The sequence below is a fragment of the Herpailurus yagouaroundi genome, unplaced genomic scaffold (assembly GCF_014898765.1).
Source record: "Herpailurus yagouaroundi ecotype Mexico unplaced genomic scaffold, PumYag 201, whole genome shotgun sequence".
Lineage (NCBI taxonomy): Eukaryota > Metazoa > Chordata > Mammalia > Carnivora > Felidae > Herpailurus > Herpailurus yagouaroundi.
In genome coordinates this window covers 6,030,244-6,102,332 of record NW_024412432.1, presented here as the reverse complement: position 1 = coordinate 6,102,332, position 72,089 = coordinate 6,030,244, and the positions used below count along the sequence as shown (strand labels likewise).

Sequence of the window (72,089 nt, the reverse complement as noted above, 5' to 3'; positions counted from 1 at the left end):
CCTCAGTTTATTCTCAGTTTTTAAGAGTCTCTTATGGTTTGCCTCCTTCCCTCTCTGTAACTTTTTTTTCCCCCTTCCCCTCCCCCATGGTCTTCTGTTAAGTTTCTCAGGATCCACATAAGAGTGAAAACATATGGTACCTGTCTTTCTCCGTATGACTTATTTCACTTAGTATAATACGCTCCAGTTCTATCCACGTTGCTACAAAAGGCCATATTTCATTCTTTCTCATTGCCAAATAGTATTCCATTGTGTATATAAACCACAATTTCTTTATCCATTCATCAGTTGATGGACGTTTAGGCTCTTTCCATAATTTGGCCATTGTTGAAAGTGATACTGTAAACATTGGGGTACAAGTGCCCCTATGCATCAGCACTCCTGTATCCCTTGGGTAAATTCCTAGCAGTGCTATTGATGGGTCATAGGGTAGATCTATTTTTAATTTTTTGAGGAACCTCCACACCATTTTGCAGAGTGGCTGCACCAGTTTGCATTCCCACCAACAGTGCAAGAGGGTTCCCATTTCTCCACATCCTCGCCAGCATCTATAGTCTCCTGATTTGTTCATTTTAGTCACTCTGACTGGCCTGATGTGGTATTTCAGTGTGGTTTTGATTTGTATTTCCCTGATGAGGAGTGACGTTGAGCATCTTTTTACGTGCCTGTTGGCAATCTGGATGTCTTCTTTACAGAAGTGTCTATTCACGTCTTCTGCCCATTTCTTCACTGGATTATTTGTTTTTCGGGTGTGGAGTTTGGTGAGTTCTTTATAGATTTTGGATACTAGCCCTTTGTCTGATATGTCATTTGCAAATATCTTTTCCCATTCCATCAGCTGCCTTTTAGTTTTGTTGATTGTTTCCTTTGCAGTGCAGAAGCTTTTTATCTTCATGAAATCCCCGTAGTTCATTTTTGCTTTTACTTCCCTTGCCTTTGGAGATGTGTCAAGTAAGAAATTGCTATGGCTGAGGTCAGAGAGGTTCTTTCCTGCTTTCTCCTCTAGGGTTTTGATGGTTTCCTATATCACATTCAGGTCCTTCATCCATTTTGAGTTTATTTTTGTGAATGGTGTAAGAAAGTGGTCTAGTTTCATTCTTCTGCATGTTGCTGTCCAGTTCTCCCAGCACCATTTGTTAAAGAGACTGTCTTTTTTCCATTGGATAGTCTTTCCTGCTTTATCAAAGATTAATTGGCCATTCTTTTGTGGGTCCATTTCTGGAGTCTCTATTCCATTCCATTGTTCTATTGTATTGCTGATTTTAGCCATTCTGACAAGTGTGAGGTGATATCTCATTATAGTTTTTCTTAATGTTTATTTTATTTTAAGAGAGAGCGTGGCAGGGGGAGAGGGGCAGAGGGAGAGAGAGAGAAAATCCCAATCAGGCTCCACACTCAGCATGGAGCCCAATGCAGTGTTCAGTCCCACCACTGTGAGATCATGACCTGAGTGAAACCAAGGGTTGGATGCTTAACTAACTGAGCCACCCAGGTGCCCCTCTCATTGTAATTTTGATTTGTATTTCCCTGATTATGAGTGATGTTGACCATCTTTCCATGTGTGCGTTGGCTATCTGTATGTCTTATTTGGAAAAAGGTCTATTCATGTCTCCTATTGTTTAATTTGATTATTTGTTTTTTGGGTGTTGAGTTTTATAAGTTCTTTATATATTTTGGGTACTAACCCTTTATCTGATATGTCATTTGCAAATATATTCTCCCATTTTGTATGTTGCCTTTTAGTTTTGTTGATTGTTTCCTTTGCTGTATGGAAACTTTTTATTTTGACGGCATCCCCTTGCCTCAGGAAACATATCTAGTAAGAAGATGCTATGGTTGATGTCAGAGAGATTACTGCTTGTGTTCTCCTCTAGAATTTTAATGGTTTCCAATCTCACATTTAGGTCTTTAATCCATCTTGAATTTATTTTTGTGTTTGGTGTAAGGAAGTGGTCCAGTTTTGTTCTTTTGCACGTAGCTGACCAGTTTTCCCAACACCATTTTTTGAAGAGACTTTTTCCCATTGAATATTCTTTCCTGCTTTGTCAAAGATTAGTTGACCATGTAGTTGTGGGTTCATTTCTTGGTTTTCTGTTCTGTCCCATTGATCTATGGGTCTACTTTTGTGCCAATAACATGCTCTCTTGATCACTATGGCTTTGTACTATAACTTGAAGTCTGGAATTGTGATGTATACAGCTTAGCTTTTTTTTCAAGGTTGCCTTGGCTATTCAGGGTCTTTTGTGATTCCATACAACTTTTAGGACTGTTTATTCTAGTTGTGTGAAAAATGATGTTGGTATTTTGATAGGGATTGCATTAAATGTATAGATTGCTTTGGCTAATATAGACATTTTAATGATATTTGTTCTGCCAATCCACGAATATGGAATGTTTTTCCATTTCTTTGTGTCCCCTTCAATTTCTTTCATCAGAGTTTTATAGTTTTCAGAGTACAAATCTTTTACCTCTTTGGTTAGGTTTATTCCTAGGTATCTTACTGTTTTTGATGCAGTTGTAAATGGGATTGATTCCTTAATTTCTCTTTCTGCTGCTTTATTATTGGTGTATAGAAATGCAACAGATTTCTGTACATTGATTTTATATCCTATGATTTTACCAATGTCATGTATCAGTTCTAGCATTTTTTTTGGTGGAGTTTTTTGGATTTTGTATACATAGTATCATGCCACTGTTTAGTGAAAGTTTTACTTCTTCCTTGCCAATTTGGATGCTTTTTATTTCTCTTTGTTGTCTGATTGCTGTGGCTAGGACTTCCGACACTATGTTTAATAACAGTGGTAAGAATGGATATCCCTGTCTTATTCTCGAACTTAGAAGAAAAGCTGTTTTTCCCCATTGAGGATGATATTAGCTGTGGGTTTTTCATATATAGTCTTTATTAAGTTGAAGTATGTTACCTCTATCCCTACTTTGTTGAAAGTTTTTATCATGAATGGATGTTGTATTTTGTCAGATGATTTTCTGCATCTATTGAAAGTATCATATGGCTCTTATCCTTTCTTTTATCAATGTGGTATATCACGTTGATTTGAGAATATCCAATCACCTTGCAACCCAGGAATAAATCTCGCTTGATTGTGATGAATGATTCTCTTAATGTACTGTTGGATTCAGTTTGCTAGTATTTTTTTAAAAAATTTTTTTTAACGTTTATTTATTTTTGAGACAGGGAGAGACAGAGCATGAACGGGGGAGGGTCAGAGAGAGAGGGAGACACAGAATCTGAAACAGGCTCAAGGCTCTGAGCTGTCAGCACAGAGCCCGACACGGGGCTCGAACTCACAGAGTGCGAGATCGTGACCTGAGCCGAAGTCGGCCGCTTAACCGACTGAGCCACCCAGGCGCCCCATCAGTTTGCTAGTATTTTATTGAGAATTTTTGCATCCATGTTCATCAGGGATATAGGCCTGTAATAATAATAATCATAATTTCTTCTTCTTCTTCTTCTTCTTCTTCTTCTTCTTCTTCTTCTTTTAGTGGAGTCTCTATCTGTTTTTGGTATCAGGGTAATGGTGACCTCATAGAATGAATTTGGAAGTTTTCCTTCCTTTTCTACTTTTTGGAATAGTTCCAGAAGAATAAGTACTAACTCTTCTTTAAATTTTGGTAAAATTCACCTGTGAAGCCATCTGGCCTTTGACTTTTGTTCATTGAGAGATTTTTATTACTGATTCAATTTCTTTGCTAGTTACTGGTCTGCTTAAGTTTTCTGTTTCTTCCCGTTTCAGTTTTTTTTTTTTAATATTTATTTACTTTTGAGAGAGAGAGAGAGAGAGAGAGAGAGAGAGCAAGCGGGGGAGGGGCAGAGAGAGAGGGAGACACAGAATCCGAAGCAGGCTCCGAGCTCTGAGCTGTCAGCACAGAGTCCAGCGGGGGTGTGGGGGGGTCGAACCCATGAGCGGTGAGATCATGACTTGAGCTGAAATCTGACACTTAACTGACTGAGCCACAGGGAGCCGCTTCCTGTTTCAGTTTTGGTACTTTATATGTTTCTAGGAATTTATTCATTTTTTCCAGGTTGTCCAATTTGTTGGCATGTAGATTTTCATAATATTCTCTTATAATTGTTTGTATTTCTGTTGTGTTGGTTGTTATTTCTCCTCTCTCATTTGTGATTTTACTTATTTGCATCCTTTCTCTTTTCTTTTTGATAAGTCTGACTAGGGGTTTATAAATTTTATTGATTTTTTCAAATAACTTTCTCCTGATTTCATTGATCTGTTCTATTGTTTTTTAGTTTCCATATCATTTATTTCTGCTCTAATCTTTATTATTTACTTCCTTCTTCTGGCTTCAGACTTTATTTGTTATCCTTTTGTTAGCTTCTTCAGGTGTAAAGTTAGGCTGTTTGAGATTTTTCTTGCTTCTTGAGGTAAGCCTGTATTGTATATACTTCCCTTTAGGACCACTTCTGTTGCATCCCAAAGGTTTTTGACTATTGTGTTTTTTTCACTTGTTTTGTTTTCATTTTCTTCCATTTATTTTTAAATTTTCTTCTTTGATTTCCTGGTTGACCCATTCATTGTTTAGTAGCATGTTGTTCAACCTCCATGTTTTGTGGTCTTTTCAAATTTTTTCTTATGGTTGACTTCAAGTTTTCATAGCATTGTGGCTAGGAAATATGCATGATATGATCTCAGTCTTTTTGTACTTCTTGAGGCCTGATTTGTGACCTAGTTCTTCTTTATGATTTTCTAAATAGATTTTCTTTATGATTTACTTTATTATAGGAATACATTATATAATACATATAATGTACAAAATATATATGTTCAGCTATTTATGTTATGGGTAAGGCTTCTGGTCAACAGTAGGCTATTAGTAGTTGTTTCTGGGCACTTGGAAGTTATACTTGGATTTTCAACTGCACAGGCGCGTCAATGCTTCAACCCTCTGCACCACTCAAGGGTCAACTATAATTTGGCTCTTATTTAGAAACAAACAAACAAACAAACAAACAAACAGCAATACTTTTATTAGTATATATGTCATTTATTCATCCCGCAATATTTATTGAGAACCAACTATATGCTATGCACTGTTCTGGGGGTAAACCAAGGAATAACAAAAATTCTTGTCTTTGTGTTCTTACACTCTAGGAGGTGCAGATAGAAGAGAAAGAACAAATATAACAAAATATGTTCATTATATTATGCTAGACAGTGATCAGTGGTATGGAAAAAAAAGGAAAGCTTAAGTAGAGTAGGGGGCATTGGAATACTAGGGGGCAGGAGGGCTGGCTTCAGTCTTCAGAGGGTGGCCTCACTGCGAATGGTGTGCGGAGGTGTCTGGCAGAAGAGTGGTCAAGGTACTGACTCTACGGCAGGAGTGTGAAATTTTGTCAGGAGATCTGCAGATTGGCCAAGGTGGTGGATCTGTGCAGAAGAGGGTTGAAGGTGAGGTGAGAAGGTGAAGGGGGACTGAGGAGGGTCCTGTAGGGTGTGATATGATTTGATTTACTTTTTAAAAGAAATCAGTGTGGCTGCTGTGGAGAGTAGACTAACTGAACCCATCCTCTCTGGGTTGATGTGCTTCTAGGGCCACCTTCTGCTTTTGATTAGGTTCAGCAAATCTAATGAGTTCTAAATACTGGCCCTGTCTGGCCTGGTTATAGGTGATGTCAGATCTTTATTCTTCCATGGTAGCTGCCATTTATCTTTATTTTTGCTCCTGTCACCCTCAGCTCTAAACTTGGCCTTTCTGGTAATTTCCAGTTAAGGCTTGTTGTTTTCAGAAAACTTTCACTCAATTAGTTACAGTACATCTGTTTCTTATTAAAAATGGATTTCATGCATCTTTAAATCTTTGAAAATATGACTTTCCCCTATGTTCTCTTCCACCCCTGTAAGTCTGATAAATGCCTTAGAAAAACTGCATTCTGACGGCATAATTGAGGCATACTTTTATTGTGTTTTCTTAACCTCTGCCACTCAAAGAGGAAGCAAAGTAGAATTGATGTGGCTGGAAGAACGAAGTGGCAGTGATTTATTTATTATGTCAGGATGGAGGATATTAGTATTTAGTGGAATAAAAAGGAAAGACAGTAAATAGTCTTCTAATGAGAACCTGGTTAGCATCATGCACGTGGGAAGGTAGGGTAGTGGCTGGTAGTGCGCTGGAGTTGCTTCTAATTCAAATACAAGGGATAAAGTGTCAAGAAGAATAATTATGTAGGAAAAAGAAAGCTTTCTCTTACTTAGCACAGGCTGGTTGCCGAACTCTTGGGCTGGATCCAGGAGCTAATGCCCTGTGTATGGAATCATGGCTAAATTCCTAACTACATTCTTCTTTGTCCTCTACTCCCTTTGCAGACTGACTTTGGGAAGTAGGGCATGCTTCAAGCCTCTTGGAATCCCCCTAACTAGCCTCTGTACCCTCTCCAAGTTGTTGCCTTTTCCTGAGTCCTAAGTCTCTAATTTTGTGAAAGTTATTCATCCTGGAATGCCCAAGAAGTAATGAATGCCATTCATTACTTCACTATATTCCCATAGCACTTTGTAATGATGAGAACGCTTCCCCTATCAGGTGCCCACAAGTACACCACGCACGGAAGCATACTCTCTACAAGTATGTTTCATTTGTTCCTCTTATTGACAAGAGAAGTATAGGTTTTATTCCATTTTTCAGATAAGAAGAGGGACACCCCGAAAGACTAAGTCACATGCTAATGTTTATACAGAAAGACTCTTCGCCTTCAAGCTTCTCATCCCTGAGTGAATGGTTCTCCTCATATTATAACTTGTACTATTGTTACTTGTTTACCTGGTGGGTTATAACCTCCTTGAGGAATAAGACAATGTCGTGTTTGTCTTTATCTTCTCCATAGTTCCTGACATAGCACCTTATACGTAGTAGGGGGTGCGCTGTGTTATGGAGTCCATGATATTCAGAATGCCTAACATTCACACTTTGAATTCTAAAGGTTATTCACATCCTTTGACAGTGAAGAAGGATAGTTTATATATAATTGGGAGAAAACTTAACTGAAAGCAGAATTTGCCGAGACATCAGAAAAGAACATTCAGGTTGTTTCTGAGGCTAAGTTACATGGCAAGGGAAGAACAAAATGCCCCGGTAGGGAGAGGTATCTCAGGAAAGGTTCTATTACAACTGATTCAAAGCAGAATTCTGTTCTTGATGAAGTCCTGTTCTCAGGGCTGAGATCAAAATCTCCATTTATGGATAAAAATGCTGCTAATACTGGGAATCAGCAGCAAATTGGCTGCCTGGAGAGGATATGCTTTGTCAATCCAGTATCAGACTGTACTGGGAACTATTGAAATCCAACCTGGGAAGGGCTCTTTGATCATTACAAACTGGACCTGGAGAAGGTTGGGCCATATCTAGATGCCCTTTGCACTGCACTTTTACAAGTTGTTGTAATTAGCGGTCTTAGTAGTTCCATGTTGATGAGCTAATGAGGAAATAAGGTTGGCAAGCTTTCTTTGCTTTGTGGTCCAAGGACACAAGTTGTCCTTGACAGCAGATGAGGTCCAGCAGATGAGAAAACATGAATTCATCAGACCTGGATACATACAGGAATTTGTTGCAGGAAAAAGTGGCACGTCAAATTAGCAGGGAAAATATGACTTATTTAGTGCATGGTATGACCGTTTAGGAAAAGAAATAGTGAGAGTCTAATTTCACTTTTTATGCCTGTTAAAAAGAAACAACAAGCCTGAAATGGAGTCACTTTTGCTAAGCCACAGAAAGATTTCATACCTAACCTGATTATAGTTTCAGTCTCTATAGGAATGGAATTTTAAACCAATCAGTCAGGAACTTTCTGATATTAGGGAGGAAAATTTTTCTTCTACTGTGTTTTTGGCTGGTCTAAGATTTAAACTAACATGAAACAGGTTAACAGGAGAAAATCAAATTTAATTATGTACGAATAGTGGTTCTATAAGAATATGAGGCCCACAGGCAGTCAGTCAATTAAGGCCTAGAAATCATCCAGAGCTAAGGAGAAGAGGGGAGGGGTCTGGGACTTCAAAGGGAAGGAATGTAATTCAAAGGAATTTGAAAGAATAAAAGCTTGGTAAACAAATGCCTGTTGGGCCTTTCAGAAACATTGGAATTTAGGAATTTGAATAAACAGACTTTGCTAAGATCCTTCCTATCTACCACACCTAGTTCATATTATACTATAGTTATCTATGGTGATAGCCCCTTGTCTACATTCTTTTATGCAGTTTGGGAGAATACCTAGGGTTTTCCCTGAGCTTTCTGTTTCTTAAAAATAATCAGCCTATCTTGCCATTTGCATCAACATGGATGGAACTGGAGTTTGTTATGCTAAGTGAAATAAGTCAGTCAGAGAAAGACAGATACCATGTTTTCACTCATATGTGGAACTTGAGAAACTTAACAGAAGACCATGGGGGAAGGGAAGGGGAAAAATAGTTACAGAGAGGGAGGGAGGCAAACCATAAGAGACTCTTAAATACAGAGAACAAACTGAGGGTTGATGGGGGGCGTGGGGGAGAGGGGAAAGTGGGTGATGGGCATTGAGGAGGGCACTTGTTGGGATGAGCACTGGGTGTTGCATGTAAGCGATGAATTACGGGAATCTACTCCCGAAACCAAGAACACAATGTATACGCTCTATGTTAGCCAACTTAAAAAAAAGAAAAAAAAAATCAGCCTAAAATAATTCACATTCCAGAGACATATTTTATGTTGGCAAATGTTGCTCGCCTGTACTGATCAGCACTAGTGAGATAATCTGTCTGATGGGGCCCTCTCACTTCTCTTAATGGAAGGTAGCGTTATCTGAAATAATCCACTCTTAGCTTCCTTGATCCATCTTGCATATAAAATCCTTCCATTTTGTGTAACTCTTTGGAGCTCCTTTTTTACTTGCTAGGTGGGATGCTGTCTGACTCATGAATCATCAAATAAAATCAATTAGATCTTTAAATCTACCTGGTTGAATTGTTTTAAAAATTCTTTTAAATGTTTATTTTTTAAAGAGAGAGAGAGAGACAGAGCACGAGTGGGGGAGGAGCAGAGAGAGAGGGAGACACAGAATCTTAAACAGGCTCCAGGCTCTGAGCTGTCAGCACAGAGTCCAACGCGGGGCTCGACTCACAAACTGTGAGATCATGACCTGAGCCAAAGCCGGACGCTCAACCGACTGAGCCACCCAGGTGCCCCTTGTTTTGTTTTTTAATACACCACAAGAAATTGCAGTGATAAAAAATATTAATGTTAAAAATGAATCCATAAAAGTGTCAGAAGAAAATATGGGAATTAAAAGTTTGAACAGGGAAAGGCCTTTGTAAGCATGAAGAAAACCACAAACAAACCCAGAAAGAGTCTGATGAGTTTGCAATATTAAAAGGTAAACGTTTTCTGTGGAAAAATATCAAAAAAATCAAGAGATAAAAGACAAGCTGAGGAAAATGCATTTGCAGATGAAAAAGCTATTGAAAAAAAATAAAAGGAGTTCTTACAAATAAATGAGAAAGAGCTCAACAACTAAATAGGAAAACAAAATGGATGTAGAATGAGACAGTCTAATACATTATAATGGAACAGTTACTCCAGGATACAGAAGGCTGCATGTACCATGGTACCATATGTACATATGTGCATTTATAATTGTATATGCACAGCATGTCTCTGGAAGTGGTGTCCTCTGGGGATTGGGGCGCAGGGGGAGAGGGAGATATGCTTTCTCTAAATCATTTAAGTCTTGCTAACTTCATTTGGAGATCATGAAATATTTTGTACTTCCAAAAGAATAAATAAAATACCATGTGTGTTATGAGATGTAATATAAAATAAACACCTATAAGCCAATCCCTTGGCATGGAATACTCAGCATTCTCTATGGACTTCTTTCTATCCCATTACTCTGCCTCCTATCCCACCTCCTCCCTTGAGGTGCCCCTTATCCTAAATTTGTTAGAAGGTCATCCCCTTGCCTTCCTTTATAGATTTGCCATATAGGTATGTAGCCTTAGATGACATGTTCTTGGTATTGCTTATTTATGAATTTTAGAACAATGGTATAATACTTTGTATATTCTTCTGCAACTTGTTAATTTTCCTTTTTTCCCCCTGAAATGTAGCAGAATATGCCACCCCAAAATATGCCTTTTTTGGCATAAGGATTATTTTGAGAAATAGACACAGGAGAAGCTCTGAAAACAGAGTAGAAGTTATCCTTCTGTAACAGATGTTTATAATTATAAAACAAATCTCCATTTGTGAAGGTGTCTCCTTTTCTATACCTGGCAGAGAAGAAAGTCTCTATATTTCCAGGAACTATTATCAGTGGAGGAGGCTCAGACTTAAATCTGCACAGCAAACTTTACCCTCATTTCTATGCTTTTCCTGGTAACCATCAGGAAACTGGCCTCCCTCTCTGAGGATCTTTCTTTTGTCTTTAGCTGAAGATGGTATTTAAAGTGCTGGCTTGGGCCATCTCTGGGAGAGTTACAGGTTCCCTGGGTATCTCCCCTGTAGCTGGAAGTTATATATATTAATAAACTTCCATTCATTTTTTTCCTTTGTAACATGGGAGTCTCAGTTAAGAATTCAGAAGGGTAGAGACAAAATTACTTTCCCTCCTTACATCCCTCCACATTATTTTTTTTCTTTCTTTCTTTTTAAGGTTTTATTTTTAAGTAATTTCTATACTCAACGTGGGGCTCAAACGCACAACCCTGAGGTCAAGAGTCACATGCTCTACCAACTGAACCAGCTAGGCACGCCCCTCCACGTTATTTTCTAAGATTCATCTATGTTTGAAGCTTATAGCTATGGTTCACTTATTTTCATTGTTGTATAATATTCCTTTGAATCAATATATCATCATTTATTTATTCAGTTTTTTGCTGATGGACATTTTAGTTGTTCTGTTTCTTTATATCACAAACAATGTTGCAGAGAAAAATTCTTTTTTTTCCTTTTTTTTTTTAAAATGTTATTTTTGAGAGACAGAGAGAGAGAGAGAGAGAGAGACAGAGACAGAGACAGAGAACTAGCATGAACAGGGGAGGGGCAGAGAGAAATGGAGACACAGAATCTGAAGCAGGCTCCAGGCTCTGAGCTGTCAGCACAGAGCCCAATGTGGGGTTCGAACCCACTAACCACGAGATCATGACCTGAGTTGAAGTTGGATGCTTAACCAACTGAGCCACCCAGGTGCCTCAGAGAACATTCTTGAATATGTTTTAGTGAAAGAATTCTGAGGGGGTATATATATATATATATATATATATATATATACATATTTAGGAGAGAAATTGATATGAGTGTTTATTCTGTCAAGATAGTGCATCTTTTCATATGCTTGTTGGCAATTCTGAGAAATGCCTGATCATGTCTCTTGCCCATTTTCCTCTTTGGTTTTTGGTCATCTTATTAAATAGTAAGAATTCTATAGTTACATGTGGCAAGCCACCCAAATCCTATTGCACTATTGGAATTTTTTTTGCATTGTGAGGGTATTAACTATTTAAAATATTAAAAATAGCTTACTAGAAGTCTTCAGTGTTGGTCTTCTTGAGAATTTCAGGAGAGGAAAAAATCTTTCTCAAGTCTCTTAGGGTACCTGGCTGGGACTAAAAATTAAATTGACTGAGATAAACAGGAGAAAGCCATACAAATTTTATTGAATTTTTACATGTTCATAACAGAATGAAGATGGCAAGACATGACTAGAGCAGGAAGCTTTTATACCTTTTAGACAAGGAAACAATATATTTGTGAGGCACTGATAAGACAAAGGGTTTTGGGCTAAAAGCAGTTCAACTACGGCTAGGTAGTTTGTCTTTCCTTAACTAAGAAAAGAAGGGTTCGTTTAACAAGATTTGTTTGCAGATTCCTTTGGTACCAGCTCTGGGCTGATATATATCTCTGCCCAGTGAAAGGAGAACTTTTTTCTGGCCTTTAGGCAGAAATGAGGGAGCTTTTTCTGTGTTTACTAATTGTGTTCTTAATAGTCTTTAGTTAAAAATAATTTTTATGTCCAAGAGGCATATTTTGGGGTGACATATTCTGGTTTTCTTCAGAATGATCTGGACAGTTAAAAATGCACACAGTTAATTCTTGAGCAATGCAGGGTTTAGGGGCACCAACCCCCTGAATAATTGACAACTTGAGTTTAACTTTCCAGAAACTTAATTACTAATAGCCTACTGTGACTGGATGTCTTACTAATAACATAAACAGATGATTAACATATTTTGTATGTTATCTGTATTATATACTATATTCTTACAATAAAGCAAGATAGAGAAAAATGTTATTAAAAATCATAAGGAAATCATAAATCATACATTTACAGAACTGTACACAATGAAAAAGATCTGTGTTTAAGTAGACCTGTGTAGTTCAAACCTGTGTTGTTCAAGGCCTAATTGTATTTTCTGATCTCCACTCTAGAAAGGCCAATTCATTATGTCTGAGGTAGGACATAGCACTGTGCATTTATAGTAGTTGATGGGATTGATCCTGACTATCCTTGGAGAAATATAGCCTCTGTGGGCATATAAGGGAGATGGGAGGGTGGGTAAAATTGGGCAAGAGTGGAGGAAAGAGGAAGTGAGAGAATTGAGAGAAATTGTGTGGTGAAAACAGAGAAGACTGGGGAGCTAAGGTTAGAGGGCACATTCTAGTTCAATATGAGGATAGCTGAGTGTTGAATGTGAGAAGATCTCAACTGCAAGAATGAGGAGAGGAGGCAAAGTTTAAAGAAATGCCAGGAGGAATAAGTCAGGAATCAACTTCATGAGAAGTAAAGTTGGCTCAACAAGAAGTGAAACCTCAACTGAGAAGTATTCACTCATTCATTCGTTCATTTTATGAATAATTGCTGAGCAGTTACCATGTGTCAGATGCTGAGAGAGATGTTGGGAATGCAAAGATAAATAAGAAAATGCTCCCTATCCTGAAAGGGGTAGGGAAAGGCTGCACAGCAGAGCAGGGGTAATACAATAAAGTACACTAAGTGCTGAAACAAGGGTTAAAAGTGCTATGAAAGTAATAATTGTTATTGGTGGTGTGATCATCAAAGACATTTTTGCAAACACCTCCTCTACCCTTACATGATTTTGCTTCATTCACTCAACAATCGAGATTGCTTGCCTATTACAAGCCAGGAGTGGGGAACAAGACAGAAAGTCCCTGCTCTTAGAGAGGAAATATTCCAATAGGAAGAGATAGACAATGCAGTGATCAACGAATAGATGAACACAAAAAATAGTAGGTGGCAATATGGGCTAGGTATAAAATTAAAGCAGGAAGGTCAGGCCTCTCTGAGGAGGTGACCTTGCAGTGCAGATTTGAGTTGGGAGACAGCTTGCAAGTATGGAGGGGTGGAGTGGGGAGGCGGGGGGTTAGTTAGAAGGGAGGGCAGGGAGAGAAGACAGAAGGAACAGGAAACTACACCCACTCTTAAGTGGACTTGAATTTAGCTGCTGCAATTGTCAATGAAATAGGAGAGGAAATCAGTATGATCCTAAACGCCAGGTTAAATAATTTTATTTTGCTCAATGCCATGGGAATGTACTAGAGGATTTTAAGGTGGGGAGTGAAAGAAATTTGATTTACATATCTAAATAACATTCTGGCTGCTCTGTAGAGAGTGGCTTGGGGTTGGAAGCAGGAAGAACACTAGAAGCCTTTGGTAATGTTCCACGACCAGGGACTGAGTAGTGTAGATGGTAGTAGTCACAGCATATGTGGGAGAGACTAAGGGTCTGATTACTCCACAGTAGAGAAGGTAGGACCTGCCATCAGAGTAGTTGTGGGCTGTGAAGAAAGGCAGGAGTCAAGGCTGGCTCTTAAGTTCCCAGAATTTGTCCATGTTACCTCCTAACTTCTTCCAGAATGTATGTTTCCCTTCTGTGTCCATCCCACTCTCTCAGATCTTATCATCTCTCTTCATCGAGCACTGCAAGAAGCTGTCAGCTGAACTCTTCTATCCATCTTCCCATTGCTGATTAAATTATTTTTTTAAATCAATTATTTTCTAAAGGAAGCTAATCACATCACTCCCCTCCTTAAACTTCTTGGTGACTTGCCTAAATGCCCTTAGACCCAACCCAAACTTTTTAGAGATAGGAATGGAATTATAATGTTAGATATTTTCCCTACATTGAATCCTCCTTTAATCCTTCCCAGAATCTCATGAGGGAGTGATCATCTCATTTTATGAGTAATAAACTAAAGTAAGAGGTGAAGGAATTTGTCCAAGGTCACAGAGTCACAGAGTTGTTAAATGGCAGGGAGCAGTTCATTTACACCAGTGGTTTCCAAACATGGATGTGACAGAACTTGTACTGGGGGATAGGAGAGCCCCCCAGGATGACAATATCTAAATATTCTGAGAGGAGCTGAATTTTTTTTTCTTAAAAAGATAGAAGTTGTTCTTATTTTTAGAACTGTTTTAGGTTCATAGCAAAATTGAGTGGAAAGTACAGAGGTTATATCCCTGCCCTCACACATGCACAGCCTTCCCCATTATCAACATCCCTCACCAGAGTAGCACATTTGTTACAACTGATGAATCTACACTGACACACTATTACCACCCAAAGTCTATAATTTATATTAGGACTAAATCTTGCTGTTTTATGTTATATGGGTTTGGACAAATGTATATTGACATGTATCTACCATTATGGCATCATACAGAGTAGTTTCACTGACCTAAAAATCCTTTGTATTTTTCCCATTCATCCCTTTCTCCTTGGAAACCACTAATCATTGTACTCGTCCCTTAATTTTGCTTTTTCTAGGATATCATGTAGTTGGAATTGTGTGCAGCCTTTTAAGATTGACTTCTTTCACTTAGTGATATGCATTCTAAGATTTCTCCAGATCTTTTCATGGTTTGATAGCTCATTTGTTTTTAGTGCTGAATTAATCTATTCACCTACTGCAGGGCATCTTGTAAGTATTGGCAATTATAAGTAAAGTTGCTATAAAATATCCGTGTGCAGTTTTCTGTGTAGACATAAGTTTTCAACAGCTTTGAGACAATACCAAGGTTGCATGATTACATTTCATGTAGTAGGAGTATACCTCAGTTTACCTCAGTATACCTCAGACCTCAGTTTTCTCAAGGGTATTATAGCTTCTACCTTAGGGTTATATGTAAAATTTAGCAAATTTTAAGGTTAAGAATTCAGGGACAGTGGGGTGGCTCACTGGTTAAGCATCTGACTCTTAGTTTCAGCTCAGGTCATGACCTCACAGTTTGTGGGTTCGAGCCCCACATCTGGCTTCAAGATATTGGCCTGTTTGGAATTCTCTCTCTGCCCCTTCTCTGCTCTCTCTCTCTCTCTCTCAAAATAAATAAACTAAACAAAAAATCTTAAAAAAAAGGATTAAGAATTCAGTAACTTGTAAAGGAACCAATTTTTCTTTGCCTACATTATACTAAAGACAGGATAAGGGGAATACATTTTAACACGGACATTTATTACATACTATCAAAAATGTTTTTGTTAGTGAAAAGAAGGTACAATTCTTTCTTGGAAGTCTGCGAGAATATCTCAGTTTGTATTCCTTTTTGAAAATTCATCTTGAGAGAGAGAGAGAAAGAGAGAGAGAGAGAGAGAGAGAGAGAGAATAAGGGTGGGGGGAGGGGCAGAGAGAGAGGGAGAAAGAATCCCAAGCGGTCTCCATGCTGTCAGCCTGGAGCCCAAGGCAGGGCTCGATCCCATGAACTGTGAGATTATGACCTGAGCCAAAGTCAAGAGTTTGACGTTCAACCAACTGAGCCACCCAGGCGCCCCTCAGTTCGTGTTCCTATAATGATCTTGCCAGGCAGTCAGGAGAGAGGGGGACTGTACTCTGGTGCCTAAGGCATAGAACTTTGCAGCTCAATTTTCCTTGTCTGCAAGATGAGGGCAATAATCTCAGTCATTGCTCTTGATCAGATGATGCATACAAAATGAAAAAATGGAAAAAGTGATTCAAAATTGTGATACCAGGACTGTCATCCACAGGCCTGTCTGAGGAGTGAATTGGAGAACCTGGTGGTGCCTTGCTGCTGGTGTTCTCTTGTAACAGCCTCCTAGTAAGGCAGTAGAGTGGTGCAATGTGGAGGGCTACTCGGGCCCCTCTCTCCTTTTCTTTTTTCCAATTACATGGTCTTTACTCAGCCTGGACTGGAAGAGCTCACCCGAGTGAGACTATTTCACACACTCTCGGTGCAAAATCTCTTCCTCTTAAGGGATTTCCTGATGGGTTTAAGTGTTGCTGAAGCAGTGATGTCCAAGAGCAAACTCTTGTCTTATTATTGTTGCTTGGTGTGGAGTGTTAAGGGACTGTGCTCACTGCAAGTTGGTCAGATACAGTCTAGGAAATGGTGTTAGAGCATGTCATGATTCTGGTAAGTTTCTGAGACCAGCAGGATTAGGGAACAGAAGAGAGGCAATCAACTGAAAAGAAAAGAATTCTGGACTTTAATTTTTTTTTTTGAGAGAGAGAGAGAGAGAGAGAGAGCAAGCGAGAGCAGGGGAGGGGTAGAGAGACAGAGTCAGAAGCAGGCTCAAGGCTCTGAGCTGTCAGTACAGAGCCCGACATGGGACTCGAACTCATGAACTGCAAGATCATGACCTGAACCAAAGTCGGACACTTAAACGACTAAGTCACCTGGGCACCCCTAGAATTCTGGACTTTAAAAGAATCACTAGGTACATGAGTTATGCTTTCCTGAAAGCCAGAAAGAATAAGTGAGATGGGATGAGAGTCAGAGAGAGACAGAGCATGAGCAAGGAAGGGGCAGAGAGAGAGGGAGACACAGAATCCGAAGCAGGCTCCAGGCTCCGAGCTGTCAGCACAGAGCCCCCACGTGGGGCTCAAACTCACCAACCGTGAGATCATGACCTGAGCTGAAATCTGGTGCTCAACTGACTGAGCCACCCAGGCGCCCCTGACATGAATCTTTTAAGAACACTACTTTATCTTCTTTCTCACGGTGTTGGCAGCACAGCTCATTGCTCTGAAAACCACTCTGAAACATCACTTTCCTGCATTACCTTCTGTGTGAGTACTATGGGAAGTGTGTTCTGTTCAACTCAGTATCATATTCACTTACTGAGGATGAGGGAACATGACAGGCACAGGGCTCGGTGCCTTAAACTTATTGCATCATTTAAGTGTTGTAACAACCCAATGAGGTAGGTACTCTTGTCATTTCCGTTTTAAAGATAAGGAAATTGAAGCTTAATGAGGTTGAGTTGCTGAAGCCCAAGCCTTGTAAATGATGGTTCTGGGTTCAAATTCAGACGTCAGGCTCTAGGGTCCTCTCTTAACCATGAAGTTCTGTGGCCTGGCAAGACAGGACCAACTTTCTAACAGATAAAACTGGCTACTGTAGGGGCAGAATAATGTCTTTGTCTTCCCTTCTAAATTCTTTGGTTGGTCTAATAATAAATTGACATAAATTGAATCACTGCGTTCTACTTCTGAAGCCAAGACTCATGGCACTTTTGCCAAGTCATTTGTGGACATGTGCAGACTGGAGAAAAGTTTGAGCCGTACGTTCCCGACTGAGGTCGGACAAGGTGACAAGGCTGACTTCTTGTTTCAGCTCCCGTACTGTAAATAAGGGTCCTTTCCCCAATCTATGTAGTGCTGCACTTTTTGCATTTTTGTGCTTGTTGTTGGTGATTTCACTATTTGAAATAGTCTTCAAGCACTGTACTTAAATGCTGTCTAGTGTTTCCTGTGGCAAAAAGGCTATGATGTATCATACAGAGAAAATATGTGTTAAATAAGCCATGTTCTGGCATGAGGTACAGTGCTGTTGGCCGTGAGTTCAATGGTAATTGATCGGCACTATATGTTCAGTAAAGGGTCTTTAAACAGAAGCACATACAAAACAAAGCCATGTATTGATCTATTGATAAAAATGTGACCAGAGTTTTGCAGGAACTGGACCCTGCAGTTTCCCTAGCAACAATGGTTCAGTGCTCATCATCTACATTACAGTGAATTTATAACATAACTACATGAATAACAAGAATTGACTGTATTCAGCCTAAAGCTGAAAAATCTACATTTTCAGTGGCAGTAGGAGGAAGCTTACAAAATGTATTGCACCACAGGGAAAGTGCGCTGACAAATCTGGTGAATCTTTGTGACTATAATAAGTATGCAGGACTAACTTTACTTTGTTACTCTGGACAATTTAGAAAATGTTTCTCTCTAGGACATCAAAAGATTTTATTTCATTTGACCCCAGATAGCAGTTGTAAAATTTCACTCATTGCATATTTTCTTTTGCTCATATTTTGGAGGAAAATTCTGATGATGGCAATCCAATCTTAATTTCCTCTTTGTGCTGAAAGTGCGTGTAAATTACTGGTGGGCTTAATTCCCCATATTAAAGTGATATCATTCATTCATTCATTCATTCATTCACTTTTGAGAGAGAGTGAGCACGTGCGCCTGCACACAGACAGGCATGTGAATGTGAGTGGGGGAGGGGCAGAGAGAGAGGGAGAGCGAATCCCAAGCAAGCTCCACGCTTAGGATGGAGCCCAATGGGGGGTTTGATCTCACAACTCTGGGATCATAACCTGAGCTGAAATCAATAGTCGGATGCTTAACCAAATGAGCTGCCCAGGCACCCCTAAATGGATCTTATTTAAATCTAGTCATGTAGCGAACACAACTAGATTGCAAAAGCATTTGGAAGACAACTGGGTGTGAAGGACCAACAAAGTGGGAAGAAAACCAAGTAGGCTGGTCTGAGGAGTCTAGGGTTGACTTCTTTGTCCTTTATTCCTTGGGCTAGCTTGAAACTTCAAGGAAAAATGCTTTTCCCCACTTTTTCTCTTCCATTGTTACTTAAACCACCCTACTGGCTCTACTAGTCATATATTCATTGTTTTCTCTTGCATCAGTATTGATTTATGGCCTGTTTGAAACTCTTGCCCTGCCTTTTTTTTTTTAACCAAACTTCTGAGGTTCAGTCTAGTAAGAGAAGCTTTGATGGGCCTGGGGCTAAGATGGGAGTTCTCTCTCCTGCATCCCCTCCTTCCTTCTGTGCATACCACCGTAGGCTCTTTTTCCGGTTCCCAGAGAAGGGCCTTCCATGGCATGGAATCACCTTTAGATCTTGGCCCTGATTGGATCTCCACAGAACAGCAGACCTGAATCTCTCAGGGCTTCTTTTCTTCCCAGCTAGGTGAAGCCAGGGTTCTTAGAATCTGAAGTGAGACAGTCTTTCAAATTTCAAGGACAAAATCACATGATTGGGAAATAATCTTGAGTTCTGTGAAGATTACCTCTAAGGCTGTGACTTTATCACCACCACTCTTATATTAGTATAAGCATTGAGTAGAAGTATTGCTTTGGTAGGTCTTCCAGTCTTTGTACAATGTTCCTTGTGGACACAAATGGTCTCTTCCTCAGAAATTATCACTCACAGCAGGCGTTAAAGGGACACAGCCCGAAGCCAGTTAACTGGGGAGGCTGGCTATCAGTGCTTCACATTTGTAAGGGACATGGAATTAAATTGAAATAAATAATGAATAATATATAGTTAGCAATATATATAGAGAAAGGTGAGCTTCAAGACATTGTGACCTGAAGGGCCAAAACCAACATACCAACCTAACAAATGAACCAGAATCCCCCAAAACCAAAACACTAAAGTGAGATGAGTGTGTCCATATATAGGGGAGTGGAGTGGTGACTGGGACGGGGGTTAGACTCTAATTATTCTGCCCAGACAGATACATCTAGGAAGAGTGATTCTCCCCTCTCTTCCCGTGTCTGTGTCCCACAACTGTCTTGTGAGTAAGGAAGCCACTTCCTCAAGATCAAATGGATGGGAGGGTAGAGCTTAAAATCCACCCCCCGCCCCCGGGAGGTCATAGTGCCCCATTGAGAACACATGAGTCCTTCAGGGGGAATGAGAAGATATTAGCTATCACAATAGTTTGGGGCTCCCCAAAGAGTCACAGTATTACAAACAGATGTTAAGTATATGGGTTGTACAAAAGTTTCACAGGAAGGGGATGATCGGGGGAAAAAAATGTCAAAAAAGGCTCCTTAAGGGGGACAGTAAGACAAAAAAAAGTTTGACAAGCCCTGTGACAATCACATTTCTCAGGCAGCACGTTTTCATCCATGGAAACATTATTTCAAACATCTTGTGTGAAATCATGAACCTCCTGGTGCATATTTGACTCCCTCTGGAGTGTTATAACATAATTTTCCTACAAATAGATAGAAACCGGGCGTCAAGACTTGATTTAATTCTTTAATGAGGGAACCAGCAGGGAGACCAAAGTGCTGGCTCAGAGCATTTGAAGGGGAAGGATTTGTGGTCTTTAGGGAAATGGATACCCAATCAGGCAGCCAGGTTATATATATGACTGTAACTTTCTAAAGCCCAGGGAAACTGCAACAGCTTTGGGGCTCACTTTTCTACCAGGTCGTAAAGTCAAAACAACTTATCGATTTCTGGAGGTTTAACTTCTAACCTGATGGAGCTAAAAACTGCCTGCCATCTTATCATGGATTGTTAGTCAAACATGCAGTGACAGTCTCTGGGGGAGTCAGGTGAGGGTCAGACAGGCTTATTGGGAGGTGCTCCAGCAGGACATAAAATGTGAAGCGATTATCCCTCTACCTTTCAGAGGCTTGGTGCATGGTTTTCCTTTAACAGGAGTATGGATTTATGATTGCTGCTCTTCTGAGTATCACTAATTGAACACTTCTGCAGTGTGGAGTCCTGATTTGGGGTCTTCAAATGATGACCAGCCTTCCTAGATGAAGAATAATCTTGAATTACATGTATCTAAACTCCTCAGACTAATGCTTAGTATGTGCTAGGCATAATTCTAAGTGTTTGCAAGTATAATTTCACTTAACTGGTACAATAATGCTGTGAAGTATGTATATCAGAAATAGAACCAATAGGATATGCACCTATAGAGAAAGAGGTTTATTACAAGGACTTGGCTCATGTGGTTACGGAGGCTGGCAAGTTCAGATCTGCAGTGTAGGCTGGAGGACTTAAGACCTAAGAGGGCAGTTGGTACAGATGAAGTCCAAAGTCAGTCTTCTGGAGAACTTTTTTCTTACTTGGGGGAGGGTTAGTCTTTTTGTTCTATTCAGGCCTACAACTGGTTGGACAAGGCCCACCCACACTAGGGAGAGTGATCTGCTTTCCTCTTCTGTTAAAATGTTAACCTCATCCCAAAACACCTTAGCGGAAACACCCACAATAACGTTTGATCACATGTTTGGCTTAGTCAGGTTGACATATAAAATGAACCATCACAGTGCAGATTATTGTAATTTCCATTTTTCTGAGGAGGGAAATGGAGGCTCAGAGTATGGCAGCAACGAGCCCAAGGTCACATAGCCCGTGGGCTGGTGCTCTTAACCACTCTTGTGTCAGCCCTTTCAAGTGACTTTACAATTATCCATGTGCCCAAATCTTCCCGGTTTTCTTCAAGGGCTTTGAGCCCCTTGCCCTTCTTAGACTGAATCAACTTCCACACCCAACAACCTTTCTTTCAGAGGCTTGTCCCTCACCACCCACCCCTGTTCTTTCCATCCGCCATCACCACGCACATGCCACCCGCTGAGGGGCCACCTCCCTGCGCCTGGCATGTCAGGCCATGCAAACCTTGGCCCACCCTCTCTCCCCTTCTTGCTCTTGCATCCTGCTAAGCCAAAGCCATCACCTCTGCTACCCTTCCCTTCCTGTCTCACTTCTCTTCACTGGCACTTCCTTTTCCCTGGGGATCTATACAAAAATCCCACTCATCCTTCGAGGTCTTCCTACATGAAGGCTTCCTGCTTTCCTTACTTTGGGAGGAATATATCCTTCCCGAAAGCGTGTCCGGATGCTCCGAGTCTTGTTTGGAAGCAGGATTTGGTTCTCCAGGATGTTTGGTCAAGAGCAGACAGAAGGAAGAAGGGGTGATGAGACCAGATGAGCAAGAAGGGACACAGATGAGTTAAAGTAAGTTAAAGCAATTATTTGGGAGAGGGTGAAAGGCATGGAGGTTGAAGGTCAGAGGAAGGAGGGCTTCTGCATCCTATCCTCATGCTGGGTTTATTATAAGTAAGAAGCCTTTTCCCCAAAGCCCTGGGCAGAGTTGATCTCTCACTCCCTGTACTCGCCCTACCCCAGACCCCACCCCCACCCATCACCACTTCTTTGAATGTAGTGTGCGTTGTGCTAAATTGCCATGCCACCTTCCTGTGTGGGACCAAGTCATCTTCAGTGGGTGCTGTCCAAACCCAGCAGTGCTGAGATATAAGGCACTCAGTGATGCTGGGGTGTGATAGGGTGAGGGCATCAGTTGTAAGCATGCATGGGGTTATGATCGGTGTCTTCAGTGGCTCTTAGAAACAGGCCATAGATGAGGATTTGTGTGCAATTGACATATGAGAAGTGTGCTTCCGGGAAGACCGGTAAGGAGCCCTTCTGGGGAGGAGGGCATGACAGGGAGGGAAGAAACCAAGTGAAGCAGCGAGGGCACATCAAGTCCGGCTGGGGTGGCTTCAGCCTGGTGGCTACCAACTCTGCAGGGGAAGTTACATCTGGCTGCAAAAGTAGACCTGAAAATGAAGGAGCTGGGCTTTAAAGCCCACCTCCCCAAGTCACTGGCTAGTGATCTCCCACGGGGAAGGCGAAGAGTACAGAGATGGTAAAAAGGGTCTGAGGGGTCTGGTTAGAGCACCAACATCATCCACCAGCGACACTGACCAGTGGGCTCTAACCAGAATTGTACAGTAATGCAGTGAAGTGTTATTTGGGACCAACCCGGCAGAAGTCATCAGACATCAGGTTGATCTGTTCACTGCTGAATCCTCAGTCCTTAGTGCGCCTGGCACATGGTAGTGACTCTATTGTGCGTTGGATGAATGAACCAGGGGAGACAGGTACAGCAAGAGATAGCATCATTTTTGCATTCTATACTCCCTAGGGAGTTTTTAAGAGTTCAAAAAGTGTGGGTAAGACATGACTGATTTTTCCTGGAGTCCTGGAAACTTCAGATCTTGGGTGCTTCTTGCCTGGTAGAATTGCTCTCCAGAAACTGCAGGTTTGTGAGCAGCAGGGTTTTCCTGGGGCCCCTCCACCTTCTCCTGGCCCCTGCATCTTTCTTCTCATGTTGAAGAAATGACCCTTTGTGGGGTCATGCACAGGGATTATATTCTTTTTTGGTATATCATGGTAGCCACCAGTAGTTAAAGGTACATTACATGGACCCAGATCAAATTTTGCCCTATGTAGACATGTATTAAACACACATTTGTTAGCAAGCAGGCACAGATCACTTCATTCTCTGTCTGTGAGCTCAACAAAGCCCCAGCTTTCCGGGCCTGGGTTCAGAGGCACTGATGCAGTCATAGCGTAGAGGTCAGATTTAATTAATTTTGTATGGATCATGCAACTAGAATCCTCAAAAACTGACTGGATATGGGACCGTTTATGGAATGGCCTCAAGTACCATTCCTAAAGGGAAGGGCCACTGGACCCGCAGTAAACTCTTCTCTGGGTCAAGGCTGGTGTCTCTGGGTCCTTGTCCAGGGTCTGCATGAGGGACAGGAGCGGCCCTCACCCTGCACAGCTGGCAAGGGACAGCAGGTGCTCAGCACTGAATGTGCTCTCCGCAGGGCCTGCAGGGAGGACACAGGGAGGCATGTCCAGGGTTTCAGGGAAGCAGGGCCCCTGCTGGCCTCTGTGTGTAAGCTCTGGGAGAAAGTGTCCTTTCTGCACTGATGTAAAAACTCCAACTACAGTCCTGGGAAATGCAACTTTGGAGCAGAAGTCACTTTTGCGCACAGAAAAGTTGCTGCTCACCCCCCATCCCCCACCCCCCATACCTCTCACCACAGGTGCACTCTCCTGGCTAGGGCACAGGGCTTGGAGCAGAGTGGGGTCTGGGAGCACCCCCCTCACTCACACTGCATATCCTTGCTCGGTGGTTCACTTCTCCACCTCCCAGTGGGCCATCCTGTTGATGACAAAAGTCTATGGGCAGTCGGGACCTCTCCCTGTCTTGGGTGGGATCATGGGTGTCATTCTGGGCCTGTTCAGACCTTGGGGAGGACTCCTTACCTTTTTTAAAAAATGTTGTTATTTTATTTATTTAATTTTTTTTGAAGTTTATTTAGAGAGAGAGAGAGAGAGAAAGAGAGAGAGAGAGAGAGGTAGAGAAGGAGGGAAAGAGAGAATCCCAAGCAGGCTCTGTACTGACCGTGCAGAGCCTGACACAGGGCTCCATCTCACAAACCTTGAGATCATGACCTGAGCTGAAATCAAGAGTCTGATGCTTATCCAACTGAGCCACCCAGGTGCCCCAAGACTCAGTATTTTTTTTTTTTAATGTTTATTTATTTTTGACAGAGAGATAGAGAGAGAGAGAGAGAGAGAGAGAGAGAGAGAGAGAGAGAGAATGAATGAGCGGGGGAGAGACAGAGAGAGAGGGAGGCACAGAATCCGAAGCAGGCTCCAGGCTCTGAACTCACAGACTGAGATCATGACCTGAGCCGAAGTTGGAGGCTCAACCGACTGAGCCACCCAGGTGCCCCAGGACTCAGTACCTTTAAGTACCTGCTCCCCCAGGGAAACCAAAGACCCAGGGTAAGTCTGGTGATGGAAAGTGGGTTTCTCCCAAAGCATCCCGTGTTTCACATTTGCCAGTTACTTTTCCAAACCCATGTCATTCAGGCACTGCTTAGCAGGAGCTGGCATTTGAGCCTCTCAGCTATTCATGGACAATGTAAGCAAAACTATCAGGAGATGGGGCTGGTGGTCAAAGCTTGGAGGGAGGTGTAGGGGTGGGATCTGCGAGCAAGGCAGGGAGGCGAGGTGGTGGGAGCTGGGAGGAGGGTCACTTCACATGCCCGGGGTGAGAAGACACAGGCTCTGAGCTATTCCAGGTGTGTTTGCTTCCATGTAGCCAGCCAGGAAGGTGACGAAATGTCCTGCTGTTCCCTCCCTGGGAGCTTACCAGGGACCCATAACACAGCCAGAGTGGCTGAGGCAGAGGTTAAATTTCCCCCAAATCTCTCTGGATGACGCTGACCTAGAGGGAGCCAGGACCTGCCCAGTGGCTGGCCTGCACCTTTGAGTTCATTTCTGGATCTGGGGGTAGCATGGACTCTGCCTGGCCTCTCTTCCCCTCCAATGGTGGCGGCTGTAACCCACATGATGACAAGGGCTTCTGAATATATCTCCAAATATCTCCTAGCAAATTACTTGGGGAGGATGATGCGGCCTGCCGCAGAGAACCTTGCCCTTGCTCCCAACCGAGACCTGCCGCTGGGAAGGCAGCGTGGGGTCAGGCACGGCTGTGGAGAAAATGGCATTAACACAGCGGCCAGACTGATGAGAAGTACGGAGTGCGGTGGACGGAGCGCCCCTGCTGAAAACCAGTGCCGGCAGGCTGTGGCTGGTTTCGGTTTTACAGATGATGTTGCAGATTTGCGTGTGGATTTAATGCTTAGTTTTATGAGTATGGGAGGGGTCTTGCGGGGGGGAGGGGCGCTGCATCATAGATGTCTTCTCATCTGGCCTCATTATACTGATGGCTGAGGCTTAGAGGGAGTAGGTAATTTCTTGGGATTTCACAGCCACGTGGCTGCAGAGGGAGAATGAGAAACCAGAGACCCCGCCCTCCCAGCTGCTGCCCAAAAGAGAGGGCGTGTGGTGGAGTGGTGACATGAGTGAGGGGCTTCGGACAAGCCATTTAACAATCTGTGCCTCAGTTTCCCCCTCTTATTAAAACACGGGTGTTGTGCTAGGGTTCCCTCTCTCAGACACCAGATTCCACAATTCCGATTCCTTCCATACACATTCTGGCTTTTCCGTTTTCCATTTTCATAAAGCACAATGATCTGATCAATTCCTTAAAACTACCAGTTAGCATTTACTTCTAACAGCACATCATTAGAAAAAAGGATACTTTGTTGGGCAATTTCAAACGATTCATTATATAATAAACCAAAAAGTTAAAGCTTGCAATGTACCCAATTAATTGTGAAAGTATCAATTAAGGAAAAACAACTAATGTTTGGGTTCCTTTCTCATGAAATGTAAATGTAAACATTTTGTCTGATAATCTTCAAGTTAGCAATGTTAAGAGCAGCTTGAAGTGTGGCACATACAGGTCACCTAATCGCCTAATTAGGTGTATAATATACATACCTTGTATGAATTAATAAAATATTCATAGCAAAATGCATACTGTCATTGCATGTTGGAGTTTCAAATGCAAGGCAGTCCTCAGTGTCTCTTACTGTTTTACCTCACGTTTTATGGTGAAAAGAACAGCTTTAAATCCAAATGACAGTCCTGCCTTAGCTTAAAGCTAAATTCTCTTTTCTGCTTATTATGGATCTTTTGTTGAGAAGTCTGTTTTGCTTGCTGTTTGCTACGAGCATTGTGAAACCTTTCCTGAATGTGACCCGCTATGTAATAGAATAAGTTGTAAAACTTCCTAAATGTAGTCTGGTATGTAATAGAATAAGTGATTGTACATGAACTAACCGGCATTTCTCGCTTCTGTAAACCTGCTTGCTTAACATATTTTCCCCTTCCCCTTGGTTCCTCAGGTACTTGAGAAAAGAGAAAAATGAGAGACCTGGGCAAACTGTTTGCCTAGTTATCCTGGTCCGAGAAAAACAAACTTAGCTTAAATCCACTTGCTTAACCAGCTTGTTCCGCTTCTGTACAACTGCTTGGCGTAACCGCAAAGAATCCCTAACTTCCCCATAACTTGTTTGTACCTGTCTATAAAAAGGCTGTAAAAACCTCACTCGGGGCCTCTTGCGTCACCGGCGACGAGTGGTCGGAGGACCAGGTTCGAGCCAGCAATAAACGACCCTTGCCGCTTGGCTTTGACTTAGGACTCTGGTGGTCTCTTGTGGGGGGTTTCGCGACCTCGGGCATTACAATGGCATTACAGATTCATTATTATACACAGCATTCTCTTGTAACTAATTGTAAAGATCTTTGGAAGGGATTCTGTTAGTTCCCTTGGCCACCTGTTTCAGGATTATAACCACTTGGCCCATAGAAGGTTTTTGGGGGGTTTGTTAAGACTAAAATTTCTCACAAAGCAGGACCACTTGGGCTCTTAGGGCAGCTGAAGCTAATCTGGTCTGGCTCATCTTGTGCGCTGGTGCCCAGGAGTGTTCAGGACCAGAGAGGGTCCTTGGAGTTGCAGCATTTAGCAGCAGATCATGGGTGCTGTGGAATCAGCCCAGATTTCTGCTAAATGCTGGCAGGAGGCTTAGAGCTGAGCACTTGAGAACAGGTCCCTTAGGGCAGGGACAGGGAGCAATGCTGGTGAGACACTGGACTTGAGGTTAATGACAAGGTATAGATCCCTAAGTATTCAGGTGAATCTGCATGAGCCCAGGAAGCAAGTGCTGTGTAATCTCACAAAGGCCCATTCCTTCTCTGTTTTCTAATCTGTAAAATGAGGTTGGACTAGGGAGTTTCTGAGACTTCCACCAAGGGTGGTCTGAGATGATTTTATGTGGGCAAGAACAGCCATTTGGTTAAAATTCTGTCTGTGATCTATTATTTACCGTTTTTTCCTGTTGTATTTGTGAGAGATGGGATTTTGTCAATTGCAAGAGAAAGGGACTGTTGCATGAGCTACAGTAGGTGAAAAAAAATCAAGCTGCAGATGGGGCGGGGCGTATGTTTATTCAGTGTCTGCAGCGAGCCAGGGATACAGCAGTGAACACAATAGGCAAACGTGCCCTTATTGGTGTAGACAATGAGGATATCCGTGTGTGTGCTTACAGCACCTCCCGCAGGCTTAGACAAGAAATGCTCAGGTAATTAATGCCTCTGGGGCCAAGGTGGGGAGATTGACGTTCCATTGTGGAGCTTTTGGACCCTCTGAGTTTTGTGACATGTGAATGTATTTCCATTAATATAAATAGAATAGTTTCAAGAAGAGAAGGTGCCTTCCATCTCGCCGCCTGTGCCTCACGCGGGTACTGGCGGCGCTGGGGAAGGGGGCGAGCGCCTGTGATGACCCAGAGTGGCCATGTGGTGGCAGTGTTTCACTTTGGTCGGCCCAAGGCAACCCGCCCTCGTTTTAATGAACTCCCCTCTGCGGATTTCTGGGCTCCTCCTTCTAGGGTTTTATGGGCCTCAAGTGAAGATGCAAAATAGTATCCTGAGTGGAAAATAATGGCTGTAACAGATATCCTCTGGCTCCTCCCTGTCTTCTGTTAGAACATTTCCCGGCTAAGAGCCCCTTAGCTGCTGGCAGGGGGTTTGTATTGCAGAGAGGAATCCAAGGGAGAAGTTGGGCTGATGTGTGCCTTGCAAGAGAGCGAGGTCACATCAACCCTGCACGGGTGCCAGGGACGGTGTGAGTCCCCCAGAGCCTAAGGAAGTGACTGGCTTTCATGGGGAGCTTGGGTTTTACTTCCACCTACCAGCCAGAGCCCTGGGGCCCATTCTTTCTGAGGGGGCAGGGGGCACAGTCCTCCACACAAGACCTCCAGAGGGCAAAGCTGTCAAAAGTGAGGGAAATGCACAAGAATGAGGACCTCGGGCAGGTTAGGGGATGCTTGTTGACCAAGTTCCTTTTTGGGGAGATTTGGGTGCTGATTCACTTTGGAGGTTCTGGGTACCCCAGTTCACAGCTGCCAGAGGATCCCTGGGGAAATGAATAAACACCCAGATTCTGGGGCTCTGCCACTGCTCAGTCTGTTCTGTGCGTCTGGGTTGGAGCCCAGGAGTGTGGGAGTTTAATAAGCTCCCAGGAGAACCCACGGGACCCTGGGGTCCAATGTCTAGGGATGCTTTTGCATTTCCTTCCAGGGGGAAATGTGTGACTGTGGAAGTGATAGCTCCATGCGGAGGACATGACCCTGGAATCCATTTCTTGAAGCTCCTGAGTTTTGTCTGCATTCATATTCTCAAGATGCTGTTGGACCTTCCCTGGGCAGAAAGCAGATTCTATGCCTGGTGAGGCCTGTCCTTCCATTCCAGGCTTTCCCACCTCATAGGGTGATGACTCCCAGGAGGGCCTCTTGGCTCTCATCTCATAATGGGGTGGGGGGGGGGGGAGGCTCAGCTTTAGACTTTAAATTCCTTTTGTTATGAAAAAAAATGTAAACATATACAAAAGAAAAGCAAATAGTTTAATGAGTCGTATTTCTCCATTATGTAGACTCAGCAGTTATTAAGATTTTGCTATATTGTTTCACCTAATGATATTTTTTGGGTCTTTGTTTTTGATAAGATACTTTCAAGCAAAAACAAAGCATCTAGTCATATCTCCCTTTATAGGGGCATTTTCTCCATAATTTCTATGCCATTGTCACATGTTAATAATAGCTTCCAGGTGTTATTAATTCCCAATCTATTCTCAAATTTCTCTAAAACTGTCTCAAAAATATCTTTTGAGGAGTGTCTGGGTGGTTTAGTTGGCTAAGTGTCTGACTCTTGATTTCAGCTTAGGTCATGATGCAGGATTGTGGGATCAAGTCCCATGCTCAGCAAGGAGCCTACTTAAGATTCTCTCTTTTCTCCTCTGCCCCCCTCCCCTGCTTGCACTCTCTCTCTAAAAAATAAAAGCAGTTTTACTTAAAAAAACTTTTTTAATGTTTATTTTATTTTTGAGAGAGAGAGCGACAGAGTGAGAGCAGGGGAGGGGCAGAGAGAGAGGGGGACACAGAATCCGAAGCAGGCTCCAGGCTCTGAGCTGTCAGCACAGAGCCCGACATGGGGCTCAAACTCATGAACCGAACCGTGAGATCATGACCTGAGCTGAAGTAGGATGCTTAACCAACTGAGCCACCCAGGCACCCCAAGTCTTTTTATATTGAGTTTGAAGTCTAGACTTTGACATGATGTCCTAAAATCTCCTTAAATGTGCAGTTGCAGAGGTACACTGATGGGGTGTTTAAAACACAGCACAATGTTTTAGTCCCAAACACAAAGCCCTGGTGAGGAACCTCACAGGGTCAGAGTTGGAGGGGTTTTGGGGATCATTCAGCTCCCACTCTCTCTGGTTGGAGTTTTTCGACAGGTTAAGAACTGCTGTGCATTCAGCATTCCCCCAGACTCTTCCTGGGTCCCCCAACGGTCAGGGTGTAGACTTGGAATAGAGAAGCCCATTAGCCGTCTGACCTTGGGTGAGTTCCTCACCTCCCCGGAAGTCAGAACACTCCAGCACTGAAGGTAGAGGAGAAGCTTGCTGAACAGATCTCCATTTAACCATGTCTCCCGCGTGGCTGCCCTTTGTCCACTCCATGTGCTGACAGATGCCTATGGCTCAGCTGGAGACACTTGTGGAGCTTGGACACATCGAGCTTGAGAGGCAGGCCTTCCCACAAGCAGACATGTTCTCCCCCAAATCTGTCCATGGAAGCTCTCCTTGATATTATACGCACAGAGTTTAATCAAATATCATAAAAATAGCTGAAATACAGATGCCAAAAAGAAATAGAGGTGTCTCTATCTTCTCTGTAATGGTTGGATACAGTGTAAAGATTTGGGGAGGCAAGCTGATAAAAAACTGGCCTCCTGATCCTCAACTTCGTTGAAACAAAATTGACATACAAACACTGTAAGATGTACAGTGTGATGATTTGATATATGCATGTGTGAAATGATTACCAGAGTAAGTTTAATTAATACACATCACCTCGTGTAGCTACAATTTTGTGTGTGTGTTGAGAACTTTTTAAAAGTTATTTTTTTGGTAAATGTGTAGTTATTTATTTTGAGAGAGAGAGAGGGAAAGTGCACGCACACGTGAGCAAGCAGGGGAGGGGCACAGAGAGGGAGAGAGAGAGAATCCCAAGCAGGCTCCTTGCTGATAGTGCAGAACTGTGAGATCATACCTGAGCTGAGATCAAGAGTCAGATGCTTAGCCGACTGGCCACCCGGGTGCCCCAGAGAACTTTTAAGACCTATTCTCTTAGCAACTTTCAAATATACATCAGGATATTAACTATCATCCCCATGCTCTACATTAGATCTCCAGAACTTATTGAATAACTGGCAGTTTGTACCCTTTGACCAATATTTCCCCATTTCTCCCACCCGTTCCCCCCAGCCCCCTGGCAAGCACCATTCTACCTTTTGCTTCTGTGAGTTTGACTTTTGGATTCTGCATGTAAGTGATATCATCCAGTGTCTTTCTCTGTGTGACTTATTTTGCTCAGCATATTTCCTTTTTTATGGCTGAATAATGTCTTTCTATCTATTTATCTATCTAGCCAGCCAGCCAGCCAGCCAGCCATCTCATTCTTTTAATTCATTCATCCATTGATGGACACAGGTTGTTTCCATGTCTTGGCTCTTGTGAATAGTGCTGCAGTGAACATGGAGGTATAGTTATCACTTCAAGATAGTGATTACATTTACTTTGGCTAGATACTCAGACGTGGAACTGCCAGATAATATGGTAAAAACTGGCTTCTGAATCGGGTGTAGAGGAGATGGTTGTAAGACCTGGGGAAAGTCCAGACTGCTTCTTAAGAGAGTTTAAGTTCTTGCTCGCTTTAAGGAAATGGAAACTGGAAATCAATGTCAACACATAGAGGTAGAGTTTACGAAAGATAGACCAGGTAGATCTAATCAGCAGATTTCTTCACAGAAAGGCCTTGGGTCAACACCAGCATTGGGGAATGAAAAAAACGTATGTATTAAGTTGAAATTAAATATTTAAGGTATGTATGTACCATCTTTTATGATTCTCTGCTTTAACTTACTTTTTTTTCAATTAACCACCCATCTACAGGGGATAATGTTGGATATAAGGATGCTGTATTAATAATAAATGCTTATCTCAGAGGACGAATGTGAGGAAGAAATGAGATTACACAAATTTTCTACTCCAGTGTCTGGCACACAGCAGGCACTCTAAATACGAATTCTCATTTTCTTCTCTTTCTTTCCAGTGGTAAGGAACCACAACTTCCCAAGAGAGCTGATTCCATTTCTAAAAAGCTCTGGATTGTGAGAAGCTCTTCTAAAGCCTGCTTATAATTTCTACCTGTTAGCCCTAGTTTTGTCTTGTGGGTATACACAGAACCAAGGCCATCTACGTGTATTTGAAGACAACCATCTTGTCCATTCAGGAACCTTTTCTTCTCTACACCCAACCCAAATGTTTTTGTTTTTAACTGTCCTTCATATGATACTTTTTAAATATTTCCCATTCATTGTTTTGCCCATTTCTCTCTGGGCTCACTCCACATGACTTACATAATACCCCAGATGTAGGTAACATTCTCTACATGGCTCCATAGAGCTACTCCACCACTTTGCCCTTATTTTGGACACTCCCTTCCAATGGGGCCATCTGCCTCTGCATGGGTGTTCTAACAGTGTCAAATGTTGCAAATACAGGCCTTGCTTCCAATGAAAACTTTCCGGTCCTTTTCTTTAGACACTGCTGTGAGGACAGGCCTGCTTCATCCTGAAATTGTACGTTTGATTTTTTTCAGCCCATATGCAGAAATTTCTATGAATTACATTTAATGCTGTTGGTTTCAGACCAGTTTTAAAAAAATGTTTGTTTTTGAGAGAGAGAGAGAGAGAGAGAGAGAGAGAGAAAGAGAGACAAAATGCAGGTGGGGGAGGGGCAAAGAGAGAGGGAGACACAGAAACCGAAGCAGGCTCCAGACTCTGAGCTGTCAGCACAGAGTCTGATGGGGGGCTTGAACTCCTGAGCTGTGACATCATGACCTGAGCCGAAGTCAGATGCTTAATCCACTGAGCCACTCAGGCACCCCTCAGCCCAGTTTTCTAACTCGAGTCCTTTTTTTCCCCTTTGGAATTTTGATGCAAATCATCCACGAGTCTTTTCTCTACCTTGATGTTGGCTAACTTGGCAAAGGGACTTTCTAGGTCTTTCCTCAAGCTGCTGGTAAGTATATTGGACAGTAAAGGGATTGGGTGACAGTGATGTGACACATTATAAGAGGTCCTTACCTGCCTCCAATTCATTTAACCTTCAATTCATTCAATTTGTTATGCTGCATATGCATTGTGCTAAATGCCTTGGGACATAGCAGCGGACAAGCAAAAATTCCATCTTTACGAAGCTTACATTTTAGTGGATGTCATTTTGGCTAGTAAGTCTTGCCACCATGACATATATGCCTTTGTATTTATTTAATTCAGCTCACGCTTAGTCATAATAATAATTTGTTGAGTGTTGAAACTTGTTTCTGGTCTTCAGGCACATAATAGGTGGCAGCTGATACAGAACAGATAAGCTCAAGTGTTCAACCACTAGATTGGCAAAAAGCTTATTAGTATACTCTTGGAAGTTCCCTCTCCTTTCTGGGTCACTCATGAGCCCTTTGAAAGGTTTGCTGTCTAAAAGGAAATTTCTCCAAACTTCCATTTTCAGGTATGGAAAATCTTCCCTTGATCAGCACTTTGTAGTGGCTGTTTCTTGCCACTTGGGGGCGCTGCTGAACAGATTGTCCTGGTCTCAACCCGTTACCCTCCCCCCAACCCCCTTTCTAATTGACCGCCTGATACCTGCTCCACCAGTACAAGCTTGTACTCTTCAAAGGAAGGCGATTTCGCTTTCTCTGGGCCTCAGTCTGGAGTTTTCTCAGTTCTTGGTCATTCTCCTCCGGGGGTGGTGTTCCATAGGTGGCTCAGGGGACCTCCCCCTAAGACCTGTAACCCTGCTTTTCTTTACTTTGGAGAATATTGTGCGTAGGTAGGTGGAGAGATTGAGACTAGAGTTGAGATGTTTTTCCTTTGCAATCCTCAAAAATCTAAAAAATGTATTCCATTCCCTTCTTGAGATCATGTGAATTGGTCAAAGCCTTCCCAATTCTTTTTCTTGTGAAGTGAAAAGAATTGGATTTTTTCCTAAGGAAGGAATAGGTGATGAGGTGCCACCATAGGGGGTGCTGCTGACCACTGATTGCTCTCCATACATACAGCATCGGGTCGTGGGGTTTGTAGCAGTAGCACAAAGGAGGATGGGCAAGATACGGTGGTGGGGAAGGAATTTCTTTTTCCTTTTTCTTTTAAGGTTTATTTATTTTTGAGAGAAGGAGAGCACGAGAAGGGGAGAGACAAAAAGAGAGGGGGGCATAGAGGATCTTAAGCCGGATCTGCTCTGACAGCAGCAAGCTCTATGTGGGGCTCAAACTCACGAACTGTAAGATCATGACCTGACCCGACTGAGCCACCCAGAAGCCCCAGAAATTTCAAAACTTAGTGTATGGGTTGCCATTTCTTAGAGGCCACTGTGCATCTTTAAATATCAGGGGGATGCATCATATAATTTGATCCCCAGAATAGCCCTGTAAGGTAGCATCATTTTAGCCATTTCACAGATGGGGAGGCAGGTTTGGAGAAGCACAGTGAGGAGTTTGGATGTTGGGTCAGTGGGGCCCTGAAGTCTGATTTGGTCCATCACACTATTCTCTGTGTGGCTCACAGGTTCCTGCTCTCTGTATTGACCTGGACCTCCCTGTGCCATCGTTTAAGCATAGAGGGATTGCAGGGGGCCTGGAGGCCCAATAGGTTTCCTGTGGACCAACAGCTTCAGAGAGGGATTTCCCTTTACAAAGAACTGCTGATTTGATCCCTGAAGCAGTACATTTCATTAACCCAATTACATAAAAGGACAGAAGGACCTTCATGTGCTGGAGCTAAAAGAGACATTCATGATCATGTAGATTAGCTTAGTTTACAGAGTTGAAAACTGAGATTTAGAGAGCTTAAATGACAGCCAGGCAGTGAAGGAACTGGGGAAGTAACTGGTTTTTCTCCTTCCCAGCGCAGAGCTTATTTTAAGCTGGTGTTGATGACTTTAGCTTAGAGGTCTTTGTTATTCTTAGAATAATGAAAATTATTGATGTGTTAAAATACATAGGAGTTTCAGTTCTTGCCAAGACAGAGTAACAGGCTTATTTTTCTACCATTAACAGCTATTAAATTGGGCAAAATATATGAACAACTAATCTCAGGCATCCCAGGGCTGCAGTTCCTGAGGGAGAGAAACATACAAGGCGAAGTCCACTCCCATGCTGGCTTTTGCCTTAGGCATTTTCCAAACGGTAGGGAAGTGGAAGCAGCAGTCTGGTTGGGGAAAGGACACAAAGATAGAAAGTCAGAGTTACTAAGGCTGCTGGAACTTGCAGGTTTGGGTACCAGAGAGGAGGAAGCTGAAGAGAAATTGCCACAGAGTCTGCCTAAGGGTTTCCTTCAGATTCTTTGCCAGACCTTTAGCTGTATATGTACTGAATGGGACTCTGCAAAGTCAGCTGAGAACAACTTCTAGGGGACTGAGAGGTGAACAGTGACTTGAGAAGTTGCCATGTGAGAGAGCTGTTGGAGTTCTGATCCAGCCAAGGTGGAACTGGATGCTTATCTGAGACCCTGGAAGGGTCCACCTCAGGAGGAAGGACTATGTCCTAGGAATAAGGGGCATTCCATAGCATTGAGAACAAAGATGAAACATATCTGCCTTAATAAAGCCAAAACCCAAGACTCAATAAGATCAAGATGACCTGTTAGTAATTCAACTGCTTGTTAGGACAAAATGTCACACTCCTTAGAGGAATACAACAAAATCCAGAGTCTCTGCAATATGTCATTCAAAATGTTTGCATGTCTAGACATGTGAAGAATAAAGTTCAATATGTAGACCTTCCTTATAATTTGAAACTCCAAATACTCTCCCAGTTGGCTCTTTTTTTTTTTTTTTTGGAGTGTTTTAGTCTGGCTTAAATGATTAATGGAACAAAGAATGTCTGGGCTTTGACAATGAAACTGGATTGCTTTCTTTTTCAAATTGAGATATAACTGACATACAACATTATGTTAATTTCATGTGTACAACATGATTTGATATATGTGTATATTGTTAAATGATCACCACAATAAGTTACAATTTTTTTCTTGTGATGAGAACTCTTAAGATCTACTCTCTTAACTTTCAAATATGCAGTGTGGTAGTATTAACCATAGTCACCATGCTGCACGTTAACTCCCAGGACCCATTTATTTTATAACTGAAAGTTTGTACCTTTTGACCCCTTCACACATTTCTCCCACCTCCCAGGATTGGATTTCTGATCTAAAGTCATGAATTGTTTTCAAATTGCTCTTAATGTCTTGGTTTATGTCTGTTCTGCCTATTTATGGAGAAATGTGCCTTTATAGATAGACTGGCCTCCCTAACTGGATCTCAGCGTTTTGTGGTTTGGTTTAGGGATGCCATTTTGAAACATATCTAAGTCCCAACTCTTTTTAAAAAAATATTAATTATCATGTTGGTCTTGGTTGTTGTTCCATAAGGGATTTGGGGGGATTGAGATCAGGTAGTGGTGCAGTGCATGACAGAAAATTTTATGTATTTGGAAGAATATCCTAGATTTCATGGAGCATCAGGATGACTGATAATAAAATAAGGAGGAACTGTAAAATCTGAGCAAAAATTGTAAAACCTTTGTAAGAATTATTTTTTAGCTCTTTGATTATTGACAGAACTTATAAGCATTTTTCTTAGACAACTTCAACTTGTGTTCTGTGTCCAACTAATTCAATTTTTACCTGTAGAAACTGATTTTTAAAATTTTGATTGTGTGAGAAACCTGAGGAAGCATGAAGAAAAAAATTTGCAGTTTCTGTTTTTAGATATAATTAGTTGATCAGTTAGCATTTTTAGTAAAAACAGACCTTAATATAGATTTTTACTTTCCCTAAAAAAATAAAGTTGCTTTCTAATCAGGAAGGAAGCAGAGGTTTCTGTTGGAGACCTTTTCATTCTGGTTGCTATTGAACTCGGGAGATTTACTGTTCTTGGAATAAGTACATTTATTCAATAGGGAATAAAATCAACATTATTAATTATTTTAAGACGGAAAACATCTTGAATCATGAAACCTTTAATTCATGGGTCTTAATCTTTCTCTTTGTTTCTAATGGCTGATAACTCATCCTGCAGAATTATGCCTCTGTGCCCTTGGAATGCTCTGTAATTAATTAATAATTTATGCTGGGGGAAGTGATACATAGTACAGGGACGGGCGTTCATCCCTTGCTGGGATTGCTTTGGCTGCTTCACTCATCAGAGAGGTTTTCCCAGTGGAAAGACTCTGCGGAGTATGGCCCAGAGGCTGAAGGGCAAAGGCTCACAGTGGGGACACATTTGGGCAGCCTTTTCCACTCACAGCTGTGGGTGTGACAAGGTCTCTTACAAATCTATCAGATGGTGTTTCGCAGACTCTGACTATCCCTTGGACTGTGTGGACTCCAAAACATTTTATAACTTTAATTTTTGAGAAAAGGCCTTTATTTGGGCATGGGGAAATTAGCATGCAGTTGAGAAATAGATTTTAAATGTGTGAGCAGGACTGATTAGCTTTTCTTTTCTTTTGATTCTTGGGCCACTTCCATTTTAGTTTCAGTAAATGAGGAATCTTTTAATGAGTTATGTGATATTTGCTGAAGGTTGTGATTTTGGCAACTGCTAAATAGAAAAAAAAAATGTTCTCCCCACCCCCTGCCTTCCCCTACTCATCCTCTTATTATTTGGATGGGGTTCTCAAATTGTTTGCCAAAGCCAGTGACACAACTGCCTTCTTCAGATGGGCACCTGACAAACTGGCCCAGATTTCCATAGCCACCAGCCAGCTTTGTGTTGAGGCTTCTCCACAGAAACACCAGCTTCTCAGGAGGAAAGACGCTGCTCTAGAAGGGAGTGCGCGAAGCTGTAGGTGAGCCAGAAGGTCACTTAGCCTAAATCTCACATATGGAGGCTAGTCTTTTTTTAAATATGAAAGTGGTTTTCGGGCACCTAGGTGGCTCAGTCAGTTGGGGGTCTGACTTCGGCTCAGGTCATGATCTCACGGCTCATGGGTTTGAGCCCCGTGTCGGGCTCTGTGCTGACAGTTTGGAGCCTGGAGCCTGTTTCAGATTCTGTGTTTCTGTCTCTCTGCCCCTCCCTCCCTCACACTCTGTCTAGCTCTCGGGGAGAAAAAAATACCCATTAAAAAATTAAATATGAAAGTGTTTTCATAGCTTTATTTAAAATGACAAGTTTTCATTTTTGATTAAAAATTAAATTAAATTTAAATGAAAATTCTAGGCAATATAACAAATAATAAAAAAGAAAATAAAAACCTAACCTCAAACACCACACCCCCATATCCCACCATCTATGTGTGGGGGTCATCAAGCTTTCTGTAAATGTCTAGACATTCTGTAAATGTCCAGAGTAGTAAATATCTTTGTCTTTGGTCTCTTTCACTATAATTGAACTTTGCTGTTGTAGCAGGAAAGCAGCCATAGACAATATGCAAACGAACAGGTGTGACTGTGTTTCAATAACACTTTATTTAGGGCCAGATTTGGCCTGCAGACTGAGGTTTGCTAACCGTTGATGGAGAGTAACCCTCATTTATATTAGGTGCAAATCACTTCCTAAATCTTTTTTTTTTTTCTTTCCTTCTCACTTGTGTCTTTGGGAATATATCCATAAAGGAAAAAAGAGAAAGCTAATTTTATACAAATGAAAGCATCTTTATAAAAATGAAAGCTATATTTAAAAATACAGTAAATTTAATTTTACATGCATTTAACAGAAGGGATGAACTGAAATAAGATTGTAGGAGCTACTGAACTTCAGACACACATTTCTTCACCATGGGTGGTAATAGTTCCTGAATTAGTTCCTCTGAAATTAGGAGGGAAAAAGATGATGAAAAGATTGGGCATCTTTTTGCTTTTTAAAGTCCAGTTTTCAATTTTGGATGGAGCAGTTGACTTCCTACTCTGACAGATAAGGAAATATGTGTTCTTCCACTTCTCCTGCTTGAATTCCCTTTGCTCATTTGATTGATTTTAAATTGTCAAGGCTGATGATTTACATTCTATGCCATCACCATAATTACCTGTGAGTCCTTTGGTCTTAGATGTTCAGTAGATGGGCTAATGCCTACCACCATTTTTTTTTTTTTTTTTTTTTAAATCAAAGCTTCTCCATTTCTGTGTTTTTTTTGTTTTTTTGTTTTTTTCTTTCTTTCCAGTTTTGATTCACCTCTTATTGAGTTGGATTTACTGCCTGGTAATTTTTTTTCAAGAAGGACTTATAGGACTTTTAGTCTCTGATTTTCCTCTTAGCTTCATACTCAAAGGACAAATTGTGTACATGTACAGTTCATGGGTCACATTTTCTACCAAGTATTGTGAAATTTTTATTTTTATTTCAATTTTTTTTTTGCTATAATTTTCAAGTCACAGCTTCTTTATGCATCTTTTGGCTGGTTGGATTTTGTGGTCAAGAATCCCATTTTCTCTGTGGTGTAGAGATGTTACATTTCTCCTGTTCTTTCCTGTTGGAAAGTGTCCATCTTGTATTCATGCTGGAGGGCTTACTTGGCTGTGTCTGTCACACGTGGGGTGCTCTCTCTTTGCCTGGGAACCTTGTAGGCATTGCTCCTTTTCCCTTCAGGCATTGGATATTGCTCTTGGGAAACCCAAACACAGCTTGATTTTTATCCATTTTATTTGTTTTATCCCCTTTTACCCCCCACCCCCATGCCTGAAGGAATCTTTCTTTATTGTTTGAATTAATATCTTCTTGAGAACATGTCACAGTATTAATCTTTTGTATCAATTTTGTGCCCTTTTTGTGCTTTAGGTTTAGTCCTTCCTTTATGTTATGGAAGTTTTCTTCTATTTTGTTTTCTACTATCTTTTTTGTCTCATTTTTTGAGCTCTTTATATTAAGGACATATATCACTATCTTTGTTCCTGCATATCCTCTCAATTGCTTTTATACCTTTGCTTTCACTTGCTATTGAAAGAAACCAGAATATGTCACCCCAAATATGCCTTTTTGACATAAAATTATTTTGAGCCGAAGGCAATTAAGAAGCATTGAATGAAGAAAAAGCTCCTCCTTTTCTACTTAAAAGCAGGAAATCAATTTTCTTTTGACTGGAGACTGACTCTTATCAGCCCACAGAAGGCACCAGAGGAAACTGCAAATAAACCTTGCTAAACTAATCTTTCTCTTCCAGTTAAGGAAATAAGGACCACCTAACTCTAGTTGGACTGCCCTTAGCCCAAACCTCTTTATCTGGTCAGTTCTTCCCAAATGTATCGTTTCCTTGTCTAACAGGTATAAAAACTTCCTGCTCTGGTCACTTCTTCGTGTCTTCATTTTCTTGTGAAGTCTCCCATGTACCTGTAACAATTCAATAAAACACATATACTTTTCTCCTGTTAATCAATCTTTGTTGGTTTAATTTTCAGCGCCAGCCAAAGACCCTAAGAAGGCTGAGGAAAACTTTTTCCTTCCCTTCACTGATTAACTCAGGCTTTGTTCTATGTCAGTAATTTATTTTTGGCTGTTCTCTTCTCCTCACGATTTTGACTTATTATTTCTATAATGATGTTGTTTTGATCCTTATTTGGTTTCCTTAGTTTCACAATCTCCTTCTCATTTTGCTTCATTACTTATTCATTTTGACTTTGGATTATTGTTTTGTTAAATTCATGTTTTTCTTAAGTTTTTTTTTTTTTTTTTTTTTTTTTTTTTTTTTTTTTTTTTTTGTAGCATGAAGCACTCAGGGAATTTGTCCTCTCTTCCTTGGATTATATTTACTTTCCTTTTTTCTGATTGTGTCCTTTATCTGCTGCTCCCTATCCCTTTCTTCCATCTTCCTTCCATTCTATCTCTCCCACTCTTTTTACTTTTTTTCTTGTGTTTTACTGTTTCCTTAGCTGCCATGCCATTTCTTTTTATCTTGATCCAGCTTGGCATGAGTGACTCTGCCCACTTTTTAGTCAATATAATATAGTGCACATGAATTTCCTCAGAGTCTCTAAGACCTGTTTGTCTTTCTGAGTTGCAGCCTGAAGGCTGAGTATTGTATTCTGTGCACTCTTGTTACTTTTATAAAACCAGAACACGTGCAGGTGGAGGTGTGTGGTGGGGGCAGTGGAGGAATGTTCTGCTGGGGTTATGGGAAGCCTTTCTTGGAGCCCTTGGCTTATCCTCTACCTCAGTGTGTTCTGCTCTCAAAGAGCATGGAAGCCCAGGCTTTAGAGATCCCCTAATTTAGCCCTCATGGTTTTGTTTTTGTCTCCTGTGAGATCTTGACCTCTTGTAGGGACAGAAAAATTCTTCTCCTCTTGAGGATTTCCTCTCTGCACTTTCCTGGGCTGCACTCAATGTGCATCTCTTCACATTCGTGGGTAATGTGCACATTTGAGCATTTTGTGTACTCATCTTCCCTTAGTATTGCTTCTAAGAGGTGGTGTTTAAGTTAGGAGCCTATAATAGGTTTTTTTCCTGTGCAAAAAAACTGGAAGATCTCAGTGGCTTACAGCAAATATTTATCTTCATGCTCAGGTATCTGCAAGTAAGCCACAGTTTGTCTGATCTGGGCTGGGCTTGGCTGGGCCAGGCTGGACTCTAGGCTTCAGTTGGTTTCAGGGATGCTTCATATCTTCACTTTGGAGATGGAAGGGACTTGCTACCTAGTGGGATCCTAACAGCATAAAAAGCCAAGTCGCATTACACGAACAAAGACTCTATTCGCATCGTGACTGCTAAGTAGTCTATAGACCCAGAAAAGGCACATGGCCAAATCTAACTCTAGTGGGGGTCAGCAACATCACATGACAAAGGGCAAAGATATAAAGACTATAAATGGGAGGAAGTAAAGAATTGTAAATCTTTTTCCAATCTATCCTGGAGACTTCCTAAGTCTGTTAAGAATCTTCTTTCTTTCATTTCACTTTTCAAATTTAAAGCAGCATTACATCACTTATCCTTGACTATATTTGGGTAAAATATTTTTTTAATTAAAAAAAATTCTATTCTATTTAAGAATTAGAGAAAAAATCTTTGATCTTCACCTCAGTCTGATGTCTTTATTCAGAAATCCCCTTATAGTCTCTGTGGGGGTTTTCTAAGCTTCTTTAGAAAGTAAACTGTTTTTTAATTACAATAATTTCCTTAGTACAAACCAAGCTCTCTTCTGCTTTAACTGGGACTCTAGTTATATGCATCTCTCTGGGGATGCTTGACCCAAAATAAATCATTTTGGATTTGGCTTTTCACATTTCCTCTAGACATCTTCTCTGTTTGGCCACAGTCTTTATATTTTAAAACAAACACTAGGCATCTGCAGGGTGTAAATAAATTAGATTGCATTAAAAGGAGAAATTGGGTGAAAGATTGGCTGTCAAAATTTTTTATTTCATAATGAGTCACTACAAAAGGTGTTTAGAAGTTCTGAATGCAGAGTAGACTTGCCAGCCAGTGGGTTCTACCAGTGATAAGGCCCCCAACTGGACTTTTCCATGGAGGGATCCTCAGGATCTTGGGTTGATGTTGAAGAGTCTGGTATAAGGGAAACATATGGTATGTGAATATTTAATATGTAGTACATCTCAGAAGATATGGCATGTCCACTGATAGTCTGGAGAATCTGGTTCAAAATCTTTACAGAATAATACTCTAGTGTCCTGCCAGAGTTGGGGATGGTGGTATTTTGGTGGGAATGGATGGAGGAACGGTCTAGGCTCTAGAAGCTCTATATTCAGACTTAACCCATCTCTGTGTTTTCAGGTTGGTGATAGCTGGTCTCAGATCCAAACTCTCCTAGGCATGCATTTCTTTTTTAAATTTTTTTAGCATTTATTTTTGAGAGAAAGAGAGCACGAGTGGGGAGGGGCAGAGAGAGAGGGAGACACAGAATCCAAACCAGGCTGTCAGCCTGGAGACTGATGGGGGCTCAAACCCATGAACTGTGAGATCATGACCTGAGCCAAAGTCAGATGCTTAACCAACTGAGCCACCCAGGCACCCCTCTCAGGCATGCATTTCTAAGTCATGAATTTCTACTGCTCTTTGGCTTGACTTTCTAGGCATTTGGTCTTCATTCTTTGCAGCTGCATTAACTCCACATCTATTTCCCAATTTCCCAAAATGTTCTCATATCTCTAGTGCTGTCTATTCTGTGACTTTATAGTTTCAAAAAAGATTCCTTAACTTTCTCACATTTCAGAAGAGAGTATAGATAAGTGCATTTATTCAGGCCACTATATTTAATCAGTCCATTCCTCTTATTTTTTGGGTCTCTTGATCACATCATAACCATAACCTCACAATCTGGTAGAAATCTTCCTCTTTTCTCTCCTTATTTGTAGAAACTTTGATTAAGCATCAACTGTGTGGGGCACCTGGGTGACTCAGTTGGTTAAGCATTCGACTCCAGCTTAGGTCATGCTCTTGCAGTTTGTGAGTTCGAGCCCCGCGTCAGGCTTTGCACTGACAGTTCAGAGCTTGGAGCCTGCTTCAGATCCTGTGTCTCCCTCTCTCTCTGTCCCTCTCCCACTAGTGCTCTGTCTCTCTGTCTCTCTCTCTCAAAAGTAAAATAAACATTTAAAAAATTAAAATAACACATCAACTGTGTGCTAGTTAATGTGTTGGACATTGAAGCATTGATGTCACACAGATAAAAAGACACACAGCTTCTATTTTTGAGGCTAGTTTTCCATTTAATGGGGAGACTGTCCAGTGGATAAGCATTTCTTAGACGATTGGATAATGGAATTAATTGAGGAAAGTGCATGAGAGCAGAGCAGAAGGATCTGCATGTCTGGAAGAGTCAAGAAGTCTTCCTGGAGGAGGTAGCATTGGGTAACCTATACGAAGGTGTTTTATCAGAGGGAGTAGCCTAAGTTAACAATAGGAAAGCAAGGGGCGCCTGGGTGGCGCAGTCGGTTAAGCGTCCGACTTCAGCCAGGTCACGATCTCGCGGTCCGTGAGTTCGAGCCCCGCGTCAGGCTCTGGGCTGATGGCTCAGAGCCTGGAGCCTGTTTCTGATTCTGTGTCTCCCTCTCTCTCTGCCCCTCCCCCGTTCATGCTCTGTCTCTCTCTATCCCAAAAATAAATAAACGTTGAAAAAAAAATTAAAAAAAAAAACAATAGGAAAGCAAGAGAAAGAATGGATGCTGGGTCATCTGACTAGCTCAGAGTTATAGAATGTGAAAGCCATTCCCTTCCTTTGCATGCTGCCTGTCATCTTAAAATTTATTACTTTACCGTTTTTATGTGTGAAACCCAAATGCCCTCTGTTCTCTGTTTTTTTAATATTTAAGCACAGTCTTCCAAATACAGCTTCTAAGATTTAGATATCTTGGGCAAAAGGGCACTGTTTGTCTTATGACCCCAAGGATTGACCAGCCCTTTTCTATTTTTGTTCCCAAGCACTTTGTTGAGGATTGTTGTACATTGTAGACTTTTACTGAAAGTTTGAGAAAAAATAGGAGGTGAATTACGGCTCAGTCTGTAAGCCTAGAAAGAGTGTTTTCATTTTCCGGGGGCCTCTGCCTGCTGCCATGTTTCTGGGAGTCATTCACCCTTCTATGTCACTTCTCTCCATTTCTTGTCTTCTCCGGTTCCAAGCATCCCCTAAATTTCCTTTTTGAGCTTCTAAGGGAAACCACCTTAATTCCTACTAATTTATTAGGCAGCCTATTCTAGTTTTCCTGGTCGAAATTAATTGTTTCCGCCTGTGGGTTTCTCTAGGATTGTCGCCCTCAGTTAAGCAAACTTCATCCCCCTGCCTTTTAGCTCTGGACTTGCCAGTCTTCTTCACCAGAAATAAGTCCCCTGAGGTTGGGGACCTTGACTCATTCATGTTTATATAATAAAGTATAATGTTTCACTCATAGTAATTATTCAAATAAATCATTCTACATGCATTGCCAAACGCTCAGGCCTTTGCAAACATGGGGTTGCATTTAATCCCTGCGTGACAGTTTCTTCAGCCTCATGCAAGCCAGTTTGATTCTTCAGCTGTTCCTAATTGAGATTCTTTCAGTCAGTGACAAATGATGGGGTAAATGCAGCACGAGACCTGAGACTTCGCCGTCCACAGTTTAGCATCTGTGGAGTCCCTGGCTTCCTTTTCCTGTAGTATCCATGAGAGTCACAGGAGGGGGAAGGGTAAAGATCTCCCTGCCTCACCCATCAGAGTGGCATTGGCATTGGGCCAGGAAGCACCATTTGTCAAGGGCCTGCAGAGGTTGGTTACCTCAAGTGGGATGGTGTCAGTTTTTTGGTGCTTGTGAGGCTGAGTAAAGGAGTGGTTGGTAAATGGGTGTGGACAGTCCTTTTCTCAGGGGCCCTTCACCTATATCCTGGTTCTCTTTGATCTTTGTTCTTACTAATGACCTGAGGAACTTTAAAAAAAACTTCACTTCATTATTCATTCATCAGTGTCACCAGGATTCACTTTCACCAATTTTGCAAAGAACCTTTCAGTCAACTGGGGCTGGCCAGTGGTTTTTCCTTGGAAAGACACCAACAACGGTTTCTAGTTGTATCTCCTGACAAGTTATGTGGTAGGTGGAGTGACCTTATTAGTAATATTTGTCATTAGTGAGTTTTCAATCAGTAACAACTCATCCAATGGTAATAAGGATTATTTGTAGGTATTTTTCTATTGGAAATAAGCCAAGTTTATGTTGTTCTTTCTCTTCCTTAAGAATTTTGAAGAAAAGGACTTTCTTAGAAATAGAGAAATAACTGTTTGATAAATGCTTGAATTTCAATTTGGGGGTTATTTTCTTTCTTCCATATGGGAATAAGTGGTATATCTCTACAGGACATACTTTCAGTTCTGAGTAGGGGGTTTAGATTTCAAAGATTTGTAATTTTTTCCCTTCAAAGGCTGGGAAGAATATGGCTTCTGCTTGCCTGGTCACATGTTATGCAGAGTTTTGAGAGAAAGTTGGAGACATACTTGGTAACTGGTGTACTCGTGGGGAGAAGCAGTATATGTCTGATCTGGTTCTAGGTGACAATTTAGCGGAGGGTCCTTAGTTGGTTCCATTGTAGATATAGGAGTGTGGGGTGAAGCTCCAAAGGTCCACCTCCATGCTGGTGCAGGCCAGGCCTGTCCCAGTCTGCTCTGGAGCTGCACCTGGTTTTCTCACCGTCTTTAGGATTGAGGAAGCTGGTTTGGATTCAGATGTGTTCAGCTTTGCAGGGTGAAAACAGTCTTCTGGCTGAATTGCCACCCTTTCTAAACTGAGTAACACAAATCTCCATGTTGGCTTAGAATCAAGTGTTGGAGAAAATTGTTCTAATTGGAAGAGTTAAAGAAAAGAATATTCAGTGACACTTAAAGATGGAAAGATATTATTCAGGACTATCATGATAAGGACAAGGACCATTGCAATGGGATTTTACAGTGGGGAAGAGAGGTTGGGCTCAACTGCAGATACAGCAGGGGCAAATGGGAATTCATAGCTAAGGAGCAGAGTGGGGGGGGGGGTCAGTGCTCGGAAAATTACTAAGAGGAAACATTAAGGGTGGGGGGGGGGGATGGAGAGGGGGTTGTGGTTAAACTGGCCTAACAGGATTCTTGCTGGAGGCAGGCTAGGGTGATCAGACATCACCTGGGGGATGACCAAAGGTGAGGAATCCTGGTTACAATGACTCAGCAGGTTCTTGGTAAAACTAGATTTTTGCACGGGAGTGTACAGATGGGCCTAGGAGAAGGTTTAGGAGTCTGACTAAAGTTTGGTCAAGCAAAGTATCTTTGCCAGAAGCCAGTTTGAAACTGATAACAATCTCTATACAAGCTAAAGCTCCCATTCCATGAAATATTAGTACATAAATTTTGCTATGGAATAACTGTGAGATTCCATTTCTAAGATGAATGACCTATGAGTCCTTTGTTTTGAGGTAATTAGCGGGGGCAGGAATAAAGAAAGAAGGAACATATGTGTATCGGTCAGAGCTTTCCAGAAAAATAGAACAGTTTCTCTTTCTTTCTTTTTCAGCTTTACTTTAAGGAATTGGCTCCCATAATTGTGAGGTGGAGTCTGGTAAATTCAAAATCTGAAATCTGCGGTCTAGGCCAGCAGGCTGGACATTCAGGTAGGAGCTAATGCTGCAGTCTTTCGGGAAAATTTTTTCTCCTCTGAAAACCTTACTTTTCTCAGTTTTCTCACAAGGACTTTAACTGGATTGGCTGAGGCCCACTCACATTATCTTGGGTGACCTCCTTTAATTAGGTCAACTGATTGTAGATGTTAACCATGACTACAAAATACCTTCATAGCAACACCTCAATTAGTGTTTGAATGAATAACTGGGCACTATAGCCTGGCCAAGTTGACACATAAAACTATCACAGTAAAGTTGGAGATTTTGCCATGAGGTGGAAGGAATCAGAAGGAAAGGAAACATGGATTCCTGAGGTGGACTCTTGCTGTGTGGTGAAGAGGTGGGACAAAGGAGTACGTGACATTCAGGCTATCATTCTGGGATTGGAGAGGAATGAAGAACAATTTCCTAATCTGGGATGCATAAGCCAGTTCAGGTATTCTAAGATGTTTCTCATTTGAAAGAAATCCCTGCATCTCTGGGACGAAGGCAAGCAGTCTTTTGTGTTGGTTTTGGGGTGGGGTGGGAGAGGGAGGTGGTGACCACAGCTGTGAGTTGTAAAATACAAATTGTAGAAAGATATTTGGCTGGAAAACTAACCATAGGAAAAGCTGCCTCAGCTTGTAGTTTATCTGTAAAGATAAAATGAATTCACTAGCATCTCTTTGAAACTTGAGGGATGAAGATCTTATCTTAATAAATATCCATGGAGTCAAGAGATGGGGGATGAAAATTGACTGTATAGAGGCCACTATTACTAATTTAAGATGTGTAAAATGTCATTATTGACTCACAATGTGCAGGCTTTATCACTGTATATTAGTAAATATAAAAATATTTGTCAAAGATTCACGCAGGACCTTATTCCCTCCACTTTGCTTTTCTCTTAAGGTTACTCTCTAGAGCCACAGATTCTTCTACCAGGAAGATTCTTCAAGAACCCCCCAGTCTAGATTAGGGAGGAATTCTGCTATGGGCCCCTTTATATAAAAGCAGAAGCATTAAATTCATCATTGTGTATATGAGAAAGCATGTCTAATGGGGCAATGGAGAAGGTCTGTGCTTCAATTATTAATAAGTTAGCACTATCGATACATTTAACAAAACTCATTCCCCTTCAATAAGAGACAAACCATTAACCTCTTCTAAACCAGGCACACCATTTGGGTAGTTTAAGTAGATTCGTTTAATAATTGCATAATGTTGCACCTTCTAGGGTCTTCCTGTTTAGTGTCTCCTCCCTACTCCTCGACCCCAACTGTGGAAACATTTGATTTTCTTGTCTAATGAAAAGGAGAGAAATAGAATGTTTTTTGTCTTCATCTTCTTCTATAACACTTCCTGAAAATGGCCTTTAAGACAGAAAACATCATGTACTTGCCTATAGGTAGTCACCAGACTTTGGTTTTTGCACTTGAAATGGGCAGCAAATACCTGTGGGACCCCCTAAGTTCTGTAAGTTGCCTTGTGAAACTGTCTCCTTTGTGTAGAAGAGCGTATAGTTTCCTGAACGTATGTGTTTTTCGTAAACTTTTATTCTGGTTAAAAATTTAAAAGGGAGCTACATATAATGTCTTTAGCATTAACTTAAGCTATAGCAGGTCTATAAAACAATCATTGAGATGCTATTAAAAGTATATGAATAATAAAACAGCTACAATAAGAAAATCTTTAAAAAGGTAACTTGGCCTTGGTATCTCCCCCTTTTCAGAAGGCCCTGGGGTGGGGGGAGAGTAGGTGAGGGACAGGAGTACTCTGGCTATGTCCCAGGTGGTTAAATGTTATTTGGGAATCAAGGAATCTGTACCTCCATTTTTTTTTTTTCTTATTAAGAGTGAAGGCTACAGGGGCACCTGGGTGGCTTAGTCGGTTGTGTCTGACTTCAGCCTGGGTCATGATCTCACAGTTCCTGAGTTCAAGCCTCACGTTGGGTTCTGTGCTGACAGCTCAGAGCCTGGAGCCTGCTTCGGATTCTGTGTCTCCCTCTCTCTCTGCCCCTCCCCCATTCTCTCTCTCTCTCTCTCTTTCTCTCTCAAAAATAAACATTGAAAAAAAATTTTTTTTAAAAGTGAAGGCTATGGGACATTTTCAGGGTTGTCAATGGCAACAGAGTATAAAACAATAATATTTCTAGGAAATCACCTCAGGGTAGTTTGTTTATAAGAGATATTTATGAGGGTGCAAGTTTTGTGAAGTGGTTTTACTGGTAAAAGTCAAAGGCAGTAATAGCACAAGGCCATATGGGGTGTGATGGAAAAATCTTGAGGGTTTTTAGAGCAGAGAAATTCTCGATTTGAATCTAGGTTCTGCTGTTTAGAATCTTTGCAACCTCGGGCAAATTACTTGAGTTCACTAAGACTTAGTTGCTCCTTTTATAAAATAGAATTAATAATAATACCTGTTGTGAAGGGTTACTGAGAGAATCCCTGGAGATAACATACATGAGGTGCAGAGCACATCTCTGAACCCTGTCCCCTTCTGTTGTTTTGAGACTATTAGGGATCTACTATGATGTCTATGATATTTTTGGTATCAGTATCTAGTAGACATCTTTCTAGCAGTGAAATGGAGCTGATGTTTGGGATCATAGTCAATGAATGTCCTGTGGTGTTAGGAAGTTCAAGAAGGCTGCATGGATTAAGAATCTTGAGATCCTTAGACTTCTACCCAAAGAGCTGCCTGCTGCTTTCTTTTAAAAATCTTTATAAACGGGGCTCCTGGGTGGCCTGGTCCGTGAAGCATCTGACTTCGGCTCAGTTCATGAGCCTTACAGTTTGTGAGTTCGAGCCCCGTGTCGGGCTCTGTGCTGACAGCTCAGAGCCTGGAGCCTGCTTTGGATTCTGTGTCTTCCTCTCTCTCTGCTCCTGCCCCGCTCATGCTCTGTCTCTCTCTTTCTCCCAAAAATAAATAAACATTCAAAAATATTTATAAATGATTTTATTGAAAAATAGTGTATGTTTAGAAAAGTACACGAATGACAAGTATTCAGCACAATAAATAATCACAATGTGAAGACTTCTGTGTAATCACCACTCAGAAAGACTCAGCTGTCTACCAGTGCCCCCAAAGACCTCCTTGTGACCACTCCCATTCATTCCCACCTCCCTCTCTTCAGAAATCATCCCAGTCCTGACTTCTCACATCATTAATTAGTTTTGCCACCTTTTGAAGCTTATATAAATGGAGATAATTTATTTTGTGACTGGCTTCTTTCACTCAACATTTTTGTAAGACTCACACATGCTGTTGCCTATAGCGATGCTTCCTTCATACTTCTGCATTATATATGCATTTATGAATATACCACCGTCATTATCCATCTACTGTTGACGGATATTTCAGTAGTTTCTAGTTTTGTCTATTAAACATAGAGCTGTTGTGAACATTTTAGTGTATCTCTTTGGTGAACATATCTGCACCTTTCTGTTGGGAGTTTACCTTGAGGTAGAACTGCTGACTTGGCAGGTAGGCACATGCTCAATTTTAGTGGAGATTGCTACCCAATTTTCCAAAGTAAATGCATCACTCACTCCAATATCCAGTACTTATAGCCCTCCAAGTGACATATGAGAGTTTTAGTTATAACCATATGTGTACCACATTTAGTACAGTCTTTTTAAAAAATTTTTTTTAATGTTTATTTATTTTTGAGAGAGGGGGAGAGAGAGAGAGAGAGAGAGAGAGAGAGAGAGACAGAGAGAGATAGAGCACGAGCAGGGTAGGGCAGAGAAAGAGGAAGACACAGAATCTGAAGTGGGCTCCAGGCTCTGAGCTGTCTGCACAGAGCCCGATGTGGGGCTCCAACACATGAAACCATGAGATCACCAATGTGAGTCGAAGTTGGACACTTAACTGACTGAGCCACCCAGGTATCCATGTCAGTCTTTTTACTTTTGGCTATCCTGATAGGTGGAGAGTGGTATCTTCCTGTGATTTTGATTGTGGTTCTCTGATGACTAATGAGCTTGAACACTTTTTAATTCATCCACTGGCTATTAGGACTTTCTCTTTTTCTCTTCTTCTCTCCCTTCTTCCTTTTTCTCCTTTCTTCCTATATTCACTGGTCACCCCTATTTCAGGTTTTGTGCTACTGCTCTGTAAGTCTATGTGTTAGCTCAAACTCGGGCTATCCATTAAGATCGAAAAGAACTGACTCAGAGGGCACCCAGTCCCAGGCAGACAGCACTGGCCCGAGAGCTGCTGTGTCTGGGTCCTCCTCTCAGATACTCTGTCCTTGTGACATCGGTCATTGTTGCATTATGTGTTGTCTCTCTCTCTCTCTCTCTCTCTCTCTCTCTCTCTCTCTCTCTCTTTTTTTTCCAGTTGGTAAAATAAAGAAACTTTAAATGATTTATAAGGGCACTTTCATCTCTGGCATTTTGTGATTGCACATAATTTGGCAGAACATTTACCATGTCCTCACTGCCTTTGAACATTCTGCCCTAAAGTGATCTGGAATAGTGATGGTAAGAAAAATTGGGCCCAAGAATCAGTTTAATGCAGGTATAGCTTGTCCCTTGATCTTACAAACAAAGAGAATGGGGGAAACAGAAGCTGGCGACACCGAGGAACTTGTAGTTTTTAGCAAACTGGAGAAATCTCTCAGTGATAATATAAATCTGAGGCCACATAGGCTGAAGTAAAAACCGGAAGGCCCTAAAGATGGTCAAAGTTCGGGGCGCCTGGGTGGCGCAGTCGGTTAAGCGTCCGACTGCAGCCAGGTCACGATCTCGCGGTCCGTGAGTTCGAGCCCCGCATCGGGCTCTGGGCTGATGGCTCAGAGCCTGGAGCCTGTTTCCGATTCTGTGTCTCCCTCTCTCTCTGCCCCTTCCCTGTTCATGCTCTGTCTCTCTCTGTCCCAAAAATAAATAAACGTTGAAAAAAAAAATTAAAAAAAAAAATGGTCAAAGTTCAAATCTTTCTTGAGAACTGTGGTTGTATTTATTCAGGATGCCCTAGGATTTTGAATGACCCATTTGACTCCACCCTCTTCCTTATGCAACCTCTGTACATTCATAGCATGACTAGAGACTCTCAACATAGAGCCAGAACGTGCCTACCTAAATTTGCCTCTGATCCAGCAGATGATTGAGGGATCAGTGATGGGTGGGGGGGATAACTGGGTGGTTCCATGGGCTCTCCCCTCCTTTTGGCACCCCCACTATGTTTCTTCAATCAAGGGGAGCCAGCAGGGCACTTACACTGCTGGATTCAGTCACTGACAGAGCAGAATTTACTTAGATGAATTTTTAAAAAATGCACAAGTTTTGTGGCTTTTTGTTTTGTTGCTTACTAACAATTTTATTTTACATCGGCTTATCGGACCATAGGCTAATGTTACCAGCATCATTATTCTATGCAATTTAAAAAATACATATGAACATATTGTATATCTATAGTGATTGATTTAACCAGTTCCCTGTGTAGACATTTAGATTGTTTAGTTTTCTTGTATCAGACACTATAAACATCCTTTAAGCTAATTCTCTATGTAGGAGTCTAATTTTTAAAAAGTTTTTTATTATGGAAACTTTCAAACATATACAAAAAGGCAAGGAGAAGTGTAATAAATCCCCTTGAACTCATCATTTAGCTTCAGGAATTATCAACATACGGCAATCTCATCTTATTTGTACCATTGCATTGTCCCCTCTCACTTTTTGAAGCAAATCTCAGATATGATATTTTATCCTTAGATAATTCAGTATGTACTTCTAAAAGATAAGCACTCTTTATAAAAACTGTGGTTGTCTCATGTTTAAACCATATGTGTATTGTAGAAAAACTTGGGGATAGTAGGTAACTGTGTTAGTTTTCTATTGCCGTGTAACAATTTACCACAATCGTAGTGGGTTAAAACAATATGCGTCTATTATTTACTAGTTCCCATGGGTGAAGAGTCCAGATTTGGCTTGGAAGTATTCTCTGTTTCAGGGTCTCACCAGTCCTGTGTTGGCTGGGGCTGTGGTGTTCCCCATTGCTTAGAGCCTTCTTTTAAGCTCACCTGGGTGTTGGCCAAATTTAGTTCCTTGTGGTTGCTGGACTGAGGCCCTCAGCTCCTAGAATCCACCCACAGCTCCCTGCCACATGTTTCTCTCCAGAGACCCTCTCACAACATGTAGCCCACTTTTGTGAGCCAGCAAGAGAGAGAAATCTTTGATGGTAGCATGGACCCAGTCCCTCTTTTTTAGAACTTTCCCTTGATTAAGTCAGGCCCATCTGGGATAATCTCTCTTTCAATTAAATAAATATAAATGGATCTGTCACCCTAATTACATCTGCAAAATCCCTTCTTTCTGTACTGTAAGGGGTGGAGACTACGTCAAGACATGAACAGTAACCAAAAAGACAATAATACCTGGAATTCTATTCTATTGCTAATTTAGAGGAGGAATTGGCACTTTGTTTTCTGTAGAGGGTCAAATAACAAATATTTTAGGCTTTGTGGGCCAGATGGTCTTTGTCACAACCATCCAACTCTGCTGTTGTCCCAGGAAAGCAGCCATAGACAGTGTACGAATGAATGGGTGTGGCTGTGTTCCAGTAAAACTATTTATAAAAACAGGTGGCAGGCCATAGTTAGTCAGTGGGCTGTAGTTTGCCAACCTCTGACTTAGGATACGTGACATTCTAATATACTTTTTCCTCCTTAAAAACAGCACCTCACACAATGCCACAGAACTATGATACTGTTTTATAACCTGCTGGGTTGGAGTCGTGTCTTATGACCACTCTAAGAATAATGATTTAAAATCTGTTCATGCATTTCCTGTGGTGCCACCCCGAGGACATTATTCATTCCATCTCTCAATAATTCCTACCATGAAGCTCCATGTGAAGAACTTCCTTTGGAACTTAGTGGCAACAGAAGTTTTGCTTCCCCTGACTAACTTATTTTTTTTTCCTTTAAAACAAATTATACAATTCTCATATTTCCCCCTTTGGCCTCTAGGAAGCTCAGAGTCTCACTTGAGACTCAATTATCACAACCATGAAGACCTGACAGATTGCCTATTGTGCTTTATCCATCCATGCATTGGTATTTTACCTTATTTTAATTTTCTATGTCTTTCTATTTTACTGCTATTTTATTGTATAAACTGTGTGGAATAACATTGAGTAAAAATATGAAATTATATTCCTTGGATGCAAAGGAACACTGAATCTGTATTAAAAATAGCTCCAAATTAGAAACAGCCCTCGTATGCATCAAGAGGAGAGTTAATAAATTGTGGCATCATCATATAATGGAATTTTACACAGAAACAAAAAGATGAAACTGCTAATACATACTACAACATGGAAGGATCCCCACAGACATCGTGCTGATTAGAAGAAGACAGACACAAAAGAGTAAATACAGTACAATTCCATTTATACCAAGTCCAAGAGTAGGCAAAACAAATCGAAGGTAATGGAAGGTAATGAGAACATGATTGCTGTGGGGCAGGGGTGATTTTCTGGGAAGTGGCAAGAAGAAATCGTCTGAGGTGCTGGAAATGCTTTGTATCTGGGACTGAGCTGTTGTTATGGAGTGTAGACACATGTAAAAATCATTGGGGTGTAGACTTAGGATTAATATACTTTATGCACTTTACTGTGTAAACATACCAGCTGCTTCTCAAAGAGCACTGCTAATAATGCAGCATTTTGCTTCTTCTTCTGCGTCTATGCCCTGGTGTCTATTGCAAAAGAACTTTAAAATTGATGATCTCAAACCTCCATACCTTTTTTATTTTCTGAAGTTCATAAGTTAGCAGCAATTGTACCCTTTTTTTTATACCATCTCTCTTAAATGCAGAGCTGAAAAAATAAGTAAAGATAGCTTTTCAACCCCACTGTCTATGGTTACACTGTTTGTCTGCGGCATGAGGAGCTTGAGAGGGTTGAGTGGGGGCTGGAATCCGGCCCCTGGGTTACTTGCCAAGCTCAGCTCTTGAAGGCAGTGTCTGCCTACAGTGGCACCTTGCTTATTTGCACCAATATACTTTTTCTAATTTGCACTTAACGGCACAGGTCAGTAGCAGATCTACACAAAGATGATGCTTAGGGCATAATATTAATATTTAGGGCTAAGGGTATATTTGGTGATCTTTAGAATAGAAGCCAGTCTCTGCCTGTATCTTTGCAACCTAAGGAATGTTTTATAAAATAAAATAGGAAGAATCAATATCAATTCACGTGTACATTTACTTAAGTATGTTAAGAAGACAACCTCTAGTTGGCCTAATATAATGGCTTAATGGGGCAGAGCCATATAGAATTTGGGGAAGAATGAGTTTTTGCTGACCTAAGAGATCCATACTTTAGGCTGAGTCCCCTTAGAGAGATGGAACTCATCTTGACTTCTAAAGAGGTCATCACTTAGAGGAAAGCATGTGAGCAGAAGACGGGACGAAGCATCTAATCACATCTGTCCTAGCTGACACACCGATGTCCAGGAAAGAATGCAACAATGAGAAACAAAAGCAGATTGAGGCCTAAAAAGACCCTTAACATTTTTAAGTGCTAAGATACAAATTTTACATTACATTATCAACCAGATATATAGACACCATCAAGACCTTCATCTTCCTAGCTCTTCCAGTATGTAAAAATAAAGCTAAACCATAATGAAATATTAATGCATGTTGGAGAGATGTTCAGATTCTACTGGCTTCTTCTTATTTGGTATGAGATAAACTAGAATTATTGGTAGCTGTGAGGTTTTCTCCACCACAATGAGAAAGTCTGTCCAGAAATAATGATGGTAGAAAAACAAATCTCAAAGAACACATTTTAAAAAATATTTTAATTCTAGTATAATTAATACAATTAATAAGTTTAATTAGTGATTGCTCATATGACTTTAATTTTAGTTTAATTTTACTAAAAATATAGTATCTACTTTGGGCACCTCAATATATATTTGGGTAAAATTTGCATGTAAACATATACGTAACTTTCCTCTGGAAAAGGAAAGTTGTAGCACTGTTAACTCAGCCCTTTTGGAGGAATAGAGAAATATGTCTCTGCTAAAAATTCCAGATGTTAGGATCACTTCCTTGACCAACAACACAATCTGAACACACTCTCACTAACTGAGAGCTTATTTGACTTTTGTTCTTTGAACACCCCCGTGGATTTTTTGATGGACTCCTGACATGGTCACGTTCCCTCCCTTTGATTGAAAGTAACAGAGACCCACTTCAAATCAATGGAAGCAGAAAAAGAGATGGCCTGAGAAGATCCTGGCCATGGAGGCTGGATTCTAGTTTCAGAATTCTGGGAGAGAGTCTTGGTTGCCCCAACTTTGTCCATGCGTCCAGCCCTGAGCTCATTAGCTGTGGTGGGTGGCAGAGTCACACAGCTCTAATGTGGCCCTGGGGTCCACTGATGGGAGGGTGAATTTTCAGCAGGGCAGAGATAGGCAAGTGTTGGGAAGATACTTCTGAAGTGGTTCACTCTAGCTCTCAGGCATTGTCTGCTCAGCTCACCCTCCTCCTTCACTGCAAGAACTGTATAAAAGCTGCCCAGGGCTTCTGTGAGCCTATTGCTCCTTGAAGTGACATTGGACATAGCTCCTGATGGCATTGCAGCTTTCAGATTTCTTCTTTCTGTCTTCATTACGGCAGCTCCCGGCTTGAGCTCATGCATGGTGAAGTTATTGCACCGGAAGTCATGGGCTGGAGTAGGTGGCCAATCCTAGACTGAAACCCCTTCCAAATTTTGGAAGCATTTGTTTTTCATTGCCTATGTGGCTATCTTTCTCTGAACATAGTTTTCCTTCCTTAAATTTTAAATCTTGCAAAGAGTGGTGAGATTTTGTGTTTATATTTGAATCCAATCTTCTTTGTGGACGTGGAATTAAAAAGAAAACAAAACTGTTTAAAATTAAATGAGGGGATGACATGGCTCCTGAAAATAGACTGATAGTGTTTAGACCAGCTGGCTCTGTGCTCTCTCAGGGATTTTGAGTAACATTTTTCATTTCTAAGAAAACTTGATCCTTGACAATGACACTGACAGGGACTCTTCTTTTTTTTATTATTAATTCATAATTTTGGCTTATTTTGTTGCGCTCATAAAAGAGCTCCTGGGATCAGATTGCTTTGACATGTAGAATTTAGAGGCTTTCTAAACTCTTGGTTTCTACTTTCAGATCTTAAAATGGAATTTAGATTCCCATAGCATTCTTACTTATTTTGCCCAAAGGACTTCTCTGGCTAATGTTCATAAGACTCAGATGGCACTTATTTAATGCCTATAGTTTGCCAGGAAGGGTGCTAGACACACAAATGGCTAAGAAGTCCCTGGCCATAAAAGGCTGTGGGAATTGACTATGTGAACACGTGATTGCTCTACACTAGGAGAAGAACTCCATGGTAGTACACTGAGGCTATGGTAATAATACAAAGGAGGGAGGGTCCACTTGGCATGAGAGGTGGTCATGAAAAGCCTCAATGAGGCTACAACACCATCTCCTGTCTTGTCTATCTCAACCCATGTAATCACCAACTGTGTTTTCAGCCTCCCCTCTCTTCATCTTGTGTTGGGCTCTTGCCTTGGAAGCTCTCCTCTGCTGCTTGGTGCTAAGAGCCCCTTCTGTTATGCTTGGGCAGACTGAGGAGGGGGGCTCTGCTGTGTTTGGTTCTGGTTGGAGAAGTTAAGGCCAGACCTCCCTGCACATTCCTGCAGCATCCTTGAACCTGAGGCAAATCAATCAGGCACAACTCACTCTTACTCAGCTGAGCTGACAAGTAAAAACCACACAAACACAACAAAGGACCTCCAATAAACTTAAAACACAGTGTCATGAGCCTGTCATAGCTGTGATGAAGCCTCATATGATGTTTTTGTGCTAATCCTACCTGATTCAAAAGTCACAAAATCATTTCCAGCCAGAAGGCCTGAAACTCAAGGGCACCAGACAGAGGTGTTTTTCTCAGGGATTTCGAGCAATATTTTTCATTTCTAAGAAAGCTTGATCCTTGACAATGACATTGACAGGGACTCTTCTCTTTTTATTATTACTTCATAATTTTGACTCATTTTGTTGAGCTCATAAAAGAGCTCCTGGGATCAGATTGCTTTGACATGTAGAATTTAGAGGCTTTCTAAACTCTTGGTTTCTACTTTCAGATCTTAAAATGGAATTTAGATTCCCATAGCATTCTTACTTATTTTACTCATATTCTTACTGCATTTGTGGGACAAAACTGCAGTGAAGTGTAAGAACAGGATGGGTCTCTGAGCTGGCATGGTTACTATAATGAATCTGGCAAAACTCCAGGCCTCTACCTTTGGGGAAGTTGTAGAAATGGCAGCTGCAAAGGTGAGCTAATGTCAAAGGCATTTATACTCAGGGACTTTGCAAGTCTTCCTGGCACCTCCCACCCTTATTTGAGTCTTAAGAGGGTAGAGAAATTTGTACATGCTTATACCCATTCCCATCTTTATTCAAGCCTTATGGACCAGACCATCAATGAAAGAAAGCCCTCCTTGGTCACTGGTACTGGCCATGTAGTATAGAGCGAGTGCCTAGCCTCACTGGCTTTGGTTCCCTTATCTTTAAAATGGGGATAATAACTTGGGAAAGCAAGCTGGTGCAGTCCCTCTGGAAAACAGTATGGAGGTACCTCAAAAAACTTAAAATGGAACTACCCTATGACCCAGCAATTGCACTACTAGGTATTTATCCAAAGGATACAGGTGGGCTGTTTTGAAGGGACACATGCACCCCAATGTTTATAGCAGTGCTATTGACAATAGCCAAAGTATGGAAAGAGCCCAAATGCCCAACGATGGACGAATGGATAAAGAAGATGTGGTATATATATACAATGGAGTATTAGTCGGCAATCAAATAGAATGAAATCTTGCCATTTGCAACTACATGCATGGAACAGGAGGGTATTATGCTAAGTGAAATTAGTCAGTCAGAGAATGAAAAATATCATATGACTTTACTCATATGAGGACTTTAAGAGACAAAATAGATGAAGGGAAGGGAAACAAAAATAATATAATAACAGGGAGGGGGACAAAACATAAGAGACTCATAAAAATGAAGAACAAACAAGAGGGTTACTGGAGGGGGTGTGGGAGGGGGGATGGGCTAAATGGGTAAGGGGCACTAAGGAATCTACTCCTGAAATCATTGTTGCACTATATGCCAATTTGGATGTAAATTAAAAAAATAAAATTTAAAAATGTGAAAAAAATGGGGATAATAACTTCGAAAGATTAAAGATAACAAAAGTGAAGTGTTGAGTACAGAGTTTGTAACACAGGAGATGTTCCAAACCTGGTAGCTATTGTCTTTATATCGTCAAACAAAGGCTGACAGCTCTCTAGGTCAGTACTACCCTTGCTATAGTCCACAGACCTGCATTAGTTGGTAAGTTGTTACCAGTCCCTGATGACATAAGGACTGAAATGGAGAGTGAGTGTTTAGAAACTTTGATAATTTGACAGAGTAATTTTGTGTCTATTGAATCTAGTGATAAAACAGTTGGTCTTATATTTTGTTTGTATTTGTGCTTTTTAAAAAGTTTTAGTTTGAGGGCAATTTATTTGTGTAGTATTTATAAATTCTGAGTTTGTAACAATTTGGAAATGTAAGAAACTCATTCTTCTGCACAGATTGTTTGAGATGCACTGGTCTAGCTCATTCCCCACCAGCTAAATTACTGAAGCCCCAGCCTGCAAATGCCTCACCTCCTGTATCATTTGGGGAACCTTCTAGGGGCATCTCCTATAGGGAGGCTCATGCACACTCCTTTTGGCTGCTTCATCTCATCTGTCCTATCCACTATGCTGTTGTTACTTTTCCTGGCCAGGATGAGCCCATCATTGTGGCTTGATCTCTTCTTTTGTTTGCTGGGCCAATTATTCTTCCCAATATGTATCACTAGAGAAAAGCTCTCCTGCTCTGGAGACTCTGTTATGTGCTCATTAAGCATAACTTCTCTGTCACCTCCATCATGTAGCTTCTAGAGGTAAATTTTTTAATCAATTCATTGAAGCCACTCTCAGCTTGGGAAACCTGATAGGTTTCCTAGGCCCTAAGACCAGAGGAATTTGAATTTCATTACATTATACAGAACTCAAAGCGATCCACCTTGGTCTCTTCCTAGCCTGATCACTCTGGCTGTCCTCCCTTGGGGTGTATCTTTCCTTCCCATTGGGCTCACTCTTTGCTGGACTGAGTAGTGGGAGTCTCTTCCTAATGGCTGGGAGGAAGGGTCTTGCCCCCGAACTCCATTTACCAGCCTTGGTGTGGCAGGAAATGATGTCTCCTATATTCTGAGCTAGTCTGCACCTAAACAAGCCAGGGCTGACCTTAGTTCTCACTTACTGGACAACATGGCAACTTACCCCCTACCATAGGGTAAGTGACTAGAGTGGAAGGTTTAGGGCTGGAGTCATTCTGGGGCTAAGTCTGCCCTGTATTGCTCATCTCTAGGCATGGCAGACTGAATACACAGATGGACCCAATTTTTTTGCATCTCCCTTTACTGAAGCCCTTTGGTGGGGTCTTCCTACTTGGACTCTGGGCTTGGTGACATGACTTTAGTCAATGGGACAAAACAATTGACACAAGCAGAGGCTTGAATAAGGACTTGTGTACTTCTCTCTCTTTCCTCAGACCCTGCTAAATTTGGAGGGTAGTTTGTTACAGAACAATGACTAACTGATATACTAGGTATTTTTATTAAGTGAAATCAAGTTCAAATGACCATTCATTAAGAACACCCAAAAGGTTGAGCTATGGAGGGACATGTGAGAAGTGGAAGGACAAAAAGCCCTTTCCCTGGGACTGTTTTTCTCTTGAGAGTATTTTGTATTGATCTTATGAATGGACTGTAAACACCTGAACCCCAGAGATTTAAAAGAAATGTTTGAAGTGAGCTCTTTCTTCCTTAACTTTGTTACTGCCTTGCGTCCCTGAGGATTGGGAGACCTGGACAGATTAGTATATATTTCTCTGGCAGGTGATGCAATCTGTGAGATCCTAGAGCAAGATTCTATGTTGTTAGAAAGGTTTTTTGGATGGGAATGAAAAAGCACCATGAATTTCTTTGCATAAAGAGTGAATTTCTTGCATTAAAATGTTGAGCTTCTCCTAAACTACTTGTGCTGGGATTGACATCACATGCTTAGGGGCTATTTTATCTGTTTTAAAGCCTTGTCTATATGTGGAGGGGAGACATTTTTAAGTTAAAACAAGTCCTCACTTTATTCTTTTCTGAGTGACCAAATTTTATTCCCTCATTAAGCGAACTGAATGACCCATAGCAACACATGTGGATGTGGGAGTTGGGATGGAATTTACTTTTCATAGGATTCCATGAAGACTTTTGCCGAACACTTTTGCTATTCCCTAAATGGAATGACTGGGTAATTAAGCATTTTTTTGGAGAAAAAATTGAGTCTCTTAGGAGAATCTTGAGGATATCTAATGTGGATATGAACTTGTTAGAGGGATATGAGAAGATTACATAGAAATAACAGTAAAGAACAGATACAAACATGGCTGAGATCCTAATAGGTTATTATATACCTGGACGTGCCAAGCTATATACCTGGAGGAGAAAAATTGAGAAACAAGCTTGGGCTAATAGTTATTTTGTTACTATAACAGTTTCAATGTTACTTTTTTATGTTTTCAATTCTGAATAGTATTCCCTCAGAGAGCTCCTAATATCTGATTCCCTACTATTTACTTTATTTCTTACGGTTATCTTCATTTTCATCCAAAGCAATGTTATTTTCTCAGATTCAGTCTAAACACAAACATGACATAGCTTTGCTGAATCTGCAGATTTATGTCAAATTAATCACAGATGGAAGAGCATCCCATGGATGGCATCTAATTCCTGTATTCTCCAGGCAAATTACAATGTAATTATAAATGCATGATTTTTTAAATTTCCTGATTGTATTTATCAGGATACGTTATTCCATTTTAGGAAGTTTTGGATTCTAAAGCTGATTCGAGTATCTTTTAACAACTTCAGAGGTTTATTCTGTTTCCATAATGTGGTTTGTTCATTTCGGCTAAAATGATTTAGTTCTTTGAAAACATATCAAGTATGAATTATAAATATTGAATGATCCTTTTGTTTTGTTTTGTTATGTTGTTAAATTCTGTATGAGCTATTACTTTTAGTTCAACAATTTAAGAAATATTGAATGGAGGGCACTGTGCCAGACCCTGCAGGGAGATTTAAGGGCAGATGTCATTTCAGTTTATGGGTATGGTGGAACATGAATAATTTATTTCTCATTTTTGGTTTTTTTAATATTTTTAATTATTATTTTTAATATGTTGTCCGGGATAGATACTAGTTGCACATAGTACAAAATTCAAAAGATACATAGGTAAAAAATAAGACAAATTCCCTTTCCCTGTCCATCAGGTACCCAGTTTATCTCCCTGGAGGCAACTACTTTCTCCTTTCCATGCCCTCAAACATGCACGTATATGTGTGTTCTCACCTTCGTACAAAAGATATCATACCATATTATGCTGTTTTGTACCCCCCTTTTTTCTTTAACCTAAGAATATGTCTTAGAAATCTTGCCATATCTGGGTATGTAGAGATGTCTCCATTTTTCTAACAACTGCAAAACATTTTGTTGCATGATGATGTCATACTTGAATTAACCAGCCTCTGATGGCATTTAGGTTTTTCTGGTCTTGTGCTATTATAAACAGGTGGCTGTGAGTTCTTTTGGAAATACATTATTTTTCCCTATACTTAACTTATTTTACATACAGTGTCATATAAAACTGTATCTATATTCCTTAAAAATTTCCACAAATAAACACTGGACCAACTCAGAATTTCTTTTCACTCTTTTTTTTTTTTTTAACGTTTATTTATTTTTGAGACAGAGAGAGACAGAGCATGAACGGGGAAGGGTCAGAGAGAGAGGGAGACACAGAATCTGAAACAGGCTCCAGGCTCTGAGCTGTCAGCACAGAGCCCAACACGGGGCTCGAACTCACGGACCATGAGATCATGACCTGAGTCCTCACTCTTTTGGTTTTAAAAAATTTTAGCTTCTCAGTTTCCCTGCACAAGATATTTCATTGAATTCTTTTTTTTTTTTTTTTTCTTGGTTTTGAATACTTTGAAAGTTTAACTCTAGTATTTTGAAATTCTGGAAGCCCCAGAGTGTATCAGAATATGGACATCTAACCAATAGCTTTGCAGGCCAGTGGTTCTCAAACTATCTGTGGTGAAGGACCAGTTCTTTTCTTTCTTTTATTATTATTTATTTAAAAACTCTCCAATCCATTATAGACCAGTACCACTATGTTCCTCACACCACATTCAATCAGGCCTCCACCTTGTCCCAAGAGACAAATTGCTAATCACATGCTTGGATGCTGTATCCATGTTGAAATTTGTAGCTAACACTCTTAACTTTCCTTTGTAGCACTGTCGTAGGACCCAAGATTCAATTCCTTCCAATCATGGTTTTTCCCAGCCTCTAGTAGAAAAACACTGATTTGATGGAAGAACATCTTTCTTGAATAGGCAAAAGCAGCACTGAATAAAGAACAAATTTTGTTTTCATTGTCTTAAATGTATTCTTACCTGACACTTCATTCTCTAAAAATTATGTTCACTGGGAAAAGTCCCTTGGTCAAATATATATTCATGATGATGATCATTAAGGCTTCTTATTCTATCTTTAAACAAACTCAGAATTGTGATTGGTCACAGGAAGATATGGAGACTGAGTACTGTTCTTTATTTTTTTCTTTCCTTCCTTCCTTCTTCCCTCCCTCCCTCTTTTTCTTTCTTTCTTTCTTTCTTTCTTTCTTTCTTTCTTTCTTTCTTTCTTTCCTTGTATTCTCCTTTCTTTTTTTCTTTTCTTTCTGTGTGTGTGTGTGTGTGTGTGTGTGTGTGTGTGTGTGTGTGTTTTGCCACTCAGAGGCCAAAGGCCAGATTCTCACCATTTTCTGACTTGTCTGCCTCCATCTCCAGCAGGGAATGACTTTTTGCCACTTGACTCTTTACACAAAACTGCTCAGTGGGAGTCTTTCCCCCAGCAGAGAAAGAGTTGTTAGAGCTGGAATATATGTATCTACAATTACTTTAAACTTCTAAATGTATACTCTTCTGAAAGACTTTTCTTGGAAGGTAATTTTTTTTTGAGGAAAGGAATTTTAAAACATTGGATAAAATCCAATGCTTGAAGAAAAATAAGGAAAATTGGGGTGGGGAGGGAATTATGCCTTTTTGAGAGGCATAAGTAAATCAAAGATATATCTACCACACGAGTTTCAGGAGTGAAAAATCACCTATCTACTAATCTAGCCAGTAATCTGGATGCAGAAAGGCGTGAGCTGGTAGTAATTGTCCAGTAGCCTGTCCAGAGCTGGGCATTGGACCAACCTGGACTTTTTGCCCCAGGATCAGTCTGTTGCTCAGTTGGAGGCTAATGGGCTTCACTCTGAATTCCTAGCACCTAGGACATTACCTGGCTCATAACAGGCACTCTTGACTTTTGAAGGAATGTTCACAAGTCTTCCCTTGTCTTTTCTCTTACCATTCAGTTTTTTGGCCCAGTGGATGGAAAGTGCATTCATTTTTGCTCCTGCTAATCACCAGCATGGTGATGACTCCTGACCCTGTATTTCTATTTGCTCTTTCAGTTGAATCCCACATCTCCAGCTACTCACTAGGAATTTCTGTTAGGATATTTTACATTTGCTTCAAATTCAACACCTCTAAAGGAATTAATCTTCTTCCCCAAACCAGCCCTGCCTCTTCAAATTTCCATTGATGGAATATTACTGTCCTAGTTATTCAAGTGTGAAATTTTGTAAATGGAGAAATCTCTGAATCCAACCAGTCACCAAATCCCTGAAGATGTCTATCATCCATTCTTTCCTCTGAAGTTTTGTCACCACACTAGTTAATTTTCTTACCTCCTCATTCTAAAATTCTTGCCATTGTTTCTTCCTGCTCCTTTCCAACTAGCGTTGATGCCAAATGTATCTTTTTATTGTTGACATCACAGCTCTTACCTGCCCCAAATCCATTGTCATGATGTTCTACAGTATTGAATTAAATTTTTTCCTGCTGGCTTTCAAGATCCTCCATTTATTATTTCCCAAAATATAGATACCTTTAATTCTAGGCAAACTGACTTCCTCATCAACCATTGTGATATTGTGACTTATAATAAGAAATATATATTTGGTCTTCAACCCCTAGCACAGAGCTCCTAAAACCCTTGAAATTTCCAAATTGATGAAAGTGATCATGGTGTCTTTTGTTATGTTAATGAAGTGACTTTTGGAAGAAACCTAAAGGTGGGGCCTGGTTGCTAGGGAACCAATCTGGGGATTTAGTCCCTCACTCTGGACCTCCAGGGAAGGGAGGGGGGCTGGTGGTTGAATCAATTTCCAGTGGCAAATGATTTAAACAATCTTGTCTGCGTAACAAAGCCTCCTTCATTAAAACCTGAAAGGATGGGGTTCAGAGAGCCTCCCAGTTGTTGCTAGGAGTATGGTGTTCTTAAAAAGAACACGGAAGCTCCTTTCCCCACTCCTTGCTTCCATCTAGCAGTTCCTGAGTTTTATCCTTTTCTAATAAACTGGTGCTCTACTACATAAAAGGTTTCTCTGAATTCTGAGAGCTGCTCTAGCAAGTTAATCAAATCTGAAGAGGGGTTGTGGGAATCTCTGATGTATAGCTGGTTCATCAAAAGTACAGGTGACAACCTGAATTTGAGATTGGCATCTGCAGTTGCAGAGGGGATAATCTTGTAGGACTGAACCCTTAACCGGTGGTATCTGACTATAACTCCAGGCAGACAGTGTCAGAATTGAGTTGGATTGTAGAACACCTAGCTGGTATCGGAGCATTGCTTGTTGATATGGGGAGCGTCCTACCCTGTCCTATGGTGGAATTGAGTGTGAGTCCCTCTTAACCATCCTAACCATCCCAGAACCTTCTCTGGTCCTGTCATTATACATAATCTCTTTTTTATTTGATTTCTCATCCATTGTATGCATCCAAATGGCACACATCCTCAAACTCCTGCTCAGATTCTTCTTTCTCCAGGGAGCTTTGTTCTCCACTGTCATATTTCCCTCTTTTTTATTTTTAATATTAAAAAATATTTATTTATTTTTGGGGCGCCTGGGTGGCTCAGTTGGTTGGGCTTCTGACTTCGGCGAGGGTCATGATCTTGCGGCTCGTGGGTTCGGGCCCTGCATTGGGCTCTGTGCTGGCAGCTTGGAGCCTGGAGCCTGCTTCAGAATCTGTCTCTGTCTCTCTGCCCCTCCCCTATTCATGCTCTGTCTCTCTCAAATATTAATAAAACATAAAAAAATAAAATATTTATTTTTGAGAGAGAGAGAGAGAGAGAGTCAACAGGGGAGGGGAAGAGAGAGAGAGACACAGAATCCGAAGCAGGCTTTGCCCACACAGAGCCTGATGTGGGGCTCAAACTCACAAACCATGAGATCATGACCTGAGCCAGTCAGTTGCTTAACCGACTGAGCCACCCAGGTGCCCCTCATGTTTCCTTCTTCTTGTGGGCATGTTGAGAGGTGAGACAAAGACAGTGAAGGAAATGGAGATTGTATATGGCAGCCACAACATTTTTTGGGAGCTAAAGGGATCACAGAGTGCTTCCTTTTACATTTTTTTCTTATTTAATTTCTTAAGGGCTAGTCAAAGGAATTGGAAATATTTGGCTGAAAGAAAAGATGACTTTGTTTGGGGTCATGAGAGTTATTCTTAGTTTTTATGAGGACTATCATGGAGAGAAATTCTTATTCTGGGTACTTTAGAACCCCAGTCCTATATGTAATCAGGATTATGTGGGTTAAGTTACCAAAAGGCAGAAGCTTCATGTAATGTCTAGCAAGGTGGAACTGTTTTTTGACAGAGAAACTGGATATGGGGAAATTTTCAAATGATTGAAAGCTGTTAGAGGGGAAAAAGTGGTCCTGAGATAGACCCAGTGTCAGGAAAGATAGACGTCAGTGTCAGCAAGACGGCTAAAATAAACTCACTATGAGGATCAAAAGAGATGAGATCAGAGGGGTGACCCTCGCATAGGTGGTCAAAAGGGAGAAGTTCTTTTGAGACCATGATGGGTGGCTAGCTCGACCTGTCCTGCACTGGCCATTCAGCTGTCGGGCTCGTACTCGTGGGTATGGAAGAGCAGCATCGTCATTTTGGTGGGGTACATCTTGATAGTCTATGTTTGCAGGACTTTTGCAAGATTGAGCTGTGCTCCATGGCAGTGTGGGGTGATGTGACCAGAGCTGGTGACATGATGCATGTGGCAGTGGTGGTGAGTAGAATTCCATTCTAGACTACTTGAGTATCAGTTGTGACCAGTGCAGAGCTCAGAATTTCCACATGGAAGGGGTTTGGGACAATCATCTCATTGAAGGGTGGAGTATGTGTGTGTGTGTGTGACTGAATAGTATCTTATATGATATTAAGAGAATGTCTATAGTCTCTGTGAAAGCATGGGGGTATGAATAGAGATTATGGGACCACTGTGAGTCTCCCATCCCACCTCCCAAGGCCTCCATGGCTGGAATGACAGGGTCCTGGCTGGCGGGAATAAGTAGAACCTGCCCTTTAGCCGTGACCAGTGGCAATGACACTGGTCAGGTAGTGGTGAAGAGGTACTATTGTAGTTATGATAAGCTAAGCTGCTGTGACAAATGAGACTCCAAGTTAGCATGGCTGCAATGCTGCAGAAGTTTATTTCTTACTCACATAGCAGTCTAGCATGGCTGTTCCTCGTTGGTGGGTATCTCTCCTTTGGGCAATGATTCAGAAATCAAGGTGTCTTTCACTAGATGCCCAGAGACATTGGCATTTAGGTAGGAGGGAACAGAAAGAGAAAAGAGGCACTGCTTTATAAAGCCTGGCCCTGAAATGGTACACATCATTCCTCCTCCTATTCCATTGGTGAAAATTAGTCTTATGTCCATATAACTGCAAGAAAGTCTGAGAAATGTGGGCTAGTCTTGTGACTGTTAGGTCCTGTGACTAAGGAAGGAGAGAAGGTTTGGATACGTGCCTGGCAGTGTTTGCACGGGTTTGCACTGGGCTTCTGGTGCATCTGGGCTTGTGGTGGGATTTCCAGTGCAGTAGGGGTCACAGCTGGGATGTGGAGTACAGCGCGGATCGTCCAAACTCCGAAGCTTGGTGATCCAGACATTCCAAGAACATTCTGCTCACAGTTCGCACATGCAGAAATAGGCTGTGGGTTGCTTTGGCAGGTGTGGGGTTCCCCCTAACTGGAGATATGAAATATATGGATGCAGCCAGGATCAGATGGTTGGACATGAAGACTTCTAAGGTCCTCCAAGCACTGACTCTCTGATCCTGTAATCCTGTGTATTTGTAAACGTATAATATAATGCACACTTACTGTTATACTGATTTGTATTGTTCATTTTGGTGGCAGCCTAGTGTAACAGAAAGAACACTTGCCTAGGAAGTATGGTAGGAACCTGATGTCTAGTCCAAACTCATGGTTCTGGGCAAGTCATTTACCTCCTGTGCTTTAATGTCCTCATCTACAGAGGGTGGCTATGTTAGAAGAGCTCCCTGAAAATGTCTACTTCCTAATCCCTGGAACCCACGAACATGTTATCTTACATGACAAAAGGGACTTTGCAGGTGTGATTTAATTAATAATCCTGAGAGCAGGAGATTATCCTGGATGACATGGGTGAGATCAGTGTAATCACAAGCACCCTTAGAGAGGAGACAGGAGGATCAGAATCAGAGGCTGGGCATGTGATAGTGGAAGTGGAGGTTGAAGCGATGCCCTTTGAAGGTGGAAAAATGGGCTTCGTTGGCCTGAGGAATGCAGGTGGCCTACTGGGGCTGGAAGAGGTGAGGAAATAGACTGATTCTCCCCTAGAGCCTCCAGAAGAAAGGCAGCTGTAGCATGACCTTGAGTTTAGCTCAGATGAACCATTGCAGACTTCCTGCCTCCAGAACTGTAAGATAATAAATAAGTGGCATGGTCTTTTTTATTTATTAAAAAAAATTTTTAATGTTTATTTTTGAGAGAAATGGAGAGAAACAGAGCATGAGCAGGGGAGGGGCAGAGAGAGAGAGGGAGACACAGAATCAGAGGCAGGTTCCAGGCTCTGAGCTGTCAGCACAGAGCCCAATGCGGGGCTGGAACTCATGAACCGTGAGATCATGACCTGAGCCGAAGTCGGACACTGAACTGACTGAGCCACCCAGGGGCTCCCATAAGTGGCATAGTCTTAAGCCACTAAGTTTGTGGTAATTTGTTACCATGGCAATAAGAAACTAGTACAAACTCTAAGATTCTTTCTAGAACTAAAATATTGTAATTCTCGATTTCATGTATATTACTTCCATGTCTTTGACTAGAATGAACTTTGAAGGCAAGGACTGCTTCTAAGAGTTAATCTTCTGTAACTCTGGGACATAGTTAAAGGGGCTTAATAATCGTTTTGTTTTTTGTTTTTTTTTTTTAGTTTTACTGAGGTATAACTGACAAAATTGTAAGATATTTCAAATGTGTAATGTAATGACTTGATATAATCTACATTCTGAAAGGGCCCCCCCCCCCCGTCTGGGTTAATTAACAAATTCATCACCACACATAGTATTTCTTTTTTGGGAGGTGAGAAAATTTCAGTTCTACTCTGTTTGCAAATTTCAATTGTATAATACAGTGTTATCAATCATAGTTGTCATGTGATACATTAGATCCTCAGACCTAATTCATCTTATAGCTGGATGTTTATGTCCTTTTATCAACCTCTCCCTATTTCCTCCTATTTCCTCCACCCCTCACTCACTGGCAACCACTTTTCTACTCTGTTTCTAGGAGTTAAGCTTTTTTTCTTTTTCAGTCGATATTTATTTATTTATTTATTTTTAATGTTCATGCATTTTTGAGATAGATAAAGAGAGAGAGAGAGAAAGAGAGAGAGAAAGAGAGAGAGAGTGGGAGCAGGGGAGGGGCAGAGAGAGGGAGACACAGAATCTGAAGCAGGCTCCAGGCTATGAGCTCTCGGCAGAGAACCTGACCTGGGGCTTGAACTGACAGAATGCAAGATCATGATGTGAGCTGAAGTAGGATGCTTAACTGACTGAGCCACTCAGGTGTCCCTCAGTTGATTTTTTAAAAGTTTCTGGGCAAGGGTGCCTGGATGGCTCAGTTGGTTGAGTGTCAGACTTTGGCTCAGGTCATGATCTCGCAGTCCGTGAGTTCGAGCCCCACGTCAGCCTCTGTGCTGACAGCTCAGAGCCTGGAGCCTGCTTCAGATTCTGTGTCTCCTTCTCTTTCTGTCCCTCCCCCACTCATGCTCTGTCTCTCTCTCTTTCAAAAATGAATAAAAACAAAAAAATTAAAAAAATAAAAAGTATCTGGGGAAAGCAGAGAAGCCATGGTGACTATCAAGACTTTGGAGGTGGTCAGAAGCCATATGGACAACAGAGGGCTCTTCCAGATACCTCTTGATCTCTCATTGCTGGCCAAGCAATTATGTCTTTCTCTCCCACATCTTCTGGGGCCTCACATTTATAGGCTCACTTCTGCCCTATTCTCTGCAGCTGGCCCCAACTCTCAACACTGAGGCCCTGTCCAGTGTGGAGGATACATCCTTAGATCATCCTGGCCACCAACATGGCTCCTACCTGTATTCTGGTAGCTGGACACTTGCCTCTGTGGTATAATGCACAGTGTTGGGTCTTTGTCCCTTGTTTCTGACACATAGCTTCTAAAACCCTTGGAATCTCCTGAGTGATAAGCATGTCCTTGCTGTGCTAAGGAGGCAACTCTTGGCTGGGGGGCTGCTAAATTTAGGATGGGGACTGGTTGCCAGAGAAGCCATCCAAGATTAGAAGCTTGGAACTTTCAACTCAACCTCATGACCTCCAGGGAGAGAAGAGAACCTAGAGATTGAGCTCATCACCAATGGCCACAATCACACCTATATATTGAACCCCCCCTAACTGATGAGGTTCAGGGAGCTTCTGAGTTGGTGAACACATCCACATTCTTGGAGAGTGGTGTACCCCAACTCCATGGGGACAGAGGCTCTTGTGGTACCTCTTCATCTGGCTATTCATTTGTACTTTTATAATAAACCATTATAGTAAGTATAACATTTCCCCAAGTTCTGTGAGTTATTCTAGAGAATGATCAAGACTGAGGGTCAGACCCAGGAGGGGATTGTGGGAGCCCCTGACTTTGTAGCCAAGTGAGACAGAGTGCAGGTAACCTGGGGACTGGTTTCTGAAGTGAGGGCAGTCTTCTGGGACTGAAGCTTTCACCTGTAAGGTCTGAGGCTGACTCCAGAAAGCGTCAGAACTGAAATGAATTGTAGGACACCCAGTTGGAGAATTAGGGAATTGGTTGATGTGAGGAAAAAAACCTAACAGGCCTTATCTGTAGATGCAGTCTTCACCCTGAACTCTAGTTCTGGTGCCTGAACCTCTTGCCCAAGTCCAGGTTTGGTTAACTTGCCCAGATCATGGCCCCTGCACCCTTGGGCTTCTGCCTTATTCCTGCCGCTTCCTCTAGGACCTGAGGTCTTCATTTTGACCATCAGCCCAGTGTCTGTGTCCCTGTTGCCTGAGCCTGGCTCCTGGTTGGTCTCCAAGCACTGTCTACTATCCAATTTCCTGCCATTGTCCTGTGTTCACATTAACAGGGTAACTTTTTCCTCTGTTAGATAGAACTACTTAATGCTGCCTGTCTGTCACATCTTTACTCCTCTGCCCCCAGACAGCTCAGTTTTCCAGAGAGGACTTCTAGCACTTAAGGAAGGGTTGTCCCACTGGAGCCTAGCTCTCTAGCGCACAAGGTCATCTCCTGGTTCTTGACTCTAACACTGTGTCCTAAGACATTGCAGCCAGCAGACTTATGCCCCAGGGGATTTTGAGAAATGACGTCAGCAGTGAACTTGGCCATCCCAGGACCTAATTAAATTAAGCTGTTTAGTGCCAGGGCTTGGCACATGTTTTAGCTTGGAAGTTAACAGGGCTGTCCCTGCAAGTCTAAGATGTAGGTAGAAAGAGACAGGAAGTCAGAGGAAAAATAAAGAGATTAAGGGGTAAGTGATGGAGCAGATATGCACACCACAGGGAGTGCCACAAACTTGACTTCTGGTACCTTCCCTGGCCTATTTTACTA

At 41.4% G+C, this 72,089-nt stretch overlaps 1 long non-coding RNA gene across 1 annotated transcript; it reads left to right on the top strand.

Annotated features, from left to right (window-relative positions):
* Positions 1–20,694: 20,694 nt before the first annotated feature.
* Positions 20,695–26,520, top strand: LOC121014140 (uncharacterized). The gene is made up of 3 exons (XR_005783059.1): positions 20,695–20,705; positions 24,619–24,622; positions 26,413–26,520. It is a non-coding gene; the product is annotated as an uncharacterized LOC121014140 (long non-coding RNA).
* The last annotated feature ends 45,569 nt before the right edge of the window (positions 26,521–72,089 follow it).